At 31.4% G+C, this 72,089-nt stretch overlaps 1 protein-coding gene and 2 non-coding genes across 3 annotated transcripts; all 3 read right to left on the bottom strand.

Annotated features, from left to right (window-relative positions):
* Positions 1-26,754: 26,754 nt before the first annotated feature.
* On the bottom strand, positions 26,755-31,419 carry LOC116779667 (nucleolar protein 58). The gene is made up of 5 exons (XM_032674060.2): positions 31,234-31,419; positions 29,323-29,399; positions 27,897-29,045; positions 27,653-27,764; positions 26,755-27,055 (listed from the first exon to the last, which is right to left on the bottom strand). Exons 1-5 carry the CDS (start codon positions 31,276-31,278, stop codon positions 26,795-26,797), a joined length of 1,644 nt encoding a protein of 547 aa, XP_032529951.1. The 5' UTR covers positions 31,279-31,419; the 3' UTR covers positions 26,755-26,794.
* A 28,616-nt stretch (positions 31,420-60,035) lies between these two features.
* Positions 60,036-60,119, bottom strand: Trnal-uaa (transfer RNA leucine (anticodon UAA)). Its single transcript has one exon. It is a non-coding gene; the product is annotated as a tRNA-Leu (tRNA).
* Positions 60,120-71,718: 11,599 nt separating this feature from the next.
* Trnal-uaa (transfer RNA leucine (anticodon UAA)) lies at positions 71,719-71,802 on the bottom strand. The gene has a single exon. It is a non-coding gene; the product is annotated as a tRNA-Leu (tRNA).
* Positions 71,803-72,089: the final 287 nt, after the last annotated feature.

Raw genomic sequence — 72,089 nt, 5'->3', positions numbered from 1 at the left:
GTTAGGAAAACGTTCAACATCGGTATAATTGGTATAAAAATTCAGTATTTTTTTCTTGAATCAATCAGAATCATGGTTTCAATTTCAATAAAATTTTGTTTAACAAGAATATTTAAATCACTGCCATCTTCTGTATACTTTTCAATATGACTTGTTATATTTATTTTAAATGAATAATGTAATAATAATTGGTGTTCTTAATTAAATTCAGACCAATGCATATTTATTTTACAAGTCTCGGACATATCTGTTTTGTATTTGTATTAAATGTGAATTTTTTATCGCCCCATTCAGAGCTGATATGAAGTAAAACGCTTTGCCATAGCCTCTATTTCAAACTTTTTGGACTCCGTCTGACCCCAGGTCTGGTATGATAACAGTTATTAAAGAGAGGCAGTATAATTAAGTCTAAACAGGCATAACTTTGTTCAAGGACTATTAGTTTTGGTCATTTCAAGACCATGCAGAGTTCTCAGTAGTTATTTATTAGAAATATGGACTTTTATGATAAACGATAACGTGGTGGCCTGGAGACTTCTCTCATACTTGAGGGCGCGGGTTCGAAACCTGGCAAGTACTAATGTGATCTTTTCTGAGTCATACGTACTTTCTAAGAGTATTTAGATACCACTGACAGACGGTGAAGGAAAACATCGTGAGGAAACCTGGTCTTATAATTTCAAATTATAAGATTGCAACCGCCAACCCGTCTTGAGCAAGCGTGGTGATTAATGCTCTAACCTTCTCCGTGTGTGAAGAGGCCTTTACTCAGCAGTGGGCTCCGATAGGCTGATGATGATGATGATGATGATGATTATAAATGAACCTAAGTTATAGTTATTGTGAGAACGAGAAGGTTGGGCAAAAAGATTAAGGAACTGTATTGCTTTCTCCTACATTATTAATTCTAAAATTATCGCTAAAACCTTCTAAAATTATTTTTAAAAAAGACAGTATCGGGTTTTTCACATAGTTAGCTATTTTCACAACTATAAGCTATAGATTTAGAATTTCCAAGTCTATCTTAATAGTCAATAAAAACTGTTCCGTCCTCAAATAATATTCCTAATAGAAGCTTTTACGAGCCGCGAAATTTAATTTGAGTTCATAGCGCGGTGCACGATTTCATTTGCATGGGTCAGGAGCTCTCAACTGTAAATATAAGAATTACAGAAATGTACTTTAATTCATTGAGTTAAGAGCTAAAATAGAATAGACAAAGATTGTAGATTACAGCACATTTAGCGATTTCAAAACACTCCAAGATCTTGGCTAGAATAATAAAGAGTAAATACTTAAATGTAATATTACTTTAAAATTTTAAAAATGAAAAAAAAATATTTGCATTTTTTTTTTCTTAAACTTCAAAATAGAAAGAAGTTTCGCAATTTGACCTTAAACTTTTTATCTTTGTTCACTTATAATTATATCCTTCAGGAACAAATTTTATATCATAGTCACTCATAGTGGCATTCTCGAAAAATCGAGGAGAACCTTCCAAAATCGTAACCAATATCTTATATCACCTAGTAACCGTTGTGTCCTCATTCAATTATTATTACTGATTAAAATTGCTTAAAGTCATTGAATTTATTTATGAAAGTGACTATTTATTTCCTTCATAGGATAAAAAGATAAATCTTTTATTTTACTTTGAAACTAAACATTGAGATTCAAGTGACGTTAAAACAGGCAAAAATCTAAATATATAATATATGTAAGACATCACGTACAATGAAATGATACCCACCACCTCATTCCACGACAAACGTGACGTCAATACCTGACTATTGTCCCGGCCTAGCTAATATTAACATTTATTTTTGTACGACCTGGCGCTACTTTCATATATACTGATTAATATTGTACGTAGTAAGCAGGCGTACATAGACGTCGTATAAAGGATCATATCAAAATACACAATTAAAACATGTCAGGAATGTATATCCTCTGCCTTAAATAACCTGCGTTCAGATAAATCGATGTCACAAACACGGACATTTGTAGAGATAATACAATATGTTGGTTTGTAAATAATTAATGTATTTATAAATCACCAAACAAACATTAGAGAGAAAATTAATATGAGTTTCTTGTTTTATAGTTTAAATAGAAGCAGTTATAATTAAAAAACGTAGCAAGTTTTTACAAGCTATAACAGTATTGTTGATCAAACTTGGAAATTGTAACACTACGAATAAGACATCGAGATAAGAACGTAAACAAGTAACAAATAAGGAATTCCCGACAAACAGGAATCTCTGAAACAACGTTGTTTTTTGAACATTGCACTTCAGGAAACAACGAAGAGCTGCGTTTTAGCTTAACATAAAAGTTCCCAAGAAACGATCCCTCGTACAAGCAATATTCTGTTTTATTTACAAAGATTTAAAATTCATTTAACTTTAAACACCCTCGCTGTTTTAAAATGTTATGTACAAAAACATTTTATAACAGCAGACTCAGACGGTTATTTTATGTAAATATTTTTCTGAGATGTGTATACGAAAAAACATATTAAAATCACTACTGAAATAAAAATTATGGACACATGTGTAATGTCTATATACTATGACAGACTAAAAACTATTACCTTCCCTAATGTGTACCACCTTTATAATGGTGAGTAGAATGCTTCTTAAGTTATTTTACGTCATCAAATCTGCACACCATATAATAAGTTGATTGTAATTATGATATAAAAAATCCGACAAAATGATTATACAAAGGTTGGCGGCCTGTGCTTTGACTCGATCTTCTCAGCAATTGGCATCATTACGATACATTATCAAGTTGTTATTTCCAATACTTTGCATAATTAATAAGATCATATAAGGACAGTCAGTGTGTAAGAAATATACTAAAAAATAAAAATCGTTGAAATTTATGCGACTTTTAAAATAATGTGTGCTCTTCCTTTTGAAATAGAAAAGTGTATAACCGAAACACATGTCAAAGAAAATACATGAAAACACCGATTTGGGTTAATGTTTACAAAGCACGGGATAATTACAAATGTTTTTAAGTTATTCGTTTTAAAGTGTTTAAAAACTCACAAACAATCCTTTGTGACAAAAGCCTTCATCGCACGCATTCAGCGAGGTCTTTCGGTTCAACCGGCAAACAGCTCAAAGACCTACGTGACTTACTGATGTTGTCAATTTGGAAGAACGTTTTTCCATCTATAGATTCAAAGTATCCCGTCACGTAAAAACAATATTAAATTACTACTGAGAAATATCACAAACATGACTTCCAATAATATATCTTTGTATTTTGTATTTTTTGTTCGTTACATCTATAAGAAACGAACTGATATTTCAGTGAGGTTTGGGCCTGAGTCGAAGTCATTTGAAGGTTCTTCGGCTCATTAGTAATGACATGAAGTAACGTACTCCGTAGACTTTTTTATAAAAGTCACATTGACTTTCTTACTTTATAGAAAACTACAAATATGCTTTGTGAACCAAATTCTTTTTCAGCTTAGCGATTATTTTTATTTATTATGACCTAATTATATCTTGTATAATAATATACTTATATAATTTACTCGAACACTATCGTGTGTTTCGATGTTGGCTTGAATTGATTTGGCCTAACACGATAATAATGAACATCTAGTGTAAATTGTTAATAACTAGAAGCCTCTACGAAGTTCTAAGTCGGTTCTACGACGGGTCTACGGTTCGTCTACGAGATAATTAATAATTCAAGTTGTTGAACTCTCATCTTGTACCAACTCGTATTCTATCTTCAACATTAACAGTTTTCCTTTCATAATAATTACTTTCAGTTAGCAAAATATTTACACAACATTCTAAAAACTTTTCATTTATAATTTTATAAATTTTTCATTTAGTTTCGGAGTATGCAGTAATTTTTTTGAAAATCAAAAATATAAGACTAAGGAAGTTGTCCTTAAACTTCCTTCTTCAAATTAATATGCTGTGTTATTTCATAGCAATACGCTCATTGTGTCTTTACACATGTATATTTTCACTTGGTATCTATTTACACACAGCCTTAATTTCTCCTCTTATTTTCATTCAGACATCAATACATAATTAATTACTATAAGTTTTATGTCACATCTGAGGAAAATTTTTTAAACATAAAATAAAAATATATATAGGTGCATATATTATCTTCAGCAATTAAATGTCATAGCTGTTAAAACTAGACATTGTTAACTTAACGTTTCGTGACTTCTATTCTATGGACAAACACAATGACTGTGATCCTATTTCCGTGATCGAAGCATGACGTCACGATTACAAACAAAAACAGTACCCTTTCAACAGTTATAATTCCTTTTAGATTATATAATCAGTAAAGATGGCGACTAGTTGTTCATTAACCCGACAATAACGACGGAATAAAGTTCAGTGCTGGGATTTCACTCGTAATTGTTTTCAATGTTTAACCTTGAGACTTGGATGTATTCCAAGGGGCTTTCTGTTATTGGGCTGATCATATATGCAAGCGAGAATATTTTCTGACAGTAGAATAGCAGATAAGCAATGGGTGGTAACTTAAGAAATTCCTAAGAATTGAGTCAATTGGAAAAATGGTGATGAGTATTTGAAACTTTTCATGGGTGATATGAGCCCAGGCCGAGTACTTTAAATCACCGAAGTTCATCAATAACGTAATTTAAATAAAAAAAGACATATTGCTATCTTTTATTGCTAGGAGTCAAGTCCAGTTCTAAAAGCGTAATAATTAACTATTCACTTTGTATGTGCTCGCCGTATCTTATTCTCAATTGCTTAATTCTATTAAACCTAGAATTGTAAGTATGATCATCATCAATCCATCAGGCTGTGTCTATACGTCCCTACCCTCCGGTAGGTTACAGTCATATGGAGAACACTGCCCTCAAATTTTGGGACTAATGTGTCCTAGTATACTGAAATGACAGGTACATAATATGCCTTATCCAAATAACTGGTTATAATATTTATATAAACATAAAACATATCACGATAACTATAAAATTATATTATGACGAGATTAAAATATTCTGTCATTAAAAAAGGAAGGATTAAAATTCAATTACACTTACAATTTTAGTTTTAAATGTAGGCTAATTATAAACTAAGGTAGTATATTAAAACTACCACTACACTCCGTGTATCGTTACGTGAGCACCTCTTTATTGCTTATATGATTATAACAACAGGTGATCGTGTTGTAAACGCCTCACTTTATTAAACACATTAAATATTTGTTAAACAAGAGGATCATGAGCGGTGTAGAGTTACGTAATTAGCGCTATTATAATAAAACAAAAATATTGAGCCTGTTACATAAATACCCCCGATAATGTTACATGCAAAATTCATTGAAACATGCTTGTCTCGATCGGAACATTTATGCCGTCTTATTTAACAGTCAACTTCAGTTTCCCGAGTAAAGGCCTATAATCTTATTAAACTTTCCCCCCTCTATTATAATTATATTTATTCTCTTTTTCCTCTTATTCGAAATATTCAAAGCGACAATGCAGCTGTAGATTATCTACTTGATGAAGATTTAAAAATTAATTAATAAAATTACTTAACAGAAATAATAAAGACTAACTTCTCGTCAATTAAATATTCGCGTTACAGTATATGATGTATAATGTGTATACGTTTATAAGTGAAGTGGTTCCTGATCCATATCGTAACTAAAATGATTTTAATTACCAGAATAACTAAATCTAATAACATCCATGACCGACGTAATCTACAAGTTTCTGTTTAACATTAAATCAGTTATTTTATTCCATCACAGCTCAAACTCTCGAATCATTTCAACATTTTCTGGTGTTCGTGCAGACATGTTATAACTTAGGATATATATTTAACACATAGAGGTGGTTTGTTCTCAAGTGTATTACTAAAGATCTTTAACAATACAACTTGATTTTTGTTAATGGCAAACATCTGAAAAATTATTTATAACTACATTTAAAAATTTGCAGGACATTTTTAAAATTAATCTATTTTTATATTAAACTACTTTTACAATCTGTAACTATACAATATATTTAGTAGAACACAACTCATTAAATATCAATACTTTGTGTACGACGAAGAGGTTGATTAATGTAAACTTTGACAAAAATAGCTGTTGTCAAATTTTAAGAAATTATCTTAGTTGTTCGCCAAATAAAATAAATACTACACAGAGTAGACAGATAATATAAGCATATATATAGACAAATATACATATATGGAGGCCCATTTTTGTCATAGTTATGCTGTGCTCTTCAGCGACTTCCCATCCTCATGTTAAGACGCGTTAGCAATAAAACAACGGAAACCAAAGTAGAGTTTATCTGTTTAGGTAACACGTCTTATCTCGTTTTAACACCAATATAAAAATTCTTGTTGAAATTCCCGGTGCATATTAACTTTGTATCAAATAAATATATTTACAATATTTTTAATAAACCTAGCTGACGAATACTCTTCTCCGTGAAATCAAGAGTCCTTGCCCTGAAGTTAAGTAATCTCTCTTGAACTAATGTTAAAAAAGTACATCGAAGTACTAAGAAATAAATCTGGGACTTCCCGAGAGTAAGCAACGTCTTGATTTATTCTCGTGGGTGAAGTGGTCACTCGCTAGATTAATAAAGTAAAGCAATAGTACAAAGATCTTATACTATTTCTATTCGAACGTGTATTTAATTTTAAATCAAAGAAATTATATTGAAACTGTGATTAAATTTCAGTGTAATTTTATAGTGACTTCTCTTTCTAAGACATGCTTCATAGAAACTATTGTAACATTCAATGGTGAACTCTGATATTAAAATCTTAAATACTCTGCTAATTGGAACTTAATTCACAAGCGTTATTAATGGATTCCTTTATTTAATGGAAACTTTATTAAATATTTCCAAATTCAGTTTTAATAAAGTGATTATTAATTTGAAGAAATTATTTAAATTTTTATCAAAAAAATTTGATACGCAACCTTTTAAGGCAAAGAAAATAAATTTTATATTATACAAAAGAAGATTAACTAGAATTACAAAAATATGTGTCATTTACTATATGAAAATATTTTTTGTGGATTACAAAATATAAAGATATGTCATGAATATTTTTGTCTGTCGTCGGCTACATAAAAAATCAATGATAATATTCTCCGAGTTAATGCTGACATGAGCGATCATTTGTGCTGTCATTCACATACCGTATACTATGAAATATATCTTATTAGCTGTTATTACACAATTAAAGATCGTGCTCTAGGCAATAAGGAAAGGAATTTAGTTTTTTCTTAAAAAAAATAGATAACTAAATATATTTGAATTGTCTTAAGAGAAACAAATGACATGAATTTAATGGATATATATATGGCATAGAATCTTTGCAGTAATTAGAACGTCAATAAAGTTTATCTTGTTAGAGCGTGTCATTCAGTCCAATTACTGTCCATTACCAGATTTCGAATCAAACTTAAATAATATATCACAAGTTATCCTAATTACTTTTCTCTTTCCTTCATCAAAACAATCAACAATTACAAAATAAATCAAACACAGAGACAGGCAGCTTATTTAGATCTCATTCCAAGCTTCATACATTAAAATAATTTTGACCTCAAAACAAATTCCATGATTGGTGAAATAATTTTGCGAACTTATTGTCGGATTACTTTTAGTATTTATATTTAATTTAATGTTATCCTCGCAGCCATACTCCCATACTGTCGCAATATTAATGAAGTAATATTTCCCGTAATTAGTTCGAACAAACCTGGGCACGGCCGGGACGGGTTTGTGATATTTAATGGAACGTTTTATATAATTGTAGGAAAGAATCAAATGCTCATTATTATTTTTTATTCAAATGATATAACATAAAAACCATATTTTTAATAATTGACTAAGAACGGAATTCAGTTAAATACTTCAGTCTACCTATATGTAGTATTTCAAAACTGAACCTCACTTGCTAGAACGTGAAATATATTTTGATATAGATATAGAGAGCTGTTTTGTTATACACTTTTCTTATAAACACTAGATCGAATATTTTTAATAATTTCATGTAATTCGATAATTATTATAACCTTAAAACGAAATGCGATTTAATGTGAGTATAACTTTGTAGTACTACTTTTATTAAATAATCGTAGAACAAAAACGGCTTTATGTTCCAAGTATAGCTCATCGTATTATATGGTTTTTACCCAAAGTTCGGAGAGCTCCTTGAGCCGTAGGTAAAACCTTTCTTTGGACTTCGACGCAAAAACAAATGAAAACTTTTAATATACATTCATATCAGCTGCCTTCTATATACCTCGGCATAGATGGTTCATACATCTACAACAAATTACAATAATGAAAAGGCACTAGACCTTCAACAAAATAATTAATGAGAATACACTAAACCTTTACAGTTCCATCAGAAACACAGCAAGAGTTTCGGCTTGAATCAACCTCTCACCACGACTGATTCTGGTTGGTTGTCTTTTGTATAAGTACAAATTTTTGATCGTAAGTAACAGTGTGTCTAAAGAAAAAGTCATCTTTTTACAGAATATGAACCAAGAGATTGTTTACACACAGACACTCAACGTTTCGCTTGAATCTGGACTAAGTTGAGTGGCTCTATTTAATAACTTTTATAAATCTTACCAAATGATTTTAAAAAGCAATGTTTGGTACCTTAAAAAAGTCTGATGATGATGAGTCTGAGTCTGATTATTATCGGCGAGTGCTGGAGGTATGTATGCTGTTTTTCTACTGTTTCTCCTGTAACCTTAATATTTCTGACAGATAGGTTACACATTAACTACTATTATGTGCGAACTATCTATTAACTGTCCCTTCGACTTCGTTATCATTTATATTCCTGCCTGCCCCGGATGCCTTAAGCCTTTATTTTCCATAATGTCTTAACAGTATACATATTAATTCATATTTACTGCACTCCATACTATTTATTATAAAACTTACTGCGTTGTCCACAAACAAACGAACTAGGTAGTCTTAACAAACTTTAACATGTTGGAATTGAGACATTATTTGGAGACTTTATTTCATTTCATTTAGCTTTCTAAGAATACTGATTATTTAAAGAGAAGCAAGCTTCGCAGATACCTCACTTCTTATTGACCTTATCTTAATACAAATATATTTCGATGCTGAGATTGAATTTACTTAAATTGATAATATATGATGTATAATTTATATCGTAACGTATATATAGTCCACATTAGTGTAATGAGTACTTCGGAAACAACATTATCTTCCCAAAATAGATGCTTTACTAATATGACATCACAAAGGATTGTTCACTGACTGCACCTGATATGTTATATAGATTTGAGATGTAGATTGTATGATTTACATGAACGTTATGTCATTGAGATACGGCGCTTGTTCTCATACAACATTAAATTTATTAAATCTAGCAGAGCATACATACTTATTGAACATAAGTGAATAAGAGATGCACCAAATTATTATTCTCTCATCTCCATTAAAAAAAGAATTACGTTCCTGAAATACTCTTCGATTTACTTTAAAACAAACCATGAAGAACAAATGAATATCAGACGATCTACGATGAATAACATGTTAAATCTGAATGTTTTTCAAGGTGGTAGAGTCTAGCTGTGGTCAAGTTACTATAGATCGAACATGGGCTGGCTCGACCGGGGAATTACTACCCTCTCGCAGAAGATCGGCGTGAAGTAGTCTTAAATGGCTGCGTTGCGTCCGATGGGTGAGAGAGCCGGTTGCCCTTTCCCTGTTCCCACCCTTTCCTGTCATTTCCTTATTCCCACCCCTCCCTCTTCTTAAACAACAGTGGCTACTACCCACCAAGTAGGCTGTCTGCTCGTTTGGAACCTTTCACATAAAAAAGCTACTATTATAAAGTACTTTAAATAATGTTTGTCTTCTGATGGGTTCAAATTGACTTAACTGTACTTGTAATTCTCGAATTCAATGAGTGAGTATACAGAACTATGATGAAGGTAGGATGAGATCTGAAAGTGACGGGGCTAATTGATGCTCCAAGTCGTGATTGTGTGAATTATAATATTTAATCAATTTGTGTAAATAGAGCAACCCAAACTAGTGATTGGGGAAAAGTTTGTTTTCATTCAATGCAAATTTATCTTTGTAAGTGTAAAAATAAAGGTGTTGATGTTGGGGAACCTGTCTTAGTTCTAACATGTGAACTTTGTAATCGGGAATTTAAGCAAGGAGGCTGGTTAAACTGTGAAACCTTTTTTTATAAAATATAAAGCAAACGAAGATCAGTATATGATTATTGTCTAGAAATACTTTCAAAGATTTAGAGTTATATCTAAAACTATTATTGATAAAACTTATTTCTTTGTGATGTATGAAATATGGATGTAAACAGACAGAAGATATTCCATTTATAATATAAAAAGTCATCTATTCCATGTCAGCTGTGTCTGCCCTTCTCGGCTTACTTTTGAACAGAAAGTGCATAATATTGGAGAGACGGTTATCTAGTGAAACTAGTCTCGACTGTATTCCAACAGTCTAAATAAAATTCACTTTCAATAACAGACGAATAAATTTATTAATAAACTCTGTTATACTGACAAAAACCTACAGAAGATCAGTTTGCTATGAATACAGTCGATGAACCATATAATTTCACAAACATCAAACAATCGATGGAGATACATTTGTAAACTCTGTCGTTTATTATTATATTTGGTTGGAAGCAAGGAAAAAACATTTATTACATTATGTAGAGTAGATTTATGGAAAACAACCTTCAAAATTCTTTGACATTCAGCAAATTACATACTTGTATATTTCTCTTAGGTATATCTTTTTCAATAGCTTAAGAACATCTGAGATTATTTGCAATTTTTAATGATAAATAATGATACAGATTCGACTCAAAAAGATTTTTTATTGTACAAATATTTTCGACGGTTGATTATTGATGAGTGTTTAGCTACGGGCAGTTAAAACTAAACAATATTATCTAACACGCTTCGTGACTTCTATTCAATGTACAAACACGCTGACTGTGATCCTGTTATTGTGATCAAAACATAACCTGTTTATAAAACCATCTCTGATTTGGGACTACACTTAAACCATGGAGTTGGGAATAATTATGAAACATCAATATACATTGTGTATTAAACGTGACAGTTTTAACTAAAAAAATACAGTATAAGGAACAAAGAATATTCGATCTTTAGCACAAAGGTGCAGCTCCTGCAACATAAAACTGATTTGCAGGGAAGCCTGAAATGAATTACAGTGAAAGAGTTTTGATAAAATATTATATTTGACTTTTTTTCATAAAATAAAGGTTACTAATAAAATGTGCATAAAATCGCTACCTCTCATGTTATATTGTAACAGGTAGACCTTCCTAGTTAACCTACACACTAATATGCCCGGCTATTGACGCCTTAATATATTCAACCCACTTAATAATCGATTATTTAGATTTTAGAGGATCATAAACGGCGTGGAATAAACAATTAACAGTATTATTATATTAAAAATATTTAAACTGGTGTTGATGTCCATCTGATAAGTTACAAAAGTATAACTAAGAGAGAGAGTATAGTAATATTTTATCTTGACCGGGGCAGCTGTATGGTGTTGCTGTAGTGGAAATAAAGTATAATTTTATTTAGACGCATGCTTTCCTTCGACGAGCGAATCACCGATGTCTTTAATTTACGTTTCTTCCTTATAGTCCAATGATACTATTGTTTCTCTGTTCTTTAATTGCATAAATTCTTCAAAGCAACAAAACCTGTTATGGTCACTAGTTGTTGATGTCTTTAATAAATAAAAGTTTTAAAATGAAACAGTTTTATTTGTTATTAAAATGAAATTCAAATGAAGATCGTCCCTGGAGTGTAAATATTTGTTTTGTCATAGGAACGTTGACCTGTAATTATTTAAACAAATCAACATTGCCTAGGGATATTTCATTTTTACCTTATTATATGAAATTCTATATATATTTTGTTAAAAAAATTATATATGAAATTTAAGTTTACATTATGGTTTATACTTGCAATACATAAAAAGAGATACTTCAAAGATTTTTAATTTATTGTTTTGTGATTTTATTATTTTAGTGCATACATGTAGTATTTTAGTGCATACATACAGTATTTCAGTGCATACATGTTCCCTCTTATCCAAATGAGATCAGTTCACGCACCGACACGATTACCAGCCCATACCAGAATAGTGTTGCCTTGATATGAATGGACTTCTTGTGGATGCTGGAGACGGCTTCGTCTACCAGGACCTCACCAAAACTTTAATCTTCGTAAATCCGGATGAAATCCAAACCGACGCTCATCAGAAAAAGGCACCATGGACCATTGCTCCTCACTCCATGCAAAATGTTCTCGAGCCCACAAGAGTCTCCGTCATCGATTAATACACAACAGTTAACAGTTAATTTATACAAAACAGAATTAATTCTTTTGCAAGGGATATAAATAAAAACTACTTTAAGACCCACTATAAATATCTAAATAATATTCATAGTTTAATTTAAATAATCTCCCTTGAATAGAATGTTGAAAACTGGAAAAATAAAAATTCTGAAGGAAGTATCTAGTACACGTCCTCCAGGAATGATGCAATCGTCCGCCATCTAGCCAATATAAATTTCTTTTTAAAAACCGATATCGTATATTTATCACGAATGCTAAATTAAAGTCAGGAAATACATATTCTTTTTTATATTATTGGTCCATAATGATGGATACATAACAGAAACGATATAAAGTCCCAGAGGATATCTGTGCATCGGCGTTCAGACCAGACATATTTTTGTGTTCGCGAATTTTAAAGCGCGTTTTCTTAATAGATCTTACTGTTTCCCAACCAACATCCCAAAAGACCATGCCTTAAAGGTCAATAAATATTACAAGCTCACTAGAACCACTGAGAATAGGTTCGTCATACATTTATACACGGTACAAATGGAAGCGAGAGGTATAACCGCTAACTCTTTCTACAACCTACTAAAAGACTTGGACCTGTCCAATACAAAGACCAATTCATTCTTAGACGGACTTCGAAGGCAGCCCTGGTAGGTTTGTTTCAAATTTGGTTAGGTAGAGAAAGGAGCTTGGACGGTGGAGATGAGCGTTTAACACGCGTTAGATAGCGACCCCTTAAACCTACACCTGAGTCGCAAGTCCCAGGCACTGTTGAAACTCCTCTCCCTGCAACGCGATGGACCCGATACCCGCACGGTGGATCCATGGAATGCTGAGAAGTTTTGGTCGTACAGTAATCCAATAGTTTCACTGAAGTAGATCTCCATGGAACAAAAAATAATGTACATTATAAATTTACTAACCATTCTAAAGTACGAGACTACATGAGATAAGACGTATTACAATCAACAATTAAAATTGTTTTTTGTTTCACTTCGGCCTTCCGACTGTAGTTTACATTTACACTTTCGAGTAAATATTATTTTTAGTTTAATGTAATATGAAACAAATCGTACAAATTGTTATAGACAAGTAAACAAACACACACAAAGTCAATATATTTCAAAATATGTAAATATGTTGTATATTTTTCATGGAGAATTTTCCGAGATTAAATAATATTTTGATTTTGTTCTCGTGGATAAAGGAAGGAAGAATCGCCGTACAAAACATTAAAATAAACTCAAAGAACAAACTATTTTAGAAAAAAGAAATATCAAATAAATTACATCGAAACTGTGATTAAAATTTTATAAGATTTTTATTGTAATTTCCATCCTAAGGCTGCTTCATATAAAAACATTAAAATAATGAACATAAAACAGCTTACCTTGAAGGACCATTCCGTTTAGAAACATTGCTTGAATGGAATATTTAACAAAAACATTTAAACATCATCTTTACATTCATTATATTTTCAAAATAAGATTTAAATAAAGTAAAGCTATTATATTTATATTAATGCGGGGTTCCCCCTAATCATTAATTAAACTTCAGAAATAATTGTTTCAGTATATGAAAATTACTTTACTTCATAATATGTAATGTAGAATTTGTAATATCGTAACGTATATATAGTCTACATTAACGTAATGAGTACTTCGGATACAACATTATCTCTCCAAAATAGATGGTTCAGGAATGTTACATCACAAAGGAGTGTTCATTGACTGCACCAGATCTGTTATATTGATATTAGATGTAGGTTGTATGATTTACATGAACGTAATGCCGGTCAGAGACAGAAGTCTTCTCTCTGGACATTTAATATAAGTCAGTATGTCTTGTGACTATACGAGTATATTACCAGGCATACTTGTAGTTCAATAAAAAGTGACACGAACTTATATAGTGAAGGGTTATGTTTATTTCAGGTCTAATTGATGTTCAAATTATTATAAAAAATATATATTATATTGTATAAAAAAAATACAACATCAGAAACAACAATGATTTAAGCATTAAGTTATTATTATTAAATCGGATAAGTGCTACGTCAAATAATATATTAACAAATTATAATGAGTTATATTAAATACATGAATAATTACTATTTTAAAATTAAACATAAATTTTAAAATAACTTTAACAATACTAGTTGCCTCATTAACTAGATCCGGGCGGATAGGTCCAAATTTGAACTGAAATTTCCTTATATAAAATATACTTGCATATAATAATTAATAATTAGATATATTAATGAAAATGGTTTATAATATAATGTAACGACTAATATTAGTTTAGTCGTGGCGAACTCGACACGACGTTACTGCAATAACAAGAAGATTGATGAACAATAAGAAGCGAGACAACTGGACCAACAGTCGGGCGACTCAACTCTGGCGGTAGTATAACAAATACTCACATCATTATTATTGAAAATCGATAATATTTATCTGAAACACAAATTAATGAGATGTTATTTGCAATCATTTTATTTCAAACATGACATGACCCTTATGTTAAAAGCACGAAAGTTTGTGTGGATGTATGGATCTTTGTATACGTGGAGGTGTGGCTGTGTGGATGTCGAGATGTCTTTGGATCATTCGATATTTGTTGCACTTTCACACAAAAACTACTAAATAGATTTTAATGAAACCATACTTTCTTACTAGCTTAGATATCAGAATAAGACAAACGTTATAATCTATTTTGGAATTCTATGTAGCTTTTGCAGGATAAAGGAATAACAGTTGAATTATAATATAGCTGCTAGTTTGTTTACCAAATCTCTTGATTAAAAACAATTACATTTCTATCTAATTCAAAAGTAAACGCGAATGAAGTCGTAGACAAAAACTAGTGTGCAGTATATGTCTGTTCAATAAAGTAAACAACATTGATCATACGTCTCTACGAAAGTAAAAAAAATATCTCACATTAAAAACTATGAAAATATTGGATTTCATTAAATGTATCTTTTTTTGCCAGTAATGGTAAAACAAACGAGATAGCGTTGTGGACCCAATTCTAATTCTAAGATACGAGTATGTGTTCCGCAGAGCCACATTTAATCAAAGTTGTTGGTTGAACTATTCACAACTATATTCCTACAAGCTAAATAAAATTCACTAAGAATAAGAAAGTTACAAATTTATTGATAGACTTTGTTACTATATCAAAAAATTCTGTTTCAAAAACATTTTTGGAAGTTGGGACGTGAGCTCAGTCTGTGTGTTCCATTGCATCTATAAAGGTAAATATTCAGAGGATTTGTTCAACCTAGTGGCATCGTCAAACGTCTACCATCGCACCCTCTTCCTAAGGCATTTTCCTTAGACGTCACAAACATTTTATGGATGATTTTAATTACGAAGCAGTACGTGTATCGGGATGCTTCCCTTTGGGATAGTGAGGATGTGGAATAACATCCCTCCTGAGGTTGTCCCTGACAGCCACAACATGAGATCCGTTCAAAAGTTGAGTTAAAAGTTTTCTTCTGCAAAAAAAGGTTGGCAACGCGTCTTCAAGGTTTTTTATATTGCAGGTGACCATGGATGGCTCGAACTTTTAACCACTAGATGAGCCGTTTGCTCATTCGCCCACTTATTGACATGAAAAATAGGACTATATATTGATTAGTGTTTTTTCTATAAAATTCATTTAAATTTTCAAAATATATGAATATGAACGTATTTCAAAGTCAGCCCTAGTAGGTTCGTTTCAAATTTGATAAGAAAGGAAGAAGAGCTTGGACGGTTTAGGTGAGCGATTGAAGCTCGTTTGATAAGGACCCCTTAAACCTAGACCTGGGTCGCAAATCCCATGCATGGTTAATCCCTTCCCAGCCCCGCACGGTGAATCCATGGAATATTGAGAAGTCGTCACATCAGTAAAATGTAATAAAATAAAACATTTATTAATTAAATAAATTGTAACATTTGATAATTTTTCTAAAAACAAGCGAATGAATTTCTGTAAAATTTATTTGACAAAAAACGACTAAACACAATAATAAGAGAACCTAGAAAATTATGTAAATTCAATAAAAATATTGAGTAATGGAATAAAAAGTAAGTAACCATACAAACGAACTGACATACTCCTCTTGTTTTAAAGTCGGTTAATAAAGTATGTCTCTGATCGAATAACGTAGATTATTTGGAAACTACGTTTTTGGGATATTTTATTATGTTACATTTTACCTTGTAAAGTGGCTCGTCTGCCCTTGAAACGACCCGTTAGATGAAAACTAACGAGTAAAATTATTAAAATACCTTAAGAAAAACACATTTTTATTGAAATGTATACTCTGATAGTCCCATACATCATAACATTATATTTGTACTACTTTTAGTCTTTATAAAGTATTTAAAATATTCCATTATTATATCATGATATATACTGTCCCATATAAGAATATATATTAAGAGAATTTGAAACAAATACAAAGTTCGAAGGCGTTTGTATGCAGAGGACAAAACTTGTTTTCCGACCTCAATGATGTATGAGAAAAGTTAAAAAATTACATTCTGAAAAGTGTCACTTACAATATTTCTATATACAAAGTTGATTTTATAACAAAAAGTATAGAAATAATTTAGTCGTCACAGTTTGCAAACAAAAACAGTTGCAGATTTTAATTATAACAGGATAAAAATACAACTGCTCACTAAAAATCAAAGAAATCTAATTATATAGGGTGGCAACCGCAGGTTCGTGGAAGACTACGAAACTCACTTATATGTATCTTATAATAAAATTACATATTAAAACTTATAACCTATACCAAAGACAACATGATTGCCCCGATGTTAGGATAGCAATCCCATTCCATAACTTGTGTGGTATCAGGAATCTTCTGGTTCACACGGCTTGGTGTTCGTTCCGCGGAGTCAGCGGCGTCACTCGTTATATGATATTTTATCCATAAAACGATGTTGATGTTTATTTATTTTTTAATACGTTGCCCGCACGTAACAATCTGTCGCTCAAAATATTAATGTAATACTATAATTATTTAAGGTCTTTTGTTGCACTTAAAAGACATTGCCTTCACCGCATTAATTTGTTTCATGATTAATACATTGTAAACGAAACAATCATCTCACTAATTCAAAATAGGACAAATATGAAACTAAATCAATGGAGTGATATAGAACTGTTAGTTATGAGGACAAACAAACAAATGTTAATTAATGTTATGAATAGTAACGAATAACCTCGGCCCCAACTAAAATCAACTCCGTATAATAAAGTGATGGAAGCAATTACGACTTCGTCTCATATTAAAGTGCAATCAGAATTAAATTTATTATTGATGTTAAATGTAATAATGATTTTCCGAACTCAGGTTTCAGGACTTTTTAATTTAATAAAACATTATCGACCTCTGACTCCTGTCCTCTACACTTTAACGAATGCATCAAAACACAAATTGTATTAAAAACTTTATATACCAAGTGACATATTATTTAAACAGTCAAAAATTAATGAACACAAACTGATTATCCGTTCATAATCTACGAAGCTCTGTGCAGACGATAAAGTTTGTCCGCGGGCTGTGTCACCTTAATTAATGAAAACAGTAAGCCTCCATGCACTCAACTTCTCTCAGATATACGTATATTGCAGCGACCTATATTTGAATTACGATTACATTATGTAGAGTGGATTTATGGAAAACAACCTTCAAAATTCTTTGACATTCAGCAAATTAGATACTTGTATATTTCTCTTAGGTATGTCTTTTTCAATAGCTTAAGAGCATCTGAGATTATTTGCAATTTTTAATGATAAGTAATGATACAGATTCGACTCAAAACGATTTTTTATTGTACAAATATTTTCGACGGTTGATTATTGATGAGTGTTAAACTACGGGCAGTTAAAACTAAACAATGTTATCTAACACGCTTCGTGACTTCCATTCAATGTACAAACACGCTGACTGTGATCCTGTTATTGTGATCGAAACATGACCTCATTATAACACGATTTAAATATAAAGAGCGATATAAGCATGGTTTTAAACATTTATGATATAACATTGTTTTGATGCTTTCAATCTGTTATAGATCAAATTAAATATAATGTGAAATCCTATTTTATATTTATTATCGTTATAAGTAAACTATCTGTTTTTTTTTTTCGGAACAGTGCAAATATTCTTGGTCAGGAGTCACATGTGAAGGGTCACAAGTAAATCTTAAAAATCTTGTTAATTCCTTAAAATTTTAATTAGATTCCCGAGTGCGATAGATTATTTCGTTTTGCAAGGGTCGTCACTTTTCCACAATTTAAAGACCAAGGCTTCACAAATGGTTCCTAATTCTTCGTTTAAAGGCAATAACTGTGTCATTATGAATAGCGATGACAGCGCGGAGGTCTTAAGACCGAGGACACTCAAACATCCAGCATAAAATACACGTTTATAGAGGAACTCGCTCTAAGTAGAAAATGTATACTAAAAGATAAAATAAGAAATAACTAATAACAAAATTTGTATCAACTGTAGTTTCACATCAGTGCAATCCAATTAAAAGGTTTTTACCATAGTTTGTGCTAGATGTTATAAGATTTTTAACATATTACTCTGTCCTATACACGTTTAGTCATAGAAATACTTATCACACATATTGTTCATGACATAACCTTATTATAGTGTATTACAACTGAGTTAGTTCCTAATTATAAATGACATTTTTTAGTATACCCGACCTGCAAAACGACTCAATATCAAGCTCGACGATCCAAACAAGGAAATGATTTTAAAAGGAAACTAAATAAAATCTTAATTATATGGGGAAGGACTTTAAATAGGTGGCTTCATAAAATTTTGTCCAATTTCGATTTCTTATCACAATTTCCATAGTATTACTGACCTATACTTTGTGTACGGTTGTAGTAGAAGGTGGTCTGTTCTCGCTCTTTGGCCTCTATGCAGCTGCGGACATCTATCGATTAGATTCGATTGATACTATTGAAACTCCGCTGGTGACCGGTCGACACAAGCTGCTATAACATAATAATAATAATTAATAGCCTTTTGAGACCGCTTACTATGCTTGATCAATCATGTAAGTCCGCATTTCTGTATGCTTAGTCTAAATTAGCACGTCACACTGCTTATGTAGCGTTTTATGTTTCTTTACATGAAAGGAATATGGAGGTAGGGCTTAAATTTATACTTGAAAATATATAAGGGAAGACTGAGAAAGCTAACTCGCCGGAATATTGCGTTCTAGTTGTTTCTTTCTGAAGGTGCTGGTTCGATCCCGGTGGCGTCATTGAAGTCTTCACTCCATATTTTCTGATTTAAATTTCGGTTTACGTTTTCCTTACGTAATGTGTGAAATGTGAATGAAAACGGCAAACACTCCGTATAAAGTATGCTGATGGTAACTCGAACTAAGTATACTGAGATAACACAAATCTCTTCTGAATTACAGAATTGGTCGTTGTTATAAACAAGTAACAATTATAAGATAATTGCAACACCAATTAAATTTTGAAGAAATCGCGAATATCAACAGCTTCTATATTTCCTTTCCTAATAACATAAAAAAATTACACTTTGTTACGTACGCCTGACATATTAAAAATAAATGAACATCGCCGGGAAAACGTCGTTGTATAGGTAAAATATCATATAACGAGTGACGTTGCTGACTCCGCGGAACGAACACCAAGCCGTGTGAATCAGAAGATTCCTGACACCACACAAGCTATGGATTGAGATTGCTATCCTAACATCGGGCCAATCATATAGTCTTAGCTATAGATTATAAGTTTTAATATGTAATTCTTATATATACATATATACATATATATATATAAGTAAGTTTTCCTGTAACATCTTGTTGCCTTCCTATATAATTACTTCACGAATATCAATCATCATACTGTCTAGAAACATGTAAGTCGTTTAAAAAATCATTTGTGGGTGACCTTTTTCATTAGTGTTTCAAAGTAGTAGATATCGGTAAATAAGAGTATTAATAACATTTATATCTTGTTTTGTGTGCAATATGTGTTAATGGAATTATGGAATACTAAAAGGTATAGCCTGGCTGTGGTCAAGTTTTTGCAGCTCGAACTTGGGCTGGCTCGACCGGGGAAGTACCACCCTCTCACAGAAGATCGGCGTGAAGTAGCCTTTAATGGCTGCGTTTCGTCAGATGAGTGAGAGAGCCAGTTGCCCTTTCCCTTTTCCTACTCTTTCCTACCCCTTCCCTTTTCCCTCACCTTCCCATTTTTTCCTCCCCCTCTGCCCTAATGAAGGGTGACAGCACATCTGCAAAACTATGTTGCAGATGTCCATGGGCGACGGTACTACCTCCATCAGGTAGGCCGTCTGCTCGGTTGCCCTCTTTAGCATAAAAAAAAATTGAGAAAAATAATACGATAATCTTACTACTTCTAAATACACTTATTGGGTAAATCATGTGTCTCAGGTATAGGAATAATAATTTGCGAAACATTTCACGTTGTTTAGAATTGTATAATAATATAATATAAATTTAATATTATAGTATTCTTATATAATTTTAAATTACTTTGAACCGTTATTATTTGTGGTTGATAGTATAAATGGCTCTGCATTTTATGTCTGAATACATTTTTGATCCGATTAAGATACACAAAAACACAAAATTCCTTCAACAAAACTGAATGAAAAAAACTTAGGTACTTTGTCAAAAATGGCAAAAAGATTTGAACTCTATGTAAATCAAGAGTAGGTACATGCTTTTAACTACCAAATTATGAACAACATCGTATATGTATGCAAACACAGCTAACAGTAATATTAGTAATATCGACAGAATTATTAAATTAATATCACAATGTAGATAACATGTATTGAATGGGACTGATATTTATTGAAACCGGTCATTAACAAAACATTACAATAGACGCGACAAATACAGATTGTGACATCAATAGTATCATTAGAATGTAACACGTTGGCTAATGTAGCTAACGCTATCCATTTGTCATCAATGATTTAGGTACGCATGGCATTGCGGTGGTTATTTTCAATATATGGAATTTTGACTGCAATAAAATCAAGAGAGGGTTGAAAGGTCACGGATATTAAAAAGAGGTCGTGTGATGTGTTTTCATCGTCACGAAATTAATGCTGTAACACGTCCAGTAACCTTTTAAAATGTTATCTCATTTAAAGATAAGTTTTTCTCCTCTTTATTCGTCCATCCACTCCACTCTCCTCCACTGTGAGGATCCTATCTGGACATCAGATTTTGATAATCTGTTGATGAAATACTTCACTCACCGTTTGTTTTTGTTTTTCGTATTTTATTAACTGCTTTTTGTTAATTTAAGCAGCTGTAACGATGTATCACTGAAACATATTTATACTCGGTCATGATTGTGACAACTTTAGTTGACGATTATAGTTACAGTTCTAGTTATGGTCCAATTTAATTTTCGTAATTTCTAAATAATATGACCCTATCAGGTTCATTCTGATTTGAATATTAATATTAACTTATTTCTTAATTTTAGTAGTTAATGGTATAGTAATTTATAAATTTATCGGGAACCATTTGTTTTTTTTCATAGTATATTGATGACGTCAAACTTCCTTAGAAGGAAAACAGAAATGCCGGCCTTAAACCGACCCCAAGAAAATATTACAATAGATCTTTGACAAATACTTATATCGTACAATACAAAGATGTGAGGTGTTACTACCGGATTATATTATACCACTTAAATATTACCTATTATTAAATGAAGAGGATTTTTTCGCCTTGTAATATATATATTTTTGTCATTTATTAATATACAGCATTTCCGTAATGTAATGTATACGTAAAGTAGAACACGTCTCTTCAGAGGCTCTAATGAAGGCGTTCAAACCTCTCCCGAGCAATATTTAAAATTTATTGTAGCCAATTTATTTTAAAGCTCGGAGTGAGCGATACGTTGCAGCAGAATTGTGTTTATTTATTTAGAGACCTACTTGAAACATCTCCTTTACTACAAAGTAGTACAAGATTACGTCATTAATACGGTAAATTAAATTTCTTAACCTAATATTAACACAAATAAAACTTTTCCATCAAGTGAACAATCTCACCACCGCAGCGATGAGACTGTATCTATCGGAATTCTATCCATATCTATCTATTTGAATTCTCTGGAATTGGAATTCTTTAATAAATGATACAACGTTGAAATTATTTCCAGGGAATTTTTGTAAAACATCTATTTGCAAGTACCATTGATACTTAGAAACACTTTTTTCTTTGAACCGTATTTAACGTTTCTTTTTAGAAATAAAATATTTTTTTCCATATCCCGATGTCCCATTTCACCTGCACGAATCACAATCTCATATAATTTCAACGAAACTACTCGCGAGATTGGACTTTCATACTTTATAATAACGGATTTACCGGCGACAGGGGTTTGCTTATTGCCTATGTAATAATTGAAGAGGTATTCTCTACGTGCACAAAAATTTCATAGAATTCGTCCAGCGTGGAGTTCTCGCTACCTGACGAGCAACGGGTCTACGTGTATTCACTTTTATAACTTTGACCAATATACTCCCTAACATTATTTTGTCAATATTGTTTGAGGAGTTGTTAAGGATCATCTTCAGTTTTAAAAACACCTCTTAATATATGAAAATAAGTGAGGGATAGTTATCAATGTAAAAGGATGAATACATACGGGAATACATCAAGAAAATTTATATTCTATAAAAGATGAAATTAGTTGAAAAGGTAGTTTTAATTTTGGAAAATATATGAATCTTCTTTGGGAAAATATAGTGAAATTTCGCGGAGATTTATGAACAATAGATATTCCAAAGGCGGGAATAATCTATCGTGCAGATAAGACCGACCGTAAAATGTGACAATATTTCTGCAGATAGAGTCCATTCCTCCGTTGTATTAAGTGTCTTTCGTTCACTAATGATAGTGGAATAGCATTAAGAATTACTGACTAAGGGGACGAAATAATCCTTATGCAGGACCTACACAAATACGCAGTTTACTTAAAAAGTTTTTTAATAAAAAAAAATGAAACATTTATGAATTAAATAAATATTGTCCTATGTTCCAGACCACAATTATATGTTGATTGATATATAAAATATATTCGTACTTATATATTTTACAGATCTTAGTGAAACCTCACTGGAATATTTGATGATCTTAAAGAGGTACATATACCAGAGGAATTAAAGACTGAATTGGATAAATAATTTTAAAAAAAACTCAGTTTTTTCATAAACAACCATTGATGACATTTTTATAATTTCATAGAAAGAAAAGAATATCTACAGTAAACATGAAATATTCAAAATTTAACCACTTACTCTTTGTTGAAAAATATTACTAATAATATTACCTCTATTATTATTATCACGGAAAAATAAACACAAAGAATATATAAAATTATAATAGAATTCTATATACAAATATGTTTACTTAGAAATATGTTTATTTTCCATTACATTTACTTCAGTTAATCCTGTAAAGCTTAAAATGTTAGTTTTGGAGGGAATACACAATGTTATAGAGAGTTACGAAGATAATCCGAATTCAGAGCAAAAGTTTTACAAAACTATTATGTTTTATAAAGTACTTTGAAAGACACCAACAGCCTCCCAGGGTCTGGAGGTACGTAAAATTATAAAACTCAGAACAAAAAGTCAAATAAATAATCTTCTATGAATAATGTCTAATCTTTCAGATAGACTTTATTGCTAAGTACCTAGTACAGTAACTTATACAATAAATATTAGTACCTAAATGAGAAATATTTGTTAGATTTATTGAGAACTGTAGGAATTGAATTTGAATAATTTAATGATTTAGCTTATTATCCTGTTATACTTAACTATTAATTAATTGTTCATCTAATCTATATATACCAAATTCCTGGTGCGTGAAACCTTACTAATACCCTTCAAGTAGCTTGGTATGTTTCAGCCTATGTACACCTATGACCATTAACATTGTAGTTATTTCATAAATTTCGTGATCCGGACCAGGATCATCAGTTTTACCGAAATTTGTAAACCCCGATTTCTGTTAGCATAAAATTCCGTAATGTAATATAGGAAATTATGTCCTGAGCTCCACTATAGATACATCCCGGTCCGGTGATATTAACAACACAGGAGGCCTTTCTAAAGCAAAGTATTGTTTTAACAAAAAAAACTATCTTGCAGCTATATATATATGAGAAAAAAGAAAACTTATCTATATATATATATATATATATATATATACATATTTTTATATATATACATATTTATATAATAGGTATAATATAGTCTCGGTAATAGGTATGTATATATACGTTTATATATATACATACCTATTACCGAGACTACATATAGGAACTGGATATATGATTTTTCCTTGATACTTATTAACTGACACATTCTTTAAGCAATTTTTTTTATATTTTATTCATATTCAATAAATAAATATATATACTCAATAAATAATAAATAAATATATACTTAACTTATCAATATCATTTCAGAACACAGTACACAACTACACACTAACCGCCTTTTAATTGTCAAACACAGTTAAATGCCATCCAATCAGTGGTATGTTTGTGTACTTCATTCGCGCCATTTATTATCGTATTTGATTTTCGATCAGCAATAAAATGTAACTACTAACACTGAATATGAACTAATCATAGTTTAATTATTTTTTTTTAATTTTCGTTGATAAAGACACCTCCAGTCTGTAGGAAAAAATGAAAGTAATTGAAGCGAGCACGTCGATAGTATGTACGTGTCATTTGTACACAATCTTTGCACTTTCATTAAGTAGATTAGCATTTGCCTGTGGCTGTGATTGTGAAAAAAGAAGAACAGAATATTCTCGTTTAATAAATGTATCTAATAATATGGTCGGAATGAAATGAAATATAAATCAGTAATTACACTTTAATAGCAGTTCCTATCAACACATTACTTTCTGCATATTAATGCTATTACATTTTAAATGATTCCCAAACGATTGTACCAACGAATGTTTATGAAGAACTGTAAACTTTCTTAAATAGTGACGACCCAATTTTGTGGTCAGATTACAGATGGAAATGTGTGAACATCATGTCATAGACGACAGAGTTATAGTAATATAATAATAGAAATAGATGAAAGAAAAAAATAATAGACGAGACATGAAATGTGTTTTTCTTATTATTGTATCCTGACCTCACTTGATCCCAAAGGCATCGAGGTGAAGCTGATAAAACTAAGCTTTCCCTTAATGAAACCGAACCGTACAAGGAGATAAAGACTTGTAAAATTCCCACATTACATATGTATATTTAAAGGTCTCACAAATGGTAGCGTTTAGTTCCGCAGGGTGTCGACCGCGCGGATGTTCCTGAGGATAATCCGCAAGATTCCCTTCCTGAAAGGGTATTTAGGATGAGACCCGGACCCTTGAGGTAATTTGAGGGACGAAAGGTTGTTTGGAGAGTGACGTCAACAGGAAAAGGAAACGAATCGTTGGACTAGGTAGATATATCCTTACAAATTAATCATTTACCTGTTGCTATACAAAGGTGTTTTAAATAAACCACCACTTTATAATATCTCATAACATTAAGCCACTCTCATTTATTGAAATAAGTGTCGGTAGTTTGTAAAAAAAACACTGTATTTAGCAAATTAAATGTTTAATAAACATCTCCCTGATGAGAAACATACTTACTTTACTTAAAGCTAAAATATCCGTCGACTACAGTAATGATAGTGTTGCCATAACAGAAAATATTATTGACATTTAAAATCACTAAAGTATACCATTTAATCAAATGTTTCTCCATAAAGCCACTTGGAGTATAAAAATTAAAAACCATTGTTTTGTATATAAATTTATAAAGCCTTTACGTTACAGAAATTACATCTAATATTTAACAAGTGGCAACACTAACATCGAATATAAAACCTTACAACACATTAAATCACCTAAAGACATTCTGATCTTCGCGCATTCTGTTCAATACGTTTTAGTTCACAGAAAACTAATCCTTATTTCATATACAATAAGGGCTCTTACCACGAATCACTGAGAGGTAGAATCTTCTCGCTTCCTACACTACCTTCTAGGTCAAATATAAAAATATAACAACTACACCGTCGTGATACCCGAGTATCACAATCTACGGCCTACAGAGAAATACTTCTTCGGTGTCAGATAACAATGAGAAGAACACAAACGTTTCCGGGCGACAGTGTTATGGAAAACTAATGTATGGATAAATGCACGCGTGGTAGGAACTGAGCGCAACAATTAAAACAAAACGAACATAGTATGTCTGTATATATTTTTAAACGCTAGGTGACTCATTCTTCTTGGGGCTGAGATTGTCTTTTCTTCTTTTTCTTCTTTTCGCTCGCGGGTGCTTCTTCGCTCTGTGCTAGTTCTGGTTCCATGCTCTTTTTCTTTTTCTTCTCACTGACCGGAGATTGTTCTCCAGCCTGTGCCAGTTCTGGTTCCATGGACTTCTTCTTTTTCTTCTTCTTCTTCTCAGTGAGCTCTGAATCACCGTTCTCTTGTCCGTCCACTTCATCTGACGGTTCTGATTTCACTTTCTTTACTTTGACCTGTTGGTTACATTATTTTTTTATGTAACTGATAGTTAATAAAATATAATATTATTTCCCAGGTCGCTATGTATCATCTATGTCAAAGAAATAATAAATACCACAGAATTCACTTTTAAGTAACTAGCTTCAATTTAAAGTTCTACAAATAATAAAGATTTTGCTTATTTATGTTTTTTTTTTCATCAAATATTCAATAGGAAGGGATTCAAGTGGACAAAAAATATTTGAATTGTGTTCCATACTATATTAAGTTAAAAAATTGTAAATATCAATCTTTACAAATTCTGTAGTGAATTTAATTACCTCTTTTAGTTATTGTTAGTTACTTTAAATTCATACTTAGTTTCAATATAATTATTCTTCCTTACAAAGTCAATTACTTCTAGTACTTTATTAGCAAAAATATTAGCGATAGCTAATGGTCAGTTGAATTGTTAAGTTTCTACTGATAAGTTGAATATGTATATATTGTAAACAGATGTGCTCGAAGATAATGAAAGGGGAACTTTATAATATATAAAGTAGATAAGTAGTTCTGTGAAAATGAAATCTTACTAGTGGTCTCCTGCTACCGTTAATAGTATTTCTACTCACATCATTCTCCAGCTTCATCTTCTTGGCCGGAGCGGCTTCTTCCTCCGGCTCGTGTTCCCTCTTCACTGCCTTCAAGGTGCTGTCCGCTGCCGTCGGGTACGAGAACACTTCACTGGATAACAAAATAACATGTATCAGTTGAAATACAACACATGCATATAACACCAGATGCAGGTCTGTGGCCTCTGCCAGCCCTGTGAGCTGACAACGTTAACGTGTTTCAATGATATAAAGCATCACTCACGATTTACTGTGATATTTCTCGAACTTGGCCTTCGCCTTGCCCGTGCCGCTGATTCTCCTCAAGTTGCCTTCTTCTAGTAACCGCAGCTTATTCTCAAGATTCACTTTGTGTTTCGCTCCCAACTCGAATGTCACATCATCACCGAAGGCGTCGACACGTGTCGCCAGCGCCGCCTTGGCCGCCAGCATTCTCGACATTTTGCCCTTGTTTTTGGTGCTACATTGTCCAATCAGCTGAGCGTGGTATATGAGACCGTACTTTGGAGTATCCTTCTTAGTCTTCAAAGCTCTGAATAAAGCTTTCTCAGCACCGAATATTTGCAAAGTGGAAGCCGGATGTTTAGCTAGATTCATTAATGAACCAGCGTGGGCTATTAGTCTAGCTCCTATATGCTCCCCGATCAGAACTGTCAGGTTCGGTGCCATGGCCATCATCCTCGCCTTTAAATAGTCCGTCAGATGTGCTCTATAGTCCGTGATAGATACGATCTCATCACATAAGTTCTGTATATTAATAATATCGTCATCAGAGATCTCCGTTCCCATGGATATCTCGGCTGCTTCTTTGACTTTCTCTTCCAGATCTTCCGGAAGAATGTCCGACATATCAGTCGTGGCCGCGTGATCTCGGGTACCCATGAGCTTAACGATCTTCACGAATGAAGTATTGTCTGTTATAATCTTCCCGAGCTCCGGGAAGTGCCAGCCGTACCATTCCCGGCATCTCATGACGTAGTTGTTCAATTCCTTATCCAAATCATCCAATAGACATTGAGCTTGTACTATCATAGTATCAATTTTGTCTGGAGAGAATTTCAGTTTATATCTGGACAGTGAATGGGCAAGACCTAAAGCCATAGCTGTCATTTCTTTCTTGGGCAGGCCCGTCAGCAAACTGTCCATTTGGGAACGGATACATCTCAACAATTCTTGTACATTTGAATTTGATACACATTGTAAGTCAAACTTCTCTTTGATGGCACTGCCTAGCTTGGCGTCCCCGACTAACAGCTGATCCTGAACATCTTTGAGCAGATGCTTCTTCAAACCTTTCTTCAATGTCTTTGAAAGCTTGCCTTCAATAGCGGCGGTAGTTGCTGCTAAAGCTTCCGTAGTGTCTTCAAATTTAATAAAATTCTTCAGTTTCACACTGCAAAACAAAAATCATTGAATACAATATTAAAAACAAAAGAGGATAAATTGAAACTATGAAAATAATAAAATTATGGAAACGAGCCTATAAAAATCATTTTCTTTACCAAATTTCTTAACTAAAAGTGCATAAAGTTGAATGAAAGATAATTGACAAATAAAAAGACCGCTATAACTAGTTACATATAAAAAACTATCATTCCTATGGGAAGAAATTATAAATGTTATTATACTATGACAACTGGTACAGTATGAATCTAGAACATATGACTTACACTGATGAAGCCCCTTCCGGCGTGTTGAACTCCTGGTACAGATCGTCTATTTGTGATAATTTTGACTCATCAAGTAACTGTAACAAAAAAAAATACATAAATTAATAAAATTTGTTGCTGTTACGTCTACTTCTAACGAGGAGAGCCGAGAAGCTTCATACCATCTAACATCCAATGTTGCTAGTGTTGCATGAACTTTATTTATAATTATATTATAAATTTCTAAACGCCTGCACAAAAACTTTCCAATCAATCTATGTGCATTCATTTTTATAACTAACATGATTCTAGATTTTTAAAATCGAAAATGTGCCCTTCAAATGCTATGGATTACTAACATTTATTTAAATACAGACTTTTATTTGACGACAGACTTTACTATAGTGATGGGACGAATATTTAAGGACAGATAAGAAAATCACTTTGTATGGAAAATTGTTTTTTGAGTTTTTTTTTTTTTTTGTAATGTCTACTTCATAAGGGTTTAATTATTAGCTTTCAGTTATCAGATTATTAATTATTCTGCAGTTCAGGCGTTCTAGAGTTAAATAATGGAAATGCCACAACTGTCTTTTATAGTTAAATGTTACTTAAGCAAACTAGTAATGTATTCAATTAATTGTAAACAGTCTTTATAGTAGAAACATGTTTATGTCTCAATACTATCGCCCAACTATGTTGCCGAGGTATTTCAGTGTCCCGGTTTTGTCACATATTTTTCTATTACTTTTATATATTATATTGGTTTATTCTGTGCCATAGACGACAATTAGAAAGAAAGTTCAGTCATTTACATTTTTTTTATTCAAGCATGGCTGTATGCATATAGCTGAAGATTGGCTGTGAGCTAGCTTAGCACCAGGAGATGGATCTAGATAGACGAAACCTCTCAGCATTCAATGAATTCACCGTGCATGTGCCAAGTCCATCGCATTGCAGGAAGAGGAGTTTCAACAGTGCCTGGGACTTGCGACTCAGGTGTTGGTTAGGACCCTATCTAACTCGCATTAAACGCTCACCTCCACCGCCCTAGCTCCTCTCTATACCTAACTAAATTTGAAGATTTTTCATCCCATTCCACCAAAAAATAAAAAACAGAACTTAATAAAATCGAAAATCTATCCAGATATACCCATATACAGACTTAAAATCAGAACAGAGTTGACCCGTAATCTATACATTTCTAATTCCAAAAGACAAAATTGCTGGCAAAAACTACCTATAACCTATATAAAACACAGTACTCCATATTCAAGGTACATATTAATTTTAATCATAACAAGAGACATGTTATTCAAATAGAAAAAAATTACATTGTTAACACATGTGCTTCATATACATTAACTTTCAACTATCACACATTAAAAATACTGTTGCCCTCATTACAGTTGATAGATAAAATAAATAATTCAAATGAGAAATGTGTATATTGAATATGGTAACAATTTCAGAGTTTTTTGTTAAAATATTTTATATGAATGTCGGTTATGTTTAATTAATAAAAAAATTAAAATACACAGTAATACACAGATAATTCTATAAGATAAATAATTATGCTCCCAGACCATGGATTGAATTCATTAAGAAATAAACTACAGAAAACAAATGTGGACAAGTCAGGATTACAATGTGTTTAATAACAGTGTAAAACTCAATAACATTATTAATATCAATAGAACGAGACAGATCCCGTGAAAACAGTGATCATGAGATTATACCACACCAACATACAACGAAGAAAAATAAAAACAAATGAATCAGTGTAACATTTGAAAATATTCTTTAAAAACAATATTATTTAGTAAAACCTTAAGATAGAAACGCTATCCATATTCATTCGTGGGAATTAACTAAAGTTTATAGAATTGCTCGATTATTTATAGGTTATAATCAACACGTGTTATCACTCACCTTAAATATAGCGTATCCCGCCGGCGTTTCGAATAGCACCAACATGTTGATTTTTCTAAATAAACTTGTCCTTATTTAACTATAACGATTAAAAAACGTAATTACAATTTTGTAATTATTAGCAGTCACAAACACGACGCTTCACCATTTCAGGCGGTACGCTTGACTTTGACAATCGTTTTTATATTTGACATTAGACATCTCGTGGTGAATACATCACGCGTTGAAGTTTCGTCTAAAGTTATAGAATTATATTTAAAAATTGTCATAAAATTTTTATGAATATTTTACTTTACCTAACTGTTTTGAAATCAATATTATATTTTTTTTATTTTACATATGACAAAATACAAAAAGTTGAAAATAATCATAATATTACATATTGTGATTGTAAACAACTTTTGAACCGTGTATAACAGTTTTCTGTATATCGTCAAAAAAATCATTAAAATAATTAAAGCCATATTGCAAGCTAAGATTTTATGCCAAATATTAAATGTTTCCGTATTCTCCAGATTAAAGCGTTTGCACAAGTTAAAAACCATGACACATTTTTTGCTGATGTAATCTTTTTTTTAAGATTTAGCCATTAGCTAATGTTCTAGCTATAAGTAAAAGGATTTTTTGGTTATCTGTTTCATTTCATGTTACTTTTAATTGCACAAAGTTATAATCACAATTTCTATGCTATGGCCTTATTAGTAAATTAAAACTATTAAAATGATTGTTACTTATGTTTTTTTATAGAGAATTATTTTAATATTCGATGGGATTGGTAAAATATATTGGACTATAATGAGGGATATGTGTAAGAGGCTATATAAAATCCTGAAAGATATTTGTGCTTCGGCGTCCAGATCAGACATATTTTTATATTCGTGAATTTAAAAGCGCGTTATTCTAATAGAGCTCACGGTTCCTTGGGAAACCAGCATCCCCAAAGACCATGCTATCAAGGTCAATAAATATTACGAGCTCACTAACGAACTCACTAAGAGTAGGTTCGTTGTAAATTTGTACCCGGTAGAAGTAGGAGCGAGAGGTATAACAGCCAAATCTCTCTACAACCTACGAAAAGACTTGTGCCTGTCAGAACTAACATCAGTTCATTCTTGGAATTTACTTCGAAGGGAGCCCTAGTAGGTTCGTTTCAAATTTTGGTTAGGTAGAGAGAGGAGCTTGGACGGTTGAGGCGAGCATTAACGCGCGTTGTATAGGGGCCCTTTAAACCTACACCTGGGTCGCAAGTACCAGGCACTGTTCAAGCTCTTCTCCCTGCAACGCTATTGACCCGCCACCCTCACGGTGACTCCATAGAAAGCTATCGTCTGATGACTCCATAGAAAGATTTCGTCTCTGTATCCTAATTATATTATGTATCCTAAGTATAAGTTAACTGAGAGCACAGGATATAGGAAACGAAAAATTATTCAATCTTGTTTGTTTTATTTCGATTACAAATTTGGTCGTTGCACTTTCAGTACTTTGTTATGCACTGACCCTTTCTTCGCCGCATTCTGAACCCTGGCGTTGTTGCTCGCGATTTTTTGGCAGGAATTATAGATACCTTGTGTCAATATTGTATATAAATTTTAATAATTTATTGTATAATTTGTATCCTCTGTGTAGTTTATATTTCTTTTAAGCATTTAAATTTAAAAAAAATACTCAATAATAAAATATTGCAAGTATTTATAAATTTTAATTACTGTCCGAAGTAATTTTCTGGGAAATATACTCACATCAGTTGTAGCCTTTTATCTTAAACACGTTTATCTAAGCTGCTGAATCTGTTTGACTTTTAAAGTAATATCGATAGCCTGTTCCGTTAATCAATTATCGCTGTTTTTAATAATTATAAAATTATAAAACACTCCATTTTTATTTTATTTCAAATCCTCATCGTAATTTATCAGAATTTTATTTGCCGGTGTTTCAATTTGCAAATATAGAAGCATATTAAAAATTCGGTGTTAAAAATATAGAAGCGGCAATAACTGGATTCTTTAAATGCCAACGTAAATATATTATTTTCATACATTACGAACCGTAAGCGACTATACTTAGAATATTTACACATTACTTTTGTTTTTTTTTTTAAATCTCAGGTCAGTAATTTAGCAAAGGAGTAAAGTATTAACTTTTTCATGAATACCTTCATTAAAAAAATAAATAAAAACTACTTGATTTTTCTCTGCAGTGAAATGAACTTATATTTTAAGTAACATAGTTTATCGACGTACTAGAGGTGACACTGATTTATAGTAATGGATTATGTCCTACACGTTATACGAGCTTAGTTAATAGACCTTCAACAGACATTTTTGTCATCGCCACTTCTTTGTCATCTGCTCTTCCCCTTTTTAACATGTTGATGTAATTAAGGACATGTCGTAACGTGGTTGCAATGTAAAAATAATTTTGAAAATAGACAAAAAACGACTTAGTTATGGGTTAAACTGTTATAAGTAAGACAATCCAATTATTATTAGTCAATTTAAAACGATGTACATAATTTTTTGTTGTTTGAGATATCAGTTAAAAAGATGTTTTAGTTATATGATCAGCAGTTTGCAATTAATGCAAAGTAATGCAGTCTAAGCAAAATTTATAAGGCTAATAAAACTAAATTTCGGTTTATACTCGTACGTTATACTCCAGCGAGGCAATTAGGAGCTAACTTCATAATTACACAATGAACAGTGAAGACAGCGCGCTACAATTACTTGGGTGGAGCTAATTTTGTTTCTTTTTTTGAAATATATAAAGAAATTATATATTATGCTATTCTGATCTTACCGTGCTGTAGGTATAGATAACTTTTTGCTCCGAGGGAGTAAGTCCGGTCTTTGCCAGGACCGGCCGGTCGCTGGTGAGCCCTGTTGCTGACAGATCCGGGGTACACCAACATAGCGGCCGATGGCTTTCGCAGTGGTTTTAGTGAGTAGGAGCCTCCCAGGTCGTGTCTCATACATCCTATCCGGCCTCACCAAGGCCGGTTAGACAGCTCGTAAAAAGAATTTCCCTGCGTCATCAAAAAAAAAGGTATAGATAACTTTGGTATCTACGTAATTACGTCCTTTTCTGTTATTTATCTGAGAGTGAAAATTATTATACGGTACTGTAACGATACAAAGATTGATATATATCTTGTATGTAGTAATTTTGAGACAAGAAATTCACAACATTAAAATAGTGCAGAGTTCAGATCGGTGCATTTAAAAGATTCTCAAAGAATATTTTGTGCTAGTTACTATGACGTTTAATAAGTACTCAAGTGCAATACAAAAGTGAATTGATGGACACGTGATATAGATTCTTAACTTTTACTTAATAGTTGAAGTCCTTATTTTAAATCGTATGTATCGATTTTTTAACGAGTATGTATACTAATATCAATTGATACCTTTGAAACGAACGCCATAGGAAAGATACATATTTAATAATAGATAAATTTGTTGATAACAAAATATTTTTCAAAAAATTTCAAACGTCGAGAAGTAGAACAATTTAGATTTTAGTTACAGAGGTCATATACTAGCTACAATGATATTGTTATTTTTGTAACCCGCGCGTGTTTTGAATAGACAAGGCGCTTCATTGTTTCCGTTTCCTGTGACACGATGTTTCATAACAGTTAAATGTGTTTTGTTTCAACATTTTATCAGTTAAATAAGACTATTAGCACTAAAACTAATACACTAAAACTTATATAAATTACACAAAAATAAATATGAAACAACCGAATAAAATAAATATGGTCAACTTGTATGTTACTTGTAACGTATCTCTTTAAAGTTTAAGTAAAATGAAATCTATTTCACTTCCTTTTCATATACAAATCTTGACACACACACACACAGACACACATGTGTATATATGTGTGTGTGTATTATATGTATGTATGTATCGGGTCATCCATTCAGTGAACGCAACAGATGAACGGAATGGACGGCGATGGATGGATTACATTAGTCTCATTCGACTTAACACCCACCGGTTAAAAGGATCCATGAATCAATCGCAGACATTATAAAAAAAATACAATTTTGCATCAGAGACTTTGTTGATTTGATTTTGAGACTTTGTTGTTTGATTTTATGGTATATTTGTATATGTGTAGGTGCTTACTATTTTTAACAGTTTTATTGTTTCTCAATAAGTCAATATAGGAATGTTTTTGTGATGTGATTACAAAATCACATTTTTATTCCTATCCTGCTTGTTTTCACACAGAATAACCAACATTTTACGGAACATCAGATGGCCAATATTAAGGCGTGTTTATGGCCTCTGTGCGCGAATAACATTATTATACTGACAAAATATGCCATTAGAACAACACAGTGCGTTTGTTCCACTACATAACTGGCTTTAAACTGCATGACTTACAGTGTATTGTGTTCACGAATGTTAGCCAAAATAATCTGCACTACATTTTAGCTCACACACTTAATATACAAACGTTTTATTAATATATTCAGAGTTTTATGCGTACATCAAATTGTTACCAATTATTTATTTTCAGGACTGTGAAGCTCCCTAAATCTAAATCGTCTTTGGTACTTTTGAAAGAAGAAAAATAAATCGTCCTTGAACGACAGGATTTGTTTCTTGGAATATATTTTTTACCGCCCAGTGAAGTCTGCGTGATTAATTGTACAATACATCATCGTATCGGAGAATCGGAATGAATGAACTGTAGTAAGTTAACATTGAGGTCTGAGTGGTCGTCACTCATTCCGAGGATATATTCTTTCAATGTGAGTTTCTTTAATAAAAAATAAATGGCTTTAGAAGCACTTTTGTTTCCATTTGGAGGACTTTTACTTCACTCTTGCAATTTTTTATGAGGATGTTTACTGAAAACCTTATGGAAGTTCCTAAAAACAGATAATAAAACGCGAACCTAATTTGAACTGTTATTGAGGATATTTCGTGAGACTCAGATATAAAGTCTATGATTCTAAGAATTGTATATAGGAATAAAAACATACCCACAGCAATATACTTACAAAGAAAATGTTTTAGTTTAGTTTAGGGGACAACAATTATTTTAGTGTATATGGTAGTAGTATCTAGGGACGATGTGTTCGTTAAATTGAAAATTTCGTATTATATATGCCAGTATAAGTCTCATCACTGACAACATCGGTTATAATCGAACTTGTTTAACCGATTTGAATATTTTTTTTCCGTATGAAAGAGTTAGAAAAAAATAAGAGCTTAGCATTTTTCGTGATTTGTCTTTCAAGTATTTTGTTTAATTTCCATATATACATATATATATGTTTATGATTTAAACGAAATATCTCTATTTTATGGAAACAAAAAAGGTTTTTTTGTTGATTTGACGGCAGTATTTACACCTGAAACGGATATATAATAAAAAAAAATGTTGTTATTTTTTAATAAAGCTCTATGTTTAATTCTTATCTTGCTTAAGATTTATTAAAATTTAACACTACGAATTATGCTTTGTGATTGTTTACTAGATTTTTTGTGCATAATTTCTTATTATAATGAGGACATATCAACTTATTGTGCACTTCTTTATGTTCTGTCTTCGTCATCTAATAATTCTAATAAGCTCCAACGGTTCCACAGGCTCCAACGTGCTCGCACATGAAATTTAAATAACCCAAATGAATGATCTCAAAGTAAAATGTAAACCAATCCATCATTTACAACACGAGATTTATATTGTTTTAAAACATGAATGATATGTGTTGATATTTGTTTTTTCTTACATTGAGGACTAAATATACTCTAGTATTGTAGGTATATGTAACATCCTTAGAGTTTTTACTGAGTACAATAGTATAAAAAGGTACTTCAACTGTCACTTTGGTAAATGTTTGGAAGTAAGTACGTCGTTAATATGGCGATAGAAAAATTATAGTTTCTCTTTCAATCGGTGCCACGGAGCATTGAAGATACAGCAAAAAATCTAACTTAACCTATAATAAAAAAAAGAAAGCTTAGAGAAAATGTCAAAATATATGTGTTAAGTTTTGAATGATAAATTTATTAATTTTCATGATAATAATGATTTTCGTCCTTTGTAATTGTGATTATAACAAAGTTACTGGAAATAAATGAATAAAATAAAAATTGTTATTTGTATTAAATAATAATGAAGGATTTTTTCAAGTTGTCCGTTCGGTGATTTCGTTATGTAATTGGAACATAATTTCGAAAAGCAATTAATGCAAAACATTAAAACCTGCCTCGTGTATTAACTATTATAGTTAATTACTTATTTTATATTTATGAGGAATAACAAAAAAATATTAATCGGTCGTATTAAAATATCTAAAAAAAAAATATTTTTTTTCTCAGACAATAATTATATCTATTTGTTCGTAAGTGATAACAGAAAAAAAAAACAATTTTTTAATATAATTTAGATAAATAGTCTCAGTTACAGTTAAATGTATAAATAACGATAATCTCAAAGTAACGAAATAGTTGAGTTTTGGCAGATTACAAAAAAAAAAATGATGATGATCTATTGACTGCTGTAATTAAGTCATTCAGGAGTAATTAAAATACACATAATCTGTAAATCAGAGAGTTCTGAAAACTGAAGAAAATAGTTATATGTACATATTAAAAGTAAAAAAGGAGATATATTTGAGAAGAATTAAAAGTTTAGCAAATTTTATTAAGGGTTCCATTGCGTTAAAAGAAAAGGGAAAATGATGTTGGAAACAAAACATCAATTGTAGATATAAGGGCGTGTTGTCAAGGCGTTTATAGCAGCTGTGTGTAAATTACAGGATTGTTTAACTGCCAACAATCTGATATTACAGCGGCGCCTAAAGTTTGTTCTGTTATAGCCTCGGACGTAAACCGCCTTGTTTAGAACCTATTCCGCCCCATATAAACTGTTGATAACGCTCGGCTTTTGGACTAATTCTATACATAAATAAAAACAGATATTATACTTTGACTTTGTTTTAAATATAAAAGAATACAAGGATCCCTATCAATTTTTCTATTTTTCATATGCTTTTTTCCTGGTGAGAATATCATAATTTTCAATCAGCCGACTTTTTAAGGAATGTGTAAAAGGAAATGTAATGTACATTTTAACAAATGCATATAACCGTTCCATTCCATAATATGTATAGCAAAATGGCGGAAGGCAATGAGTTAATTGTAAGTTTAACTGCTGTACTTAACTAGAATCCAAGTTTAAAGCAGTCGGAGTGGGAGTAGTTAATGAAGTTTTGAATGCTCTCATAAATCCTCTATACTTTCTGTAAATCATAGATTTAATTGAAATTTATAACGGCCGGCTTCTGTTTCCGCACTGCCTTTATTCTTCATTATGCAATTATTCAGTCACCGCTAAATTGACTCCGCTTGAAGTTCAAATTTTGCTTTGTGAGCGTTACCAATTTACATAACATTGTCATAAAGGAATTTAAGTGAGCAAAAACTATTTTATAACAATATTTTTCTCCAGTGTAGATCTTACTAAGGCTGAGAGTAACGCGAAGTTTGATAATGGCAACTATAGCTTTTACATATACAAATCAAGTTAATAAATTTCCTTATGTATCAAGTTAATCGTCTCAATATGAAAGTGACTGGCCTGTTTTAAATTTCACGCAGTGCACCGAATGTATTCATTATTTTGTTAACAGTTAATTTTTACAAACTGAAATTACTTTACTGAAAAATTTTAATTTTATTTAATTTTTCCGTAATGTAAATTACTTTAATGACAGTTACTTAGAAACTTTTTTTTTATATGAAAGTGCCCATGGACATCCACAACATGTCTTATGCGGATGCGTTGCGGACCATGTTTTTTTAGGAATAGGGAGGGGGGGGAAAAGGAAATGACAGGAAAAGGTGGGAATAGGGAAAGGACAACCGGCTCTCTCACTCATCGGATGAAACGCAACCATTAAAGGTTACTTCACGCCGCTCTTCTGTGAGAGGGTGGTACTTCCCCGGTCGAGACAGCCCATGTTAGACCTGTAGTTATATGACTACAGATAGGCTCTACCACCTATTAAAACTTAATAGTATTCTTAAACTGAGCCACCACTATGTATTTTTTATCAATTCATTTTTTAGTTCTTTGCCTCTAAACATTCTTCACTTATATCCATATGTTTCATGACAAGTAACATATACATGTGTAGTATTTTTGTTTTTCAGTATTAAAACTTCATTATCTGCTCCACGCGACATTTTCTTTACAAAGTGGCGATTGCAACATTCACAAGGACCCCTCACTCTTCTATTTTAATGAATCGTCTCTTGATACTGTACACGACTCTGTAAGTCGCTTCAATTCTATGTGATTCATAATTTTCAACAGCCTTCATAATGTTGTGATTGCTCACGATAAAAAGAAATCTCCTGGCATCAAGTCAAGTGGACATACTTGTACTGTCATTGAATACACTGTGAGAAGAAACGTCTAGTGTCAATTGACTGTTCATATAAAATCATATCACGTCATAGTGTATAAGTAGCAACTTCTTTATGCTGTTCCCTATTTATAAATAACATTGTTAATTAATATAGATAACTTAACATAAAACTTGTTAGAATCATTTCTTTGATATGATTTTTTATTACATTTATTTTTTTTTATTAAAGTAATAAATAAATAAATAAATTTTTTTTCCAATGAGAACAAAAACTTTTAAGATTTTTTAAATTGTTCAAAATCTCGAATTATACTCGAGGCTGCCGGTGATGTATGTGTTTTATTTCTTATACGTAACTCCTGCTGGCAGTATAATAAATGCTATTAATAATTCGATCAGCGGAAGCAAAGTCGTCTATCAGAAGCGACATTACTTTGCCGTAATTTGTCATTTTCTCTCATGTCTCGGTGGAATTAAATTTGCCGCCACTATTATCCGATAATAGCTTGTGTAAACTCATTAGCTGGAGTTCTATCAAATTAGGTTTATGATACTAATTAAGCTGAACTATGAGCAGCGAGCTTCGCGTTAATACCACCGGATACATTGAAATCTTGGAAGTAATTAGTCTTTCGATTTCCTTGTAATAAAAGGATAAATGTAATGCTTCAACTGATTTGCATTTTATCGTATTTTAAATTTGATTTATATTTTGTAAATAATTCCTTAGGAAATAAAAAAATAAAATATTCTAAAATACATAATACTTTAATAGGTTGATATTTATAGGGAATACTGCAAAGAAATTGGGTGGATATTGTTGTTCATAAGATTACTGACATCCAACTAGTTAACTAGTAAGTTCCTGAGAGTGCGAAAATTAATGATCTCGATTTTGTCACCAATATTGAAAAACCAGTGTAAGTTTTTTTTTATCAAGCTGACTATTACGCTCGTAGCAATCAATTTTGCAAACTTTCTGTGAAATATATTAATTCCATGATGGAATTATGTGATGACTTCGAAAAGAACTGTGGAGCAGCGCAGTTTTACCAGGGATATTATTTTTTTATGAAACAGCCAATTACAACGGTTGATGTTAAGCGAGACTAGTTTTACACCTTACTTTTATTTATGGATCCAAAATTAATAATTATTTTACTGGTAATTAATTGACACGTCATTTTGAAGCAGGAAGTTACTCCTCTATCAGATATAGGAATATTGTAATGCCCGTGAGTTCTGGTAATGTTCTAACTATTTATTAATAAATTGTTAAAATACCTGTCGCAGTACATGAAAAAGTGTTATAAATGAGACAATTACCCGAACCACATAGCTTACAAACAATTGGCTAAGGGGTCGGAGTAAACCTTTCCTAAAGCTGTACATTATAATATTATTCGTGTCAAAGCCTTCTTCATTCTATTCTGTTACATTATTTTTAATGAATTAACAAATTTTTTTTTACCTTTACCTGTGAAATGTATTCGTATGTGTGAACTATGTAAATGTGAGGTTTTCCTTATTTTCCATCACATTTTGTTTTTCTATCGAGACCAAAATAAAGGTAATTTCTATCGGACTTAACAATAGTCTGTAGGGTGATAAGATTATCGGTTTTTTAGGTTGAGCCGCCAGAGTCATGAAAGATCTTGAAAGATAATTAATTAAATACTATCAATTAATAAATGGTGTCTCATATTAATATGAAATAGGTTACAATTTTCCACATTATTTATATGTTCAGAATATGATCTCAAAGAAATAGAGAGGTCTGTAATAATCTTGATTATGATTTGTGATCGCACTTTTTCTTTTTTTGGTTCTCGTTACTTTTTCCTTAAGTCAGTGCTTGTAATTGTTTTACTTTATTTGTACCTCATTTTTTACCAATTGTTGCTTTCAACTGTATCACATTTGCTATTGTTTAAGATTAATATTAGATTATTATTATTATTACTATTTTTTTTTTGTTCGTGAGTGAACATGCAAAGAATGTTATTTTATTACATATCATGTACATGCGAATGTCGAGTTAGCCTATAAGTGGGGTGTACAATTAATGCATGTAACAAATTAAATAATTTAGTGTTAATTAAGACTAAGAACTAAAATTGTATACAACGTTGGCTTCCTATTTAAATAAATAAATAAATAAATAATAAAGCATTTACGCGAACAAAGCCGCGGAAGAATCTAGTTTGGAATAAATTATCATTCAAAATACACTTCTGTTTGTTAACTGGACAACGTTGTACGAAAACATTGCCTTTTTATATTCTATCTATTATATATGTTAACTAAAAGTAAAACGAGAACATAAATTGTATGAGACGTACTCTTTACGAACAGCCCTCTATAATTTTGTATTCACGTTAACTTCCCGCTCTATTGAATATAACCAAGTGGCAAAGTGTCAAAGCTGTTTGCAGTACTTTTGAAAATATAAAAGAAACCTTACCTTCCAAAATGAACACTGCTTATACCAAAAGTGTATTAGAATTTAGTCGCAATATAAAGGTGTTCGATACCGTCGCCATAACCACAGAGTATACATGCCGTGGAAACTTGCTGATACGGGAAATAATTACTGGTTTGGGACTGGTGTACACGTAACTTGGTGAGAGGACATACATTTAAGTTTCTTAAAATTTATAACAGACATTCATACATTCTAGATTTAAATGCTACATTAATAATTGCCATGAATTTCATTGCTTTTAGTTTTAACAAGATCTTTGGATTCCACCAGTTTACATTAGTTGATACTTTACTTTTAACTCATAAGAGATTAATTCAGAGCAACCTCTCACTTTAAATATCATCAGGTTTGGGCTGTAAAGATGTTTTTCACTTGTAATGTTAATATTTGTTTTTAATTTAATAAGATTTCTTTTTATTAATACGGGAATTGTAATTAGTTTTCCTTTATACCGAGACTAGATTTGTCGAGGCCATATTAATTGGTGTGATGTTCGATATCGTATGTTTTATTTTATGTTTAGACCATAACTATCTCCTGTGCACGTATGAGTCCTTGTAGATAGTCGAATACACAGCACAGATACAAATAAACTTGACTAAGAAACTAGCGAGACAGGTGATGCATCATACCTGCTCATGAGTCATTGACAACTGTAGGCATTTAGGGAATCAAGAAAACATCAACGAGTTATCGAATAAGAGATTTTTTTTTTAATTTGAATACTTTTTTGTCTTAGGAAATTACCTAGCTTAAATTTAAAATTAGTTTAAAGAATCTTTACATGTAACTAACAACAACAAAATTATTTATATTAATGGAGAATTCTTTAATGTTATAATTATGTCCACGTTTAAGAAAAAAAGGACATGAGTTAAGTATAAGTAAAGTTATATTACAAATTATATGAATTATATTTTAAGGAAGCGAAACACCTGAAAGAAAGGTTTGGTTAATTTATATTATATAGTTTATACGAATTTTCAGTGACGTTTTAAGACTGAGCTGAGTAAAGTTATCGATATTCAAAGCTGCTTCATAACAGAGCTCCTTCACAGTCTTTCAACACAAACCTCTTAACGATATCGTTAGGTTTCACAACTTATTAGATGTTGCTGAAGACGCTGCTCGTATTAATTGGGGCAAAGCTGTAGAGTGTAGAGCATTCCCTTACACAGAGTTCTCATACTGAGTTATATCTCTATAAAGTGTTGTATTCGTTAGTTACAATACATGTTATTTTGTATGTTGTCTTTATGGTTTGAATACGGGGAAATATCTCTAACTGAACAAATTGATTACATTTGTCGTATCGTTCTTTGGAGATAGATTACGATAATGATTTTTTTCTATTCCGCCCATTTGGCAGTCAAATTCATTCATTCCCGTATATATTCTATTGACTTGATATTGAACGACTTGTCGTATTTTCAATCAATGACCCAACAGACCATCAGCTGTCGTGAATATCGAAGCCTTTCAATTTTTTCTGTTTGAATATTATTATTTTTTTGTAAATATTTGATTCCTATGTCTCTTACTCAAAGATACTTGTTACATTTCGTTAAGTTTTCACCTTTAAATGATGAAGAAATAAAAACTGAACAAATACACACTAATTTTAACCAAAACAAGAAACAACCATGCTGTTGTGTGTAGATACTTATTAAATAAATTAATATTACTAGTTAGTATACTTTGTTTCAAATTGGATTAAAACCTGTCTTCATTACGGATTTAATAGGAGAATTACAGGAGACAGTTCTCAAATTAAACTGAAAAGTGGATTGTAGTAGAAGATCAGCATATTCATTGAAACCAATATTTTTTCTTATATAAAATATCCTCTTATGACCGCGGAATCGCTATCAAAAGAAACTCGCCCAATTATATTAATAGAGGTACCATTACGACTAACATGTCATTAAAGCTATCTATTAGATGAGGAACATTTAATGAATATCAAAGTGCTATGTGAATTTCCTTACTGTAACTAGTCCGCCTCAAGTCTTTACTCACGAATCATATGTTTGCATACGTTCCTCGTGTGCTCTACGTTTTAGTTCAGCCTGGAGTTAGGTACACATTAGACACCGTGCCTTAATTTAGCATTTCCTTTAATAGTTACCTCATATTCAGTCTTTCGTGTTTAAATTGAGATTTACATTGAACGAAACATATATTTACCAACAAGCTTATAGTTACAGTTAGAATGTTGTTTATAGAAAATGCCATGAAATGCATTTTGAGACTGTTATATTTTTATATCAATAAAAATGTCGTGACATTAAAATCAATGGTAAAAAATAAACTTCACGTCCGTTTCTTTATTTGTACAAATAAAAAAAACCGAACGAATCGGAAAATAATCACTCGTTTAATGACACATACATACAAAAAAACATAACAGTATAATGAAATATTTAAGTTATTTTAAATAAAATAATAACTCTTAACAACAGTTGTATAGAGTGGAAACGGATACTTGCAATGAATATCGATGGAAACATAGACTGTAAATAAAAATTTATTAATCGCACTTGTCAAGCTCGAACAAGAGATGAATTTACATACATTACGTGTTCTATCCTCGCCCTTTTATTAGAACTCCTTTAAATTAATATTCTAAAATATGCTATCTATTTTAATTATAAAACTTTAAATTCACTTTTTTTTTCTAAAAAACGCATTTACTTATTTGTCTTAATAAAATAAATAAAAAATGGTAGAATATTGTCAGTTTTAATAATCAAATTTTAATTTGTAATAATTTTCTAATTTGCATTAGCTGTCAATTCATTATTGAATTACTGTCTGTTGCGTAACTTACAAAATAAATAGTCAACATAATGACGAGAAGATATGTTGCGAGGAGATATTTAGAATTCTTACTTTGACGTGAAATACAACCGGAAATTGAATGAGCCAACCAGCGACGTGCATTGGGAACATGGAGAGGTGAAAATGATTAAGTGAATTGTTCCAGAGAGAGGTGACGCTCACATAAACCAGGGACAGAATTCAGTTATATTTTTCCTCTTACCTTTAATCATGAATAATCTCATTACATGTTCGTCTTTACTCTGTTTGACAAACAAATATAATTATATGAGAAGACTTATTGTATCTTGTCCAAACGTCAGGAAGATGAGTTGGTCATAAAACTTTTTTATCTTAAGAAGAAATAGTTTTACAGAAACTTGTCAGAATGATTTAATAGAAATAAACAGAATAAATGTATTTTTATCGAAGCAATTCGTCATATAAATATTAAGAATTATTTTTAAAAGCTTTTATTTTAATTTGGTAGATGGCAGTGTACCCGAAGCTGTTAGAGGCTCTATCCCAGTAATAGCTTTTTACTGTTACCTTCAAGATCTGCCACGAAAACATAGAAACTTTGTCATAGGTACGGTTGTTCGATTTTGAGTAGGTTATGGTTAAAATACACTAAATCGTATAATTTGTACGCATACCAAAGTTTATCCTATAATATATTGATAGAGAGGACACTCTACACTTGTTCTAGGGCTGAATAGTTTTGTTGTCACATACATCTTCATAATTGACTCAAACAACAATTTTATGAATATAAGTTCATTCATTTCTTACGAATGAAATGAACCAGAGTGTAAACGTAACAAAGAATACTTTAAGGGATAGCGGAAGGCTTTTTATTGATGAAAGCAATCATCAATTTAATATCATTGAAAAATAATTAAATAGAGAGTTATTTTATAAGACTTGTTTTAAATTGAATTTAAGTAAAAATGATATGAAAAAATAAATATACATATATATACATGCACTGGATAATATTTATATGTATATATTAAAACAGTTCATGTACATATATGTTTATTTAATAAGAGTGAAACATAAACATAACATGAAGTGATAGAAAAAAGTAAAGCACGATTGGCTTTATAGCAATTTAAATTGATGGGCAATCCGAGTTCTCAAACAAACGTCGTAAGAGGAATAGCTAACGATACAAGATAGAGTGTCGCGACTCGTGACGTTATTGAAAAAGACCTCAATTGATCTCCTCGAGAACATCGTCTTTAAATAAACAAACTGTTCAATAACAATCGACGACACTCACAGTGGTCTCACTTACAGACACAGAAATGTTCTTTGAATGTTAATTAGTTTATGTAGTTGTACCAGTTTATTATATAAGCAAAACATTACTATTATTAAGCGTATGTATGTTTACTTGTATAATGTCAAATATCGTTCTTTCCTAAGAAATGACGTTTTTGACAGTTCTCTATGTTGACGTTATGCATTGAACATTTATAAAACTCGCACCAAAACTAAATATATATTATTTTTCAAGATGTTTACTATCGCTTTTGGCTTTAAAGTGGTCATATGAAGTTCTATTGAAACAAACTCAAATAAAAAAATAATAAATTAACGTTATGACAAATATCATGTGCATTGTTAATAACGATTAAAATGTTATTATAATTGTGTTAAAACAAAATAGTAGTCCTTGTATCTTTCTCATCTAGAATCTCGTCATCTCTTGCGCCAACTCTTGCTTATTCTCTCCGTATGGTTCTTATTTTAACAGCGTTACCCCATAAATACTAACATTCGTTATTTTACGTTTCTGACTGACTCTACACTCACATCAGTAGTTAACTAACCTTTTATAAAACCATCAAACTTGCAATAGAAACTAAACTTTTTCCAGAAATAATCAAGTTCATTTTTAAAGGTTTTTTCTAAGTGTTTATAAATGTTCATTAACCTTTATTTTCAGTTAAAAATTAAATATTTTATTCACTGTAAGGAAAACTTAATAATCAGATTTATTTGTGAGGAACGTGATACAAATACTAAAAATGTAACGAACGTCGCCGGGGCGACACCTTTGTCTAAATAAAATATCATATAACGAGGGGCGTCGCTGACTCCGCGAAATGAATACCTAAACTGCTGAAACCACACGAGAAATTTGATGGCTTTGCAATACTGACGAGTAGCGTCGGAGAAACCATGGAGTCTTATGAGTTTTAGTTGTGTAATTTTTATTATAATATAAGTCTAAGCAGTTTTGTACCTTTCATGGAAACTGACTAGTCGTCAACAGCACCCTATATAACTCATTAATCTGTGTTATATGAGGCAAAAATGCCATCACTACATTGTTAGAAAATAAATTGATCAAAGCTTTATAATATCAACAAATGTCCAATATTTTATTGTGACACATTTAATATCGATGTGCAAGGTTTTCATTGTTACTTTACTTAGAGAAAATCAAAATATCTTTATATAAAATGTATGTAATTTTAACGTATCTTTATTTTACTTTCCAAATTATTTTATGGTCGTTAATAAACGATCGTTATTTAAATAAATCACGAATTATTTTAAATTCTAGTTCATGATTGCGGCAGTTGTTGAAACTGTACAATTAATATTTCCCAAACATAATCGCAACTGTGTAAACACAACTTATCACTTAAAATACTGGTTGAATATAATATTTTTCCTTTATATCCGTTTATATAAATTTTAATTGAAAACCGATCGTCTGATTTCTCTTTCAAAGAAACTGCATACCAATATCATTTGTATTCTGGACGAACGAGCAGGTTGCAGGTGTTGGAATCCTATTATTGCAGCGGTGTGATTTAGTTATATGTTTGGGAATTCAAAAAGATTTTTCTTATTAAAAGAAAACAATATAAACATAACAGTTTAATCTTACAATATTTGATATTAAAATCGTCACAGCAATGACCCGCTAGATGATAAAATAAATTAACAATTATTCGTCACAATCGTTTCAATATTTTAATTTTTTTATACTAAATACATTAAAATAAAAATCACAGTCAAGCGTAAATCTTAGATATCATAATATAATAATCAGAACTGAGTAAAAAACAGAAGAACACCTTTAATTTGTAATAGTCTTCATGTTGTTTATAAAGAAAATCTGATGTAGCTGGCAACATTATCAGGATATGACTACTACCTGCAGATACTCAATATTAAAATTATTATTTAAACACAGGTACATATCTTTTACATATAAACATGAACTAAAAAAAATAAAATTAAAAAATTAATTATAATATTGAGCCTATATTTCTTGTGATAAAATTAATGATCTATTTGTATTAAGAAGCTACAAATAGTAACTTCACGCATAAAGCATCAGGATTCTGAAACAATGACTAAACGAAAGGTAAAAAATTACAACCAAAAATAAGAAAAGACACTGAATGTTACGCATTTCTCTAAAACAATTATCCGATAAGTTTTAAATAATTTGAGAAAACGTTTTACTTATTAATGGCAATATCTTATCAAATCATTTCGTGCCCTTTTTTTATTTGAGTAATCTACTTGAAAGCAAATATTGTCCCATCCTACACTATGTATTGAGGGAGCTGACTGTAGGTTTATTCAGGACACATTCATAAATTGTTAACAAACACGTAGTTTCAGATCACAGGAATTATCTTCATCAATATTGTTTCCAATTTTCCTGTGACTATTAATTACATCTAAACGTCAATATAAGCTTTATATTATTTTAATTAGGTAATTCTGCTTATGATTTTTAATTCTAATATTATTTCGGAATGTTAATGGTGAGAGACAGTGTATTTTAATCTCACCTTGTCAGATAGCATTTCCCAATTTCCTTCCAATCAATCGTCGTTACTTCGTTTGTCCTTTAACAGGCCATTCTCTTTAATTTCCTCTCTCAGAACGAGTTCGGTGTATCTTCATATATACTTTATTGTATCATCGAGAAGACATTCATAATTTCTATCGACATTATAAAACCATCTCTTATTTTTAATGTACCTCCCGAGTCAGTAAATTTCGCTAAAATAATTCCCAATCAGTTGTTACAAAAAGAAGCATTTCAAACATTTCCAAAGCTCCTAAATGGGATAAAAAGAAATAAAACCTGATTGAAAATGTGGTGATTTCTGTTAATGACCACCTCGAGTTCCTAAACAAGCGACGCAAGTGGAATTGCTAACGAGAAACAATACAATACAAATAAAGTATCTTTTTCGTAATTGGAAGGGACCGCTGTTCTTTACACTGAGGTTGTCCTCACTAAATAAATATACAGAGACTGTCAGTCTCTTGACAGACCAGCCATGGGTCATGGGATATGAAATATGTTATTGATAACACACGTTCATGATTAGATTATAAAGCATAAGTCATCGTAGCATCCATCTGCAAAATATTTCAATTTCTTCTAATAGTTTATCTGAACACATTTACCTAGTGTCATTACAATGCCAGCTAAATTGCGTTAGGCACATTATGAATCTGAAAATCAATAAAACATGGACATGCCAATGAAATTTAAAAATAAATACAATACAAAAATCATAAATAATTGTTATTTTAGGTTTTTCACTCTTTAAAATAATTGCTTTCAATTATAGATATGTACTATAATAATAAATTGCAACAAAATACAGAAATAGGTACCTACACTTTATAAATTGCTATACAATTCAGTAGGTATAAAACATGCTTCTAAAAATTTAATATATAATAAGTAAGTAACATAAGTCAATCTCCTAAACATGAATTTCGACCGCAAGGCGATAGTCCGGAGATTACCACTTTAAGAGCAATTTCTCTTTGTGTTCCAGAGTTCAGATGCGATCCATCCATAACTGCTATGTAACAAAACCTCACTATTAACTTCTATGATATTACACAATGCAAAACATATACGATTAAAAGAACTTCCTTTAGTACTTTCTGGTCACTACCGCTCTGTCCATTGTGCATTTACGGTGAGTTGTCACATCCACATATAACGGTAAGTTTCAACGTTTTACTATGTGCATTTACGGTGAGTTGTCACATCCACACATAACGGTAAGTTACAACGTTTTACTATTTACAAAGTTTTACACAATATTAATTGAAAAGCCTTTGAAACTAATAGGTTTTCACCACCCATCCCGAAAAACCTCATAAATCCTCGTGTTATAAGTTTAACGTCAATGTTTGAGTCTGTATCGGTCTGTGGCGTTGTTGCTCCCAAGTAGATCAACAGTTTCTTTCTATTACTTGTAACCCAAGTTCTTAGCTTTGTTTTTGTTAATATTATTCCAACAGTCTAACAGTATCAGCTCTTTCTCAGTAATATGAAAGACTATTAGACTAATAGACGTGTGGTCACTCTGTCAAGTGCTTTACGCCTGCCATATTACGATTGTTTCGTCAAGCGACGATGAATGCTTTGGGGTTTTTCTTATTAGATAGATGAAGAAAAAATTTTCTATATAAATGTTCAGTTATATAATCTAAAACCATTTTACACACAACATCGCTCATAAAAAATAAAATTGCTCTTAGTCGTTAAACACTTTGTCAGAATTTATTTTTAAACTTTTTCATTATTATTAAAATCACCCAAAACACGTATTGTGGTCGATTTAAGCTAAATTATAATATCTAAACTTCATGTTCTTCGCATCCACGAATGAATCCAGAGATAGAAAAAGCCGCTTATTTTTTCATTCCTCAATAACAAACGAATCTCCAATAAATATGTAAGAATAGATTTCGAGGATTGTGTTAAAGCTTGTATTGTATTGACACAGTTTGGTAAAATATCCCGGTGAGATGTTTCCTTAATAACCTTACTATTTATTCTCATGTAAATACTTTCAGTCCAACGGTGTAAAGCAATCAATTACTCGTTACTAATAATCTTTATAACGAGAATTGAACCTGGGTAGTTATTTCAATGTTTTATTGACGTTAATGAAGTGTGCCTTTACACAAGAATGTGAGTAAAGTTAACAATCTATGATCTAAAGTTACAACGTGATGAAGACGGTCTCAAAGAGAGGTTACTTAATATTGAACATAAAGTTAATTGATGTGTTAAGCCACTCCACCGCTTTACTTGGAAGACTTTAGAATTAAATGTGCCTATTTAAGAAATCGACATCGAGGGAAAATCTGTTACCTATGAAACAGTTACTTACCTACATTGAAAATATAGAATATCTTTTTTTTTAATTCATAATAAATATTTAAAATGAAGAGCTATTTTCTTATTCATTTCAGACCTTGACAAATATTCCACTTAAATATAATTTTAACAAACAAAAATAACTTACTAAGCCCCAGTAACTTTTACTTTCAATGTTCTTTAAGAAACAAATAATTCCACTTATAAAAGTTTTCTAATACAAGACTATTATATGGAAGCAATTATTATATTGTGCTCGAGTTTAAGTAAGGCTGATACTTATAAATCCAAAGAGAAAGTATTGTTCGAGAAAATTCCCTGTAACAAAAGTTAAGACCAAATTGAAATGGTTACAATAGTCTCATGAATCTTCTAAGAAATCCTATCTCCTGACTGTCTCTATTTACGAGTATAGTGGAACAGATATATTTTTCTATTATTACATACAACTTCATCCAACAAATACATACACACACTAAAACGTTTGTTTGAATCAAGAATAACTTTTCTTACTCGTATACAAATAAATCTATTTTTATATAGATGTGTTGGTAATCTTAATGATAATCTAGAAGCAATGTTTTGATCACTTCACAGCTTTTTTATTTTTTCTCTCAACGTGTTCATATGACAGTAACAAGTAATAAATTTCAGAAAAATTAAGAATAAGCGCTCAATTATTCTACAATCAAGACGATATGCATTTTAAGTAAATAACTAGAACTAAAACCTGTCTGCTCCAAAGTATTTGTCCTGTTAAAGTATATTTTATATTATTTACCATAATTATAATTACAAACTATCTTTTCATTATTTGTGACACAACGTTGGAAGGGAACAACATCTTCAAAGGCGATGTTCAAGCCTCGTGGTACATGCATTCAGTTTAACAATTAAGAGTGCAGCGAGCTCGACCTCGCCCAGGAGTTGAGTTGTATTGAAGTAGGTTCCATTACTTTTGAGGAGAAGCAAAATCGTTTTCTTTCAAATTTTTCCTTTTTGTATTTAATTTAAAATAGAAAATGTCCAATAGACTTTCTTTAGTTCAGTAAATTGGAGCGTTTACGTTTCAGAGATTGGAATATCTTTTATTCGAATTTAAAATAAGATTTTCAAGTGAGGCTTCATATTCAAGAACTATTAGCATTCCGACTCCACGAGCAACCAGCAGGTGTTCCAATTCAATTGGTGCGGTTTCGTTATAAAATAATTTTCAGGTATTTTTGTCCTTCATTAAAAACAGCTCTGACGTTACATTTAAAACTCGTTGGACTATTTCACTAACATTTATTTTCAAAAATATACATGTTATTTTTCATTTGTAAAATATATTTAAATATTTAATAGATCATAAGTAAAAAAAAATCATAAGTTATTAAATAATATTGCATTAATCACACATTTAATAAAACAGCAGGTTATCTTAATTGTATAAAGTGACTTTAAATGTAACAAGGAACTAACAGCGAGCGAGTTGTATGCAACGCTACCTTGTTACCATCTTAGACTATAGATGTCTTTCTTGTTAACGTTACTTTGTGTGAATCGAGGAAAGATAACGTGGGACAATCTACACTATTGTTAAGTAGCAGACAGTGGGCTATAGAATGTATGGAAATAAAGTTGTTAGGTTAGACATATATAAAATATACTCTACCGGCTAAATGAACTATTAAAACAGGTTTATTAATGCTTCAGGTTGACAATTTATAGGAGTCATACACTTTCGTTTGAACACTCTGCTCTCGCTGTATTGAATAATTAGTCAAGTCAAGTCTTCATGTATATCTCCTATGTACGTTATCGGGGATAATAATCCTCAGCATATGTAACAGAGCTCCATCTTGTCCAGCTCACTTCACTCATGTTCTTATTTCCTCTGGATTCGTGTTTGCTACACCGTCTCCGTACATCAAGTCATTCCCTTCAATTTCCTGTCCCGGGCCAGGCCGGTGTTGCCAGACAGCTTCTGTGATTCAACAATCATAACTCATCGGAGTCGTCTCATCTATCACATCCTATATTGGACATTATATTTGTAATCGTTAACGACTCGATGAGTTTACACTCCTGGTTTGCTTTGATATTAATTGTGATTTTTTGTAATATAATAATGAAACAAAGCTAGGTGAAAAAATGTTATATACCCGTCTGTTTTGTATCGTGACAAGATATCAAATGTGCGCTTTTTAAAATATTAATTTACTATTAGGGAAAGTGTTTTTACATAGGCCCGGGAACTAAATAAGGTCCTGCTCATATCTCAAAGTGATATGCGCCTACCCTCAATACATAGCAGCCGTAAGTTTTTTGCTCTGGCATTGAGTCTGTATATTCTTAAATTGAGTTTTATATCGATGTCTGTAACAAACAGATGGACTGATTTCAATGTTTTTTTTACCATTTGTAATAGAGTTCAGTTTCTGTATTTCTTAGGTATGTTTGGTTAATAACGAAACATACCCAAGAAATATCCATCATTGAAAAAGTATCGGCCCTTTTTTAAAAATTTAATACGTTTTTGGCCTACCTGACTACTTCATATAGTGCCCCACGCGAGACAATATAATCATTAAGGAGAATTTTAAACTTGATATAAATTTAATAATGATTTGATTGTTCAAAATTCTATATTCTTAATGTAAAATCTGTAAGTATATCTGTTAAAGGAACGAACTAAGTGTTTATAAAATTCGTTATTTACCAAAAAGAAGCGCAAAAAGAAGCGTACTTTACTTGCTCATCGCTGAACCTTAACATACCTGTTTACTCGTCTCTTGAAGAACTCTATATTGTAGTCCCTTGGAAACACCTCATCAGCGAATTACATAACTATCACTATGGTAAATAATATAAAGAAAACAAACGCTATTTCTCAGTCACCGTCTATCCTCAGACATGTTATGTCTCTGGAATAGTTTAAAACTTCAAATATTTGATAAAACCAAATCCTAAGTACAGCTTTAAATGCAAAAGTTCATGCATGCGGTTCACATGCAAGCGGTGAGCATCCAATTATTTCGCCTTTGGTTCGTGATTTTATATTCATATTTAGCATAAAATATATAACAGTTTGTGAAATAAAAAACGACCGTTTAAATATCTTATTTGAGAAACTTCAAAGCTTTGTTCTGTGAAAATTACTTTATATAATATTACAGATATTTCTTTTCAGTAGTTTTGTAATTGTTTCCGAGATAAAGAACATTTTAATTATTATAATTTCAATGAAAAATCGTTTGCCGATATTTTTCAGAAATAATATCAAGAACTGCGTTTAAATACTTTTGTATGTTATTAATTTATAATACTATTCGTTTATTATATTATGTTTAATATACAAGTGACAAGAACGAGGACATTTATTGTTTAAAATAGAGCATTGACTCGATACTTCAGTTATTACACAAAACACAAAATAAACCGTTAATGTACGGCGAGCCGAGTTTACTGCGATCATTAAAATAAAATATTTGTATAATAAATAATGTATTAATATCAATTGTACGGATTATCAGGTGAATTATTACGAAATCAATATCTATGTTATTTAACTCACTGTTTTATCTGTTATGAAAAACAATTTTATCTGACGTTTTAAAATATTATATATATTTTGGAAATTTAAAAGCATTTTTTTTTATTAAAAATGCTTTCCATTAAAATACCATTTAAAATATAATATAAGTTAAAAAACATCTGTAAAGTGAACTATATAATATTTATAAAACGAAGACTAATGTGGAGATTAAATTATTAGGACACACACACAAAGACACCTCAATGAATGAACGAAAATGTTGGAGTCTGGAGGCAAACGATAGAGAGAGATAATTCATTTGGATTGCAAGTAATAAGGCTGAGAATAAAAATAATATATGTTGTTATATTAAGAAATAATTAAAGTGACGCTGAAATAAACAGGGAAACAGACAGATGATAGTAGAAACAGGCAAAAAGAATCGTGTTATGTAAAAGATATGATTAGTAAAATACTGGTTTAGGTTATGAAAACTTTCTTTGAGACAGTTTAGGGGCTATCTTTAAGATTCAATCTATTATAAAACTCCTGGGGAAAATATACTCCAGTACAAATAACATGTTGAAAACCTATAAAAATTATTAACTGGGAACTGGAGGACGCTGTTTATACAATCCCAGGAGACGAGAACGAGTAAACAATCTTTGGAAAGCAATCTTTTAAAAAGCAAGGTTTTTCTGAATGTAATGAAATGTAAACAGAACATAAAGTTATTAAATTTTATAATAGCAATAATAATACAAGAGCCTCCTAGTTTATACGGGACACATAACACACGTATGCTTGATGTATTCATATTTCATGTGTAAAGTGGTGATAGTTATAATTTATTTTTTTACAAATTGAAATAAACACCTTATGTAATGGACTGGTTTTCTTCATGTAACATGTTAAGTTGAATATCGGTCTAAGCACGAACAAATGAAGTTCAATCTTTCTTAATTGCTTAGAAGATCTGCCTAATAATATATAGTAACATTACCATGAAGATCGCATAAATAACAGGTGGTAGAGCCTAGCTGTGGTCAGATAAGAATATGGGCTTGCTCGACCGGGGAAGTACCACCCTCTCACAGAAGATCGGCGTGAAGTAGTCTTAAATGGCTCCGTTTCGTCCGATGGTTGAGAGAGCCGGTTGCCCTTTCCCTGTTCCCACCCTTTCCTGTCATTTCCTCATTCTCACCCCTCCCTTTTCCTCAACAACTAAGGTTGGCAACGCATCCGTAACATCTATGTTGCGGATGTTCATGGGCGAGCGGGCCGTCTGTTCGTTTGCCAACTTTTACATAAAAAAAAAAAATAATATGTAAAATTTTATATTTTAGACCTTTGAAAACCTTTTCATTAGCTTTCAACTTTTCTTACATAACACAAATTGATTCACAACCAACAAGCCTCTCGCCTCCACTTCCTTGAGCGTGGTTTTATTGTATGAGCGTCTTTGATTCGGTTTAGCGAGTATATCAATCTAGTAAAGGAGATAATAAAATTAAATATTTTTAATAAACCTGAAATTATCTTTCATAAACTTAAATAAAACTTATATTATTCGTATATACTACGCGTGCTTTTTTGTAAAAAACTACATTTTTGTACAAAACTACATACTCCCGAAGTTTCGGTTACTTTTCTGTCTGATTAACTACTAACTAGCATCTACCAGTCTACTTAGTTAAGCTTCTCAGTGTGTTACAATCAAAATAAAAATATTGTTACTTGAAAAGAGAGCACTAAGAACGCTCTATATTATAGGTCTGTGTGACGCCAGTGATGAACTGATGAACTTCATTAAATCTTAAACGAATCTTATAAAATTTGCTTGTAGTATTTGAACATACCAAAAGATGACATTAAGTATTAGTATATTGAATATGAATAGAAAAACTCGTAATGTTCGTATCAACTTTCAATTATTAAATATATTTTAAAACATCACATATTTAATGCCTCACAGCAAATAACGAAATAAAGAAAGGTAAAAGATGAAATGTTTTGACATTGACCTATTTAATTTACATTCCAGTTTTCCAATTCTTAAAAGGCTTACCACAGTTACAAACGAAAAATGTTTCTTATAAAGTGAATCCTAAAGAAAGTTCGGATGATGACACTTTTCAATTATAATACAGATGACAAGCAGAAGTAAACTAAAATGACAACAAAAGGCCAGCTGTTGAAACTCTCTACTATTCTATAATAGATAGGCTACAGACAGCTTCTACCGGTTCCCAAGGCCCGTCCCTTGTGAAACTTCGCTTATATCACGATTATAGCGCGTACTACTTGTAATCTGAAAAAAATTTTATTGCGTCAAAAAACTTGAAGAGTGTCTTTATTTTAATCAGCTTTAAAAAATATTCATGAAAACCATTTCCTACGCACCTAATCTGAATTACGTTTATAACCTTTTATTTTATTTTCAAAATGTAACTTGGGTACTATTATTTGAACAATACTAAAACGTCTCTTTGTCATCAATTTGTTAATAAAAAACTCTCACACGACTGAACTAAGCGTCAACTATTGACAGACGAATAAATACAATAAAAAGCCGTTTCAATAATATAGCATGTACCCCTATAACGGAATAAACTATAAACATTTTGATAACAGATTGAAAAGATCGAACTTTTGAGATGTAATTGTCTGTTTGATATATATAGTCAAAATACTGACGAGATGAAGGCTTTTGCTTATTGCTTTGAAATACATTAATTTTTGATTCTTTATCTTTAACAAGGTCATGACAAACCCAACCCACTCAAGTCCGTATGTGTTTAAGACTCAATATATTAAAAAATCGATAAAGAAGCTATGTTGAATATTTGTAAAATTTTCTTAAAAGGAAAATTTTTAATTTAAAATCTTTAGCAAACTGTCAGTTCACATAAATATAATGCTTTACTGAAAACAAAAAAAAGCATCACATTATAAGTATTTCATAGTTTCTTGTATTATATCTTAGACCGATAAATCCAAGGAGACAGTATTGCAAGAGAAAAATCCTTGTAACAGAAATTAAGAGCAAAATGAAATTGACACAATAAGAGTAGACTGGTCAAGCGATATGAAGCCTTATGTGTCCTGCGAGTAACATAGAGAACAGTTATTGGAGAAAAACTTATACTATTCTTTTATATGGCAATAATTAAAGCTTGCTTTTAATAAATATTTAATGCCTTGTTTTACAGAGTTGTAATTACCGTCTCTTCATTATTTGCGACACAACGTTGGAAGGGAACAACATCCTCAAAGGCGATGTTCAAGCCTCGTGGTACATGCATTCAGTTTAACAATTAAGAGTGCAGGAGCTCGACCTCGCCCAGGAGTTGAGTTGTATTGAAGTAGGTTGCATTACTTTTGAGGAGAAGCAAAATCGTTTTCTTTCATATTTTGTATGATTGTAGAGGAATAGTCATGTTTGGTTATGTTATTCACAAAACCTGTTTTGGATACATTTTTCTAATGCGTATTTACTTTGGGTACTGCTTAAGTCGAACGTTTCTGTTTCAGATATTGTAATATCTGTTATCAGAATTCAAATTCAATCTTTAAAATGAGGTTTTACATTCGGGAACTCTTAACATTCTGAATCCACGGACTCAACAGCAGATGTTCCAATACAATGATTGCGGTTTTGTTACGGAATAATATAATACTTTATATTGTAAATATTTTTACCTTCCTTATTTCAAAAGTCATTTTATCTTTTCCATGAAAACTAGATATTTTATTCGCATTTTATTAAAATACTTGATCTGATCACATAATAACATTGTTATTTTGTTTTTAAATAATTAAAATCAATGTATTATTTATTTAATGAGGCCTTACTTATTTTATTAATTAGAATTTTTGGCAACCATATCAGTTTCATGAAACATGAAAACATTTGTAGAGATGTAATCAGATTATTTAAACAATAGTAAAAGTTAAATGATATTTTTTTGAGATTTCAACATAATTATTATCATTGTGCTGTTTAAGTTCTGTATGTTTTTGTATGAGATTGAAATTATTTTTAACCTGCAGACTACTTTAATCATTAGCAAATAAACATGTTGCCGTCCGTTGCTGAGAATTCTTCCTCCCCCAAAGGGTCTCGGTCTTGAGCAGCTCACCTCCAGCCGAATCAAGCCACCTTTCATATTTCGGCACCATCGATCATCGGATCGTCTGGACATGATACTGACCTGCTCCCACTTGGACGTGACAACTCGTCCGTGCAGTCAATCTGCCTTTAGTCCTTTTCGGTGTGATTTATAATAATACTTAAAGGCAAATAGATAGATTAATTGGTGACTGTACTCGGTAATAAGATTCAGACATATATATAAAGAGTGTTAAACAATATATTTGCTATTCAACAGTCATCGGCATCTTTAATCTGTGTCACAGGACTTCGTACACAATTCAGCTGTTTGTTCCTGCGGGAACTACATGGAATTTTGTAGCCTATTCTGATCTCTAAGCTACATTGCCGTCAAGTTTCTACAAAATGTTTTAACTAGTGATATCTTTCAAATGCTAATTACAAGCATATTCCCATGTTTCCTCACAAACCTTCGCTTTTATAACATTAGTAGCATACGTTATTCAAAGATTTATTTCTTAATACCTCGTTTTATCAACGTGTTAAAAAGTAATTTAAAAGAAATACCCAATTTGGATAACTATTTCAAAAATGGGATGCGTTTAACAATTTCATCTGACTATCAATATTCGAAACCTCTTGCAATCATTATACACGGATTGTGTTTGGTGTGAAGTGAATGGTCTCACAGAGCTTTCTGTTAAAGGAAACGCTACAAGTGATAATTAAGAGGATTATTTTTATATTCTCATCGATATAACACGGAAATAAAAGAAAACATGCTGTTAAAATTATCTAGGTATTTTATAAATCCTACTACTATTTCAACTAAAAAGTATAAAAAATTCTCATATTACATTTACACTCTAGCCTCGTTCCTCGTCTTGTGCTTTGTCTCGTATCACAGCTCGCACCTCGCTCGCTCGCATCTCTGGACGCGAGCGCTGTGAGGTGCGAGACAAGACGCGAGGCTAACCGCGAGCGACTATTTACACTCTCGCCTCGTGAGTTTCGGCTCGTGTCTCGTCTCGCAACTAGTACGCGAGTGTAAATCTACAATAAAATCATATTTTCAATTTAAGTTTCTTTAAAGAAAATAATTTAATTACTATTATTTCAAAACTTCGAAGTTATCTGACCAATGTTTATTTCATTCAATTAGTATATACAATTGCGAAATTAATCTCATAGAAATCTGAGACAAAGTTCTCTCGTTGCACTACTGCTAACAATAAGTAAAAACATAAGTAACATTTTTACAAAAAGAAAATCATGTACTCTGTATACAGGTTTGTCAGGTGTGGGGTTCGAACCCACGCTCCCTGTCGGGAACCAGAGCTTAAATCTGGCGCCTTAGACCACTCGGCCAACCTGACTTGCTTTCGTTTATTAATCTTAGTTAGTATTATATATCACGACAAGTACAGTCGACGATGTGAGGGTATATTACAAAAAAATATCATAAAATAATAAATAAAGGATTACTCTACAGTTGACCCACAACGTTATATGACGTACATAGCTACCTATTTATTAAGCAAAAGCAAAATAAGAAAGTGCTGAGAAGCCGAGTCCAAGTATAAAATTCGCAAAAATATATTTGAATATAAGGAATAATCTTCGCTTTTATTATATTGTTTTATTTATATCACATTTATCTATACAAGAGGAGCTTGCTTTATAAGAGATATAATATAAAGGCTCTGCGTCACGAAAGTAATTACTGTCTTTTAATTATTTCAGAGACAATGTTAGTAGCACATATCTTTAAAGGCGACGTTCAAGCTGCACGGTACCTGCATTCAATTTGCAATTAAGAATGTAGCAGGCGCCACCACACCTAACGGCTAAGTTGTATAAAGTATTTTTCTAATTCTTTAGAAAGAAAGGATATTGTAAAGCTAAGTTTATTTTTTTTTCTTTTATTATATTCACTATAACTCTAACTTCTATGAAACATTTCTTGGATAACTTTGTCCAATTTATTTTATTTTAGGTTTTTAATTTTATGACTTTCTGTTTTCAAGATGATGATATCTTTTATCTCGAATAAATTTTTCAAGCGCGGCTTCACGTTCCGGGTCTTTTAATACCCTGAACTGTAGCAATCCCGCAAACCAGCACGTTCTCTAATAGATCCGAATATAACCAGAGAACGGATTGTGATTTGATAAAGTTTGAGTTTAATAAATAATTTTGTGTTCATGAAACATTCGAGAGAACCGCAGGTCAAGTTAAGTCAAGTAAAGTCTTCATGTATATCTCCTATGTATGTTATCGGGGATAATAATCCTCAGCATATGTAACAAAGCTCCATCTTGTCCAGCTCACTTCACTCATGTTCTTATTTCCTCTGGATCCGTGTTTGCTACACCGTCTCCGTACATCAAGTCATTCCCTTCAATTTCCTGTCCCGGGCCAGGCCGGTGGTGCCAGACAGCTTCTGTGATTCAACAATCATAACTCATCGGAGTCGTCTCATCTATCACGTCCTATATTGGACATTATATTTGTAATCGTTAACTACTCGATGAGTTTACACTCCTGGTTTGCTTTGATATTAATTGTGATTTTTTACAGTTTCATAATATGATATGATGTGTGTAGATGTATATGTGCATAAGAAATTTGTTTAAATAAACTATGTGCATGACAGCTCTAGTCTTGGATATCGTCCAAGAAGGAAAGCACACCGTAATTAAACCTGCACGTCTTTGGTGAAATTAAATTCTGAGTAATGTAACCTATAAAGTTTTAGATTATTTTATGCATTTTATCTTTATAATAACCTAGTTAATATTATTATTTAAGTATCCTGTAAGTCAGTTGCTGAATCGTTGGAGGGATTTTATTCTGCAAACTAATTAACACTCGATGTTTGTCTTAACTACATTTTTTTAGTCGGATGAAGCAGTTGTTTCTAGTTAAGTCATGTATATTTACTAGACAGTCCTTTCGTCAGAACTCACTTTTGAATTATGAGTTGAGCTATTTTTTAAAAATTTAAATTAAAAAATTACATAATGTATAATTTGCATTCGGTCAAAGAAGTGGTTGTAGTTTCTACTGTAGTTAAACTGGACATAGTCGGAGTGTCCGATATTCATAACATCTACATCCTACATATTTGTGTAATGTACGAAACGAACGTTTATCTGCTCGTTTGCGGAGGGCGTGGTGTTCTAAGAACTTGTTAAGTGATGTGATGCAACTTGTGCTAATATTAGAATGAACAAAATAAATACAACATTTGCAAATTATAGATCAAACTAATATATTTCGCGAGTATTCATTTAAAAGACATTTATATTTTTCGGATTATACTACGCGTATTTTATTGCGTATATTCTACGAGACATCTAGTCTGCCCGTATTCACGGTTTCTGCATAGTAACCGAAACTTCGGGAGTATGCAGTTTTTTAAAATAATAAAATACGCGTAGTATAATCCTAAAACTATTAGTTTCATTTAAATACTTCATATTTTTAAAATTTTTCATATGTGGTAAAATTTGCGTATTTAATTTTACCAAATAAATACCAAAAATTGTTTTTTTAAACAATTTATGTTTTTTTCTGTACCAATGATGCAATAATGTGTGCCTTTATTGCAAGTTTTTCTTGTTTATATACCGTGTTAACAAAAATTTTTTAGATAAGGCTACTTTTTATTCAGCTTGAGGCTAATATTATAAATAAATAACGACCTTTCACAAAGTATAAACAAACATCCGATACCAGTCACTGTTTCATACCGTCTTGTTTTTCCTGACATGTACGTAATGTTTACAACGTTAGGAACATATTAAACAAAAGTAATAAAATATTTGTTGAACCATTTTATTTCGTTAGATAATAATAATCTATGAACGGGTGAGATGAAAGTGCCTTAAGTGATATCACCTTCTACAAAGCCTTCAATCTCATAGCGTCAAATTGATTTATCTTTGTCGGAGGACAAATGGACCAAGAGTCACAAGTATATGTAGGCTGTTGGTGGGTTATGATCCTCTGCTCCTCACAAAATACAATAAAAACCAACAAAATTCTTTGATAAAACGTGAAGCTATTTAAAAATTAACACGTGAATGTTTATACACGCGGTTCATGTTAAAGTGGCAAGCATACAATAGTTTTCACCTTTATATTTTTCACAGTTCACAACGCTGTCTTCATTTAAAGGTATAAACCTTTAAACGAAGACAGCGTTGTGAACTCTCGTTGTATTGATTAAACTGTTAAGCTTCAAATATCATGAAATCTTTATTGGAAAATAAAATCTCAATGGTGATAAGATTTTTTTCGTAATTTACGAAATGAATGCCAAAAATGGCTACCGATTATTAAGACTAATAAACCAATATGTGGACTAAGATATAAGCATTAGCAATGTGTCAGATGGATGGATATTAAACCTGGAAAATAAATCATATTCTCAGGGGTATGCGGAAAATGAAGACATGTCCTGTATAAAGAAGACTAAGAATCAACTTGGTCATCCGGAGAATTATTTGCATCAAATATCTCGATTCTCGAGTGGTTCCAATACAATCTTCACTATATATAACACACAAAATTTCTAACGACCAACAAGGATGTCGATACTAAAGGACGAGTTCTAATTTTTAGTTTGTATTAATTTCATTTTGCTTATCAGATCTACTATTAAATACGATTTATTTATAACATAATCAAATTTTAAAACGATTTAATAAAATCTCTCTGTAATATTGAATTATTTCAACTTGTAATGATTTAACTGATACTTAGTATCTGTCTGTAATTGTACTCTTTAATATATACATAATATTACATACTTTATTGTTATAACCTATCGCTATAATGAAACAATAAAATGTAAAAGAGGCAGTCAAAAAAATTACCCGTTTGAAACAAACATTTCCCAATTCGATTTGCATTCCAATTTCCTCTTCCCATCGAAAATCAAATAATTCTTCGAAGCTTTTGCGTCAATCATATTATACGGAATATGTTTGCTATGAAGTGAATGGTCCCAAAGAGCGTTCCGATAATGACGGGTGTTACAATTGATAATCACTGTATTAGATTATTCAACTTAAAAATACATTCGAAAATAAAGATGTATGGCTTCCGAAATGCACACCAAAGTCACACTTATATGAAAAAAGCATGTCAAACAATTCAGACGACATGGAGTCGTTAATTAAAATGGCAACAAAAGGCAAACGGCTGAAAGTTTGGAATCCTCCACGAGTCCTATCTTATTTCAACTGAAATGTTTAGAAGTTTAAAATATCTTCATACAACCTAATTTTACTTTAACTTTCCACAAAGATTATAAATTAATTAACAATTATGTCAAAACTTTTCAAGTTGTATAATATTTATTCGATAAAATTTGTATACACGTAGAAAAATTTGTTTTACTCCGTAAGAATAATGATTTCTGTTTTATTGTTACATTGAGTTTATCGACAAAATAATTCAGGCTGAAAACCTCCTCAGGCAAATATAAATCAATAGAAGCCTTGCTCATTCAAACCTGTTTATTCTTAGAGTTTGACGTCGTAAATTATTGTAAAATACTCGTATATTTTTAATACAATACTAAGTAAGAGTTTTTGAATGTCAATAAGGAGACAACTTGAGATTGGAAATAGAGTGTTACACGTACTTTATGACTTGAAAGTGGTCGCGATTAGGCACGAACGAAGGCGAACGAATGGAAGGTTTACCAAACCAGAGTGAATGGCAGTAGGGTTTCTGATTTGTTTGGACAGGAATGGATAAAACTATTTTGTTATCACTTATCTGTAAATAGTTGGTAGCTATTAACAAGAATAAACAGAAAAATAATAATAAAGGGTTTGTAGCAAATGAATAGTGAAGAGTAAATACATTTTTATTTTTTATATTACGTATTTTCGTCGAATTTTTTATTGGAGTTTCTTCATGTTGATAAAAATCTGCTTATTTTTTGCCATACTTCTTAATAAATCAGTATTTTTCTGTTTGTGTTGTGAAGAAGCGACACTCGTAATAATCTTAATATCTTTCAAAAGCCATCTAAGACCATCAAAACTAAAAAATATTAAGCTTATATTGTGTTAATTACTTAGCCTGAGTTGTTTGTATATTTATATTACGACAACTTAAGAATGAAATAACGTTTTAATTTCATTTCATCCTATACACGTCTATAAGCGTGATATAGAGTGAAATATAAAATTGGGGCTTTTTTTTGTCGGGGTCGGCTTTAAAAAACTGGGGCTATTTTGACGAAGTCATTATATATATTTTTTGTTATGTTATTAAATGGAATCCGGTAAATGCTGAACTCCATTGATGTAGCGGTGTTCAGTCAGTATAATGACCGTTGGTGGCACATTAACGACTCACAACTCAGCTCGTTTGCTTCCCCTTTCCTCGTTAACCCCTCAAAGGCTTTAAGAGTAAAAGCTTTACTTTTCATATTCTTATTAAATTGGTACCTACATTTTATTTTAAGCTAAGAAAATACGTTACTATTACATTAAAAACATATTGAATTCAAATACAAAACTTAACTTAAAGTGTTAAGTTTTATGAGATAAGTATATTTAAATATACATTCCTCCGTCTCACTAAACCATTCTAACAAATTTTTTCAAGTTTTCATGTTATTTATAGTATTAATCAACAGAGGATAGCCTCTTTAAAACAAATCTATGTTTAAAATCTACAAACTTATATTTTTAATGATGTGTGTGGTGTTTTAAATGCCTTGTTTTTATGATTTTAAAAATAACTTAGATATCACGTGATATTCGTGAATTGTAAATGAAGCAATCAATCAATTGAAAATGAAGATCTCTCGTCAAAAAGCAAACCTCACCTCCGACCGAAAACATTCCTTAAAATTTCATCTCCAATTGTTTCCCCTGCAAGCAAACAACTTAATTAATTTTAACAATGGATCCGTAACGTCTTATTTAGCTTTCTGAAGTTCTCATAATTCGATCGGCAAAAACAGAAATGGTAGGATCATTTTGTTCATTAGTTTGTTTTCGTATTGAACATCGGGCCAAAAATTTAAATATTAATATTTAAAGAAGTTAAATCAAATGAAATAACTTTATTAAAACTGCTCGTATATTTTCCAGAAAATCTCAAAAATAATGTGAATCGTATCCATGACGATACCTGTATCAACGACAAGTAAAATTACCGTCAAACACAATAAAATAAATACAATTAACAAGTAGAAAATAACGTAATTACTAGTACACAAATAAAAACCATTCACACCGATAACGTTCATCTCATAAGGAGATCTAAGATTTTCGCGAGTTTTATTCATTTAAATGAAACTAATATTTACCCTCGTACCGATGCTCCTCTTCATCTGTCCAATGTATGACAAGCCACAGCCACAATCGAGTTTGTATACACCCGCTTGTTGCAAAGGAATGTTACTCTTGATTGGTCTCAAGAATTGGCTCACTTTCTTATGTGGTTTGTAAATAGTTTTGATAGAAACCTTCTTCAAAATGAAGACTATTTACGTACAAGGGTTAAAGAACACATCTCAGATATCAAAAACAGGCGCGCGTCGAAGTCAGCAGTGTGTGAACACACAATGGACAAACCAGGCCACTACATTCGGTTTGATAAACCACAAATCCTCGCTCGCGAAGACAAGTTTATACCGAGGTTAATTCGCGCAGCTATTGAAATTAAAAAACATCCCAATTTCAATATAGAAGATGGCTGGAACCTATCAAACACCTGGACCCCCTTCTTAAAAATATAAAATACCATGTCCGTAACCACACCGCAGGACCTCGAGACACCGTAAGCGCATTCTGCCGGCACCCAGAGCGGTATGCTAAAAAATTAAGAAATCGTTGGCGGTAGGTGACAAATAACAGGACCAACTGACAGACACTCACATCTCGTCTGCCCGTGATCACGGTTGCTGAAAAGTAACCGAAACGTCGGAAGTATGTAGTTTTTTACAAAAATAAAGCAAACGTAGTTTATCCGAAAAATATTAGTTTCATTTAAATGAACGTTCATCTCAGATGAAACTTACACCTTAAATAACAGGAACATCTGAAAATCTTTAAACGGAAACTAAATATGGTTTTGTAATATGTTAGGAAGGAATAATATATAAGGAAGATCTTGTAAAATTTTAACAAATAAATTAATTTTGTTTGTGGTTTTCATTATGAGAATTCCGACGCATCAATTCAAACATGTCATTATTTGCGATGCAAAATAGATTTGTCCAAAAGGTCTTAATATGAAAAATCAGTTATGATAGAAAAGATTATATCCAGATTCTATCCTTAGTTCGATTCAAGTGGAAACCAATGTTGTATTTCTGGTAGAATTTTGAAGGTTTAGTGCGCTGTCCGTATGACATCCTAAATATTCCAAGATACATAGGCGACAGCGGAGACGAACGTATGCTGATGGTTTAAATTTTTATTGAAGTCCAAAAAGTTGTTATAGCTGGGAAAGTTGGCTTATAACTATAGGATACGACGAGCTATATTGAAATATAAAGGTTTTCTAATTTTATAATTACTTAATTAACAAAGACACCCTCTGTCTGCTTTCAAGATTAAATTTTATATCAATCTCATTTGAGAATGTTAGGATCAAATATCTAAATCAGGAAAAACTATAACCTACACCACGTGATATATACTATTCCATAAAAAAATTGACCGACTGCTAAAAGTCCCCTCCAATTCTTCAGTCTAAGTTTTACTATTTCCTTTGAAAGAATTGTCAGTCATCTGGTGTATAAGAAACATACTTTATATGGAAGAAATTTTATAAACACAAAAATTTTTGAAGTGATAGCAAAGCGCATGTAAGCTATGTATTTACAAACCAATGTGAATCCAATGTAGCGAGATGTTCTTGAAGACTACTCTAGTTAATGGAAAAGGAATAAATAAGTCGTTCCATCCAGTATCTAGTAATGACAGCCGCATCCGATTGCATGGGTGCAATTAACTCTCAGGCAAAGACTTCAATGCAATGAATTATCCGCTAGAAATTAATAAATAAAAATGTTACGTTAATTAGTTACGTTAATTTAAATAAATCAATTTTATTTCTAATTCAAATACGATTATTATGAATTTTTAATGTAAGGAATCACTTACTTTCCACTTTCCTGACGCTTAATTAAGTATTCTGGGTAATAAGCTTCTTAGTCGCAGTAATCAAAGTTATCAGAAGTAATATAGTAAACACAAAAACCTATGACGTTTCATTGACTTTAAGTAACCGTAATAGAACAGTAGTTTTAACTGTTACGAATTACTATTGATAAAGGAGGATGTGATTTTGTTTTTGTTTTTGTCTCAAAAAACTTGTTTCTTGCATGGCAGGTGTCATGGAGTGCTTATTGTGGACAGTGGAGAGCTTAAACAACATCTCCGATATAAATCTAAATATTATCTTCCAAAGTCAGGCAAGTTCACCTGCATCCAAAATTGATTTTTCAAACGGGCAGAAGAACAATGAAGAAGTAAATAATTCCGTACTGGTTCCGTTTGCTTACTTCTGAGCTCTGAATTCTTCATACGATAATATTGAATTGTTCTTTTGTTCAGGTTTTATATCCCTAAGCGGTAACAAACAAAGCTCGCTCCAACATATTTTTACGGTTTATATTTTAATATGGACGGCTAATATTGAATTTTATGTTTTACATCAGGTTTCACATCTCATTCTATCAAAACTTATATTAATTGAAATGTTTAACTAATTATTATTTCATTAATTATTTCATACATCTTCTTTGCAGCATATTTTTTCTTTACTGTATTTGTACTATTTAAATGTTTTCATTGTGCTACAAATTCATTTATTTTCATTTGTTGTAGAGTTATAATACGCCTTGGATGTTAGGGTTACTAAATTAGGTAATAATCACACTATTTAAACAAGGGTATATTATGAAGTACTGAGATCACCAACCCTAGAGAATTATGCCAGTGTTACAGCGTACCAGTTAAGTACGATAAATCAATGAAGGACGTCATCACTGTAGAGATGTTAATACCTTTAACAAATTTTCTAACATTCACTAAAATGGATCTTGCGAAGTGAGACTGACTTACACTTGTCGGTGGCGGAGACAGTCTACCTATAGACGTGACATTGTTTCTTAAATACTCGGGCACAAATTCTTAAGCTAAATAACACTTAAAGTCCGTTAATTTAAAGGGATGTTTTCAATTAATTTATTATATCATTTGTAAATTAATAAGGTCTTCAGTAAGAGATATATCAAGTGTGACATGTAACAACATGGAGCGATCCTGTTCAATCACGTGGTGGTTTGTTATTGTGCTGTTGAGTAGGAATAGGTCCAGGTAGATGTTTAGGCGTCGCAATATCTTTGTATTAAGGAAAACTAAACTAAACGTTTTATGTATACGTTATATATATGGGTATAATCTCACCGAAAATTAAGATGAGTTTTGATATTGTCCAGTGTCTGGAACTATAATAAAATAATCGTTACTTTCGGTGACATAAACGAAAGCTTCTTTGTTAATATCTGCTGGTTTGGCATAACACGTATGAACATTAATATTTGCGATTCGTCTTTATTAACTATATTTTCAATCAAGTCCTTCACAGCTTGAAACAGTGACAGTCATTCGATTACATAACAATCACAGAAAACTTACACATTTTATTAAGAGAGCTTACATTAAATTATGGATATAAAAAAAAGCTTTTAAATTATACTTGCGAATAATTATATGCCGCCATATAATTAACTAACCACGATGAAAGAAGATAACATCCTATAATAACTATTGATAAGAAGTAATTAATAATTATTAAAGATATTATTCAATCGTCTTGCTGACGTATGTTTGATAAATTTATTATATCTCAAAGTCATTATGTCTGCAATAGTCTGATACAATAAGAAAATATAACGTATTACCTATTTATTTTTATTTGGTAACAAATTTTCTTAAAATATGACTTTATTATCTTTTTTCACCATTATTTGAATACTTTTTCTAGATTTACCTGGGTCACGTTACAATTAACTATCGATTCATTTTAAACTATGTTCTAATCATAAGTCTTGTTGAGACGAGCATCGCCACTGACCCAAACATATACTGTATCTCTATAACGAAAGTCTTTCATCGTTCTTTTTTGGTCTTTCTTTTATTATTTCGAATCAATTTACCTCAATATTATAAATTGAAATAAAGTTCACAAATAGTTGATGTTGAAATACATACACATTGTTAAATTAATTTTATTTATTCCCCGAACAGCGATAAATGTCATAAAATAAGAGAGACGTTATTTAAATTTAAAACTCTCGTGTGTTATAATTGATGAAATGAGATGAGATGAGGTCACAAGTCATGTCGTGACAGTAAACGCTCCATCATCACCACTCTTTATGTAAGCAAGGATTTACTCAGTTTATTCAATGTTCAAACTAATTACTGTGTCATACTATTTTTTCATAATCAAATTTGTAACTCATGTTCTATTCAATAAAATCAACTGAATTATCCTTTAAATTTGATCCTATTTAATCTAATGAATTCCTTTTTATTCCATTAAGACCATAAAAATAGGGAACCCGATGGAAAATCTGGTGATTTGTGTTAATGACCTAACTCGAGTTTCGGATTAGGGACAAAAAGAACTCTTATTTGGCAATTTAAATTGAATGTAACTTCTAAAACGGAATAATGTCTCCGCGATAACTTTGATCGGTCAAACGTATCGTTGTTATAATTAATATATGTAAGTAACGGTAATTAAAAGAGGGGATATAAAAAGACAACAAACTATGTCAAATATAAGACACCATAGCAGGGTTGTGAATTTTTCAACTCACTTCATAATAGTGTAGACTGTAGTAAATCACATAAATTACATTCCTTATTTAACAAGCAATGTCGTGGATACAGAGTACCGAAGGCTAATGGCTTTTTCAATATTTAGTAAAAAAAAGGAACACTAGAGTAATGACACATTTATAAGAATTGAATTATGTTCAAACATTGTTATCTATCAGAATAGTATTTGATTATAAAGAAAGGAAAATGAGTAGTTGAAGTATTATTACCAACATTCTTATATAAGAATACCGAATATTTATTTATTGAAGCGTAACATTCCTCTATAACTTCTTATTTGAACAAGGTATGCAATATGACAGATCACACTATACTCATTAATTTTATTACAAATGCAAATATTTCAATAAGATGGAGGTGTTGTAACGTGAGGCGGTCCCATCAAACTATCAGTCTCAACTGAAATGTTGCAATTTTCGTAATTGCTTGCTCCAAATGTGTACTTTAAGATGTTTCCAGGGTGAACCTAAAAAATATCAATAGGTATTGAACAACTTGTTTGACATATGTCACTGAAAGTCTATGTTCAGTGCTTGATACTATTAATAAAAATTTTTTTTTTTCGTACAAATGAAGAGGCAGAGAGTTAAAAAAATATAAAATTTTACACAGATAAAAATTATAAGTATAAAAGATATTAAAACACACTTAAACAATAACAGTTTATATTTATTCATTTTAAATAAAGATTTTTGTGATGGATTTAATATATGTATATAAAAATACAGACTAAGCCAGAAATATGTGTAATCAGCTGTATTTAAATCTCTTATTTATTTCAATATTTCTAATTTCTTTAAAAAATATATATAATAAACAATGTGACAGGTTGAACAAAGTTGTTTTTTAGTGCGCTGATAAGAAACTAAGATCATCGGTTAATGGCGGGCAAAGTTCTAAAGCGACACTCTTAATGATCTGCACAAAGATATAGTCGCGATTTTTTTGATAGTTTTTATTTGCAACTAATTTCCAGATTCCACATACAAACAGTAGTAGGTAGGTAGACAGCTTATAATGGTTATAATTATCAGAGCAGCCAGTTTCGTTTAACAAAACAAAATAAGTATCTGATATATGTCAGGTGTGGGGTTCGAACCCACGCTCCCTGTCGGGAACCAGAGCTTAAATCTGGCGCCTTAGACCACTCGGCCAACCTGACTCAGCAGCATGCTCTCTAACTTAACCTTTTAAGATAATAAGTTCGCTACAGACATGTTAACGCTTAATTTTCATGATACGTACCTGTCGAATTTAATCTTATTCAAAAATACCCTTTATTTCTATATTAACACCACGAGTAAACGTCATTTAACATAATTCAAGTTTATATAAGTATATTAAGATCATATTACATACTAAAAATATTTTTTTTAATTTGCTGAAATATTTAACACGGCATTATTTGAGTTAGTTCCAAACAGAAATTTATGGAGTTAATCAGACGAG

Source organism: Danaus plexippus, chromosome 2, assembly GCF_018135715.1.
Source record: "Danaus plexippus chromosome 2, MEX_DaPlex, whole genome shotgun sequence".
NCBI classification, from domain to species: Eukaryota; Metazoa; Arthropoda; class Insecta; order Lepidoptera; family Nymphalidae; genus Danaus; species Danaus plexippus.
Note: the sequence above shows the minus strand (reverse complement) of the source record. Positions and strands in the feature narration are given on the sequence as shown.

What these genes read in the sequence shown, in the direction of transcription:
- LOC116779667 (XM_032674060.2), bottom strand. Translation starts at nt 31,278, where the DNA reads ATGTTGGTGCTATTCGAAACGCCGGCGGGATACGCTATATTTAAG. An exon ending in CGGGATACGCTATATTTAAG is followed by an intron (nt 29,400 to 31,233) that starts GTGAGTGATAAC and finishes TTTTTGTTACAG; the next exon opens with TTACTTGATGAGTCAAAATT. An exon ending in CCGGAAGGGGCTTCATCAGT is followed by an intron (nt 29,046 to 29,322) that starts GTAAGTCATATG and finishes TTTGTTTTGCAG; the next exon opens with TGTGAAACTGAAGAATTTTA.